The 72,089-nt window shown below is 45.3% G+C and overlaps 4 protein-coding genes across 4 annotated transcripts; 1 reads left to right on the top strand and 3 right to left on the bottom strand.

The window, feature by feature from the left end:
- The first annotated feature begins 42,778 nt into the window (after positions 1–42,778).
- Positions 42,779–46,634, top strand: LOC147984950 (uncharacterized). Its single transcript, XM_087541336.1, has 11 exons — positions 42,779–42,993; positions 43,413–43,482; positions 43,562–44,200; positions 44,279–44,425; positions 44,508–44,723; positions 44,809–45,403; positions 45,487–45,692; positions 45,779–45,979; positions 46,055–46,186; positions 46,265–46,377; positions 46,448–46,634. Exons 1-11 carry the CDS (start codon positions 42,779–42,781, stop codon positions 46,632–46,634), a joined length of 2,721 nt encoding a protein of 906 aa, XP_087397462.1.
- Positions 46,635–48,058: 1,424 nt separating this feature from the next.
- LOC147984949 (uncharacterized) lies at positions 48,059–48,619 on the bottom strand. The gene has a single exon (XM_087541335.1). The coding sequence runs from the start codon at positions 48,617–48,619 to the stop codon at positions 48,059–48,061; it is 561 nt and encodes a 186-aa protein (XP_087397461.1).
- Positions 48,620–49,722: 1,103 nt separating this feature from the next.
- LOC147984948 (protein FAR1-RELATED SEQUENCE 11-like) lies at positions 49,723–50,683 on the bottom strand. The gene is made up of 3 exons (XM_087541334.1): positions 50,507–50,683; positions 50,357–50,422; positions 49,723–50,271 (listed from the first exon to the last, which is right to left on the bottom strand). Exons 1-3 carry the CDS (start codon positions 50,681–50,683, stop codon positions 49,723–49,725), a joined length of 792 nt encoding a protein of 263 aa, XP_087397460.1.
- Positions 50,684–66,680: 15,997 nt separating this feature from the next.
- On the bottom strand, positions 66,681–70,094 carry LOC125537245 (glycine-rich RNA-binding protein RZ1C). Its single transcript, XM_048700546.2, has 3 exons — positions 69,918–70,094; positions 69,641–69,785; positions 66,681–67,749 (listed from the first exon to the last, which is right to left on the bottom strand). Exons 2-3 carry the CDS (start codon positions 69,749–69,751, stop codon positions 66,979–66,981), a joined length of 882 nt encoding a protein of 293 aa, XP_048556503.2. The 5' UTR covers positions 69,752–69,785; positions 69,918–70,094; the 3' UTR covers positions 66,681–66,978.
- Positions 70,095–72,089: the final 1,995 nt, after the last annotated feature.

The following is a 72,089-nucleotide window of genomic DNA, read 5'->3' as shown; positions in this document are numbered from 1 at the left end:
CCTGTTCGCGAAAGAGAGCGAGAAGAGAAGGCAAAGCATGAATGAAGAACTATAGAATCAACCTACGGCAAACATTACTCCAACACCGTGTTCACTTCCCGGACTCCGCCGAGAAGAGACCATCACGGTTACACACGCGGTTGATTCATTTTAATTAAGTTAAGGTTCATGTTATCTACAATCGGACATTAACAAATTCCCATATGCCCATAACCGCGGGCACGGCTTTCGAAAGTTCAAATCCCTGCAGGGGAGTCCCAACTTAGCCCATCACAAGCTCTCACGGTCAACGAAGGATAAACCTTCTCCCAAGACATTCCGATCAGACTCGGCATCCCGGTTCTACAAGACAACTTCGACAATGGTAAAACAAGTCTAGCAACACCGCCCGAATGTGCCGACAAATCCCGATAGGAGCTGCACATATCTCGTTCTCAGGGAACACTCAGATGAGACTAGCTACGAGTAAAACCAAACCTCAAGTTTCCCCAAGGTGGCCCCGCAGGCAGCTCAGTCGAACCAACACTCAGAGGAGCACTAGCCCAGGGGGGTTTAAAATAAGATGACCCTCGGGCTCCGGAAACCCAAGGGAAAAAGAGGCTAGGTGGCAAATGGTAAAACCAAGGTTGGGCATTGCTGGAGGAGTTTTATTCAAGGCGAACTGTCAAGGGGTTCCCATTATCACCCGACCGCATAAGGAATGCAAAATCCGGGAACATAACACCGATATGACGAAAACTAGCGCGGCAAGAGTGGAACAAAACACTAGGCAAAAGGTCGAGCCTTCCACCCTTTACCAAGTATATAGATGCATTAAGATAACAAGATAATATAGTGATATCCCAACAATAAACAATGTTCCAACAAGGAACGATCTCCAATCTTCACCTGCAACTAGCAACGCTATAAGAGGGGCCAAGCGAAGCGGTAACATAGCCAATCAACGGCTTGCTAGGACATGGTGGGTTAGAGGTTTGACAAGGCAATTTGGGAGGCATGATAAGCAAGTGGTAGGCATCGTAGCATAGGCATAGCAAAAGAGCGAGCATCTAGCAAGCAAAGATAGAAGTGATTTAGAGGGTATGATCATCTTGCCTGCAAAGTTGTCAGAGTTGACTTGATCCTTGTAAGCACACTCAACGGGCTCCTCATTAGCGAACTCGTCTCCCGGCTCTACCCAAACAAGACAAACAAGCAAAAGGAACACAATCAACCACGTGCAAAGCTCAAGCAAACATTGTATGCTATGCGGGATGCGATATGTGATGCATATGCAAGATTTGACAAGGAATGATTTGACCTAGCCTCAACTTGGAAATCCAAGGGTGCCACTGGAAAGGTGAGGAGATTTCGGTTGAAATCGACATAAAGATCACCGAAATCGGATGCACGGTTTGGAAATGGCAAGCAAAACAAATATGGCACCGGTCTGCGATAACCAGCAAGTAGCCATCTAAATGCATCAAGATAAACATGCTACAGCACTCAAACATGGCGACAAAATACATGGCAGGGATCCATTCATGACACTTAACAAAATATGAACACTGAGCTACGGCCAATTCATCCATTAACAGGTTCAAACAAGCATGGAAAAATGCAAATGGTAAACAGGTTTCAGACTTAGTGAAATTGACACAAGTCTGAAATTTAACATCAGGTAGCACACTTTGGACCATTAAAACTATATGCTATAGGAACTTAACATGGCAAAGCAAGGCATGACATGAAGTTACTCAAAGCACTTAACAAAAGTCCCTTAGTGACCTTGAGCCAAAAGGGATCAGAAAATACAATTGCAAGCATGTGAACATGGCAAAAACATAATCAGATTACAGGCTTAGTGATAAACTGGAGCATGCAAATCTGTTAACAAGTAGGCATGTTTACGAGCTCGATGCACTCACTACAGAGCAAGGCATGGCAACTAAGCATACACCCATCAACAATACATATCATAGAAGCTAGACATGGCAAGAACAACAACATAGCATGCACGGCTCAATACCAACATCCTCGGCAAAATCGCTAACAAGTCAACAATCTGTCAGGAATCACGAAATAGCAAAAGTAGAGCTCGATTGACTCAAGCTAGGTTGCTTCATAAATGCAAACAAAGACATGGATGGATAGAGCACCACAATTTTAACAAATCATCCTTACTGATCATCCTCAAAAAAAGCACAGATCACTAGGAAACAACATGAACATATGGCATATTGATAAAAACAGATCAAGGGCTTAGAGAAATTCAAAGTCCCTGAAATCAGCATTAATGAATGCACTACTTTGCAAACTTGTGCTAGTCACCACACATATCACAAAAATACATGGAAAGCGCCTCTGTAAAGATGGCATGGCATATAACAAAACTCATGTAGAACTCAGGAGCATATCATGCACACAATAAGCATGGCAAAAATGACAAATAGCTATTTGATGCAGCAGATCTGACAATTAACTCATATAGCTCTCTTCCAACAGCATATTGGGCATCAATATGAGCTCAAATGAAAATGATGCAATCAGATGAAATGATGTACTCTCTGAGGCGAACATTTTGATATGCTACACGCCCAAATCGGAGCTACGGATGCAAAGTTACGGCATGATGAAAAACGCAAAATAACTAGGGTTTCGGGGGAAAGTCAACCCTAGCGGATCTCAGATCCAGATCGGCACGGACTTCGAGGCACTCGCCGGAGTTCACTATAGCTCGCCAGGGTTCGTTGCTGGACTTGGCGAGGCACGCCGGCCGGAGGAGGGCTGGCCGGAGTGGAGGAGCGCGGAGGCGAGCGGCGCGGGTCGGCACCGGAGCTGCGGCGGCGGAAGCAGCGCGGCGGGGCGGTGCCGGAGCGAGCGCGGCAGGCGGCGGCCGGCGACGTGAAGGAGGAGCGCGGCACGGCGAAGGTTCGGCGGGCAGCGCTCGCCGGCTCGGGCGGAGAAAGAGGCAGGCGGCGGTGCTCGGCGGTTGGGCCGCGAGGGCCCCGAGCGGGCTCGGCGGGCAGCGGGTGTGGGGTGGCGGCGGCTGCCACGTGGCGTGCCCTGGTTGGCGCAGGCGGCAGCGGCAACTTCGTCCGGCGGCGGCCAGACGTGTCCGACGGCAGCGGGGCGATTTTTAGGGTTTGGGGTTGGAAGAGATCCGGGAAATTCGGGAGAGGGTCTATATATAGGCATAGGGGGAGTTAGGAGAGTCCAAATGAGGTGCGGTTTTCGGCCACGCGATCGTGATCGAACGCTCTAGATGATGGAGAGAGTTTTGGTGGGTTTTGGACCAAATTGGAAAAGGTGTTGGGCTGCAACACACACGAGGCCTTCTCGGTCCCTCGGTTAACCGTTGGAGTATCAAACGAAGTCCAAATGGCACGAAACTTGACAGGCGGTCTACCAGTAGTAAACCAAGGCCACATGACAAGTCTCGGTCCAATCCGGAAATGTTTAACCCCCACACACGAAAAGAGGTAGAAAGGACCACCGGAGGAGATAGGAGCGCCGGACAACGGGGAAAATGCTCAGATGCATGAGACGAGCACGTATGCAAATGCAATGCACATGATGACATGATATGAGATGCATGACAACGGCAACAACACACAAAGACAAAAACCCGAAACCGAGGAAATAAAATAACTTAGCGCCGGAAACGGCGAGAGTTGGGATACATATAAGGTAAATTACATCCGGGATGTTACAATAAACATCACATGAAATCAATATAAGTGATATGATATGGCCATCATCATCTTGTGCCTTTGATCTCCATCTCCAAAGCACCGTCATGATCACCATCATCACTGGCTTACACCTTGATCTCCATCGAAGCATCATTGTCGTCTCGCTAACTATCGCTTCTACGACTATCGCTACCGCTTAGTGGTAAAGTAAAGCAATTACATGGCGATTTTCATTTCATACAATAAAGCGACGGCCATATGGCTCCTGCCAGTTGCCGATAACTCTGTTACAAAACATGATCATCTCGTACAATAAAATTTAGCATCATGTCTTGACCATATCACATCACAACATGCCCTGCAAAAACTAGTTAGACGTCCTCTACTTTGTTGTTGCAAGTTTTACGTGGCTGCTACGGGCTGAGCAAGAACCGTTCTTACCTACGCATCACAAAACCACAACGTGGTATAGTGATTGCTTTTTGATCTTCAGAAAGAACCATGTTCATTGAATCCGATTCAACTAAAGTTGGAGAAACTGACACCCATTAGCCACCTGTGTGCGAAGCACGTCGATAGAACCAGTCTCGCGTAAGCGTACTGATACGTCTCCGTCGCATCTACTTTTCCAAACACTTTTGCCCTTGTTTTAGACTCTAAATTGCATGATTTGAATGGAACTAACCCGGACTAACGTTGTTTTCAGCAGAATTGCCATGGTGTTATTTTTGTGTAGAAATAAAAGTTCTCGGAATGACTTGAAAATCAACGGAGATTATTTTTGGAATATATAAAAAATACTGGAAGAAGAATCCACGTCAGCGGGCCCACACCCTGTCCACGAGGGTGGGGGCGCGCCTACCCCCTGGGCGCGCCCCCCTGCCTCGTGGGCCCCTGACGCTCCACCGACCTCAACTCAAACTCCATATATTCGTGTTCGGGGAGAAAAAAATCAGAGAGAAGGATTCATCGCGTTTTACGATATGGAGCCACCGCCAAGCCTTAATCTCTCTCGAGATGGCTAATCTGGAGTCCGTTCGGGGCTCCGGAGAGGGGAATTAATCGCCATCGTCATCATCAACCTTCCTCCATCACCAATTCCATGATGCTCACCGCCGTGCGTGAGTAATTCCATCATAGGCTTGCTGGACGATGATGGGTTGGATGAGATTTATCATGTAATCGAGTTAGTTTTGTTATGGTTTGATCCCATCCACTATGTTCTGAGATTGATGTTGCTATGACTTTGCTATGCTTAATGCTTGCCATTAGGGCCCGAGTGCCATGATTTCAGATCTGAATCTTATTACATTTTCATGAATATATGTGAGTTCTTGATCCTATCTTGCAAGTCTATAGTCACCTACTATGTGTTATAACCCAGCAACCCTGAAGTGACAATAATCGGGACCACTCCCGGTGATGACCGTAGTTTGAGGAGTTCATGTATTCACTATGTGTTAATGCTTTGGTCTAGTACTCTATTAAAAGGAGGCCTTAGTATCCCTTAGTTTTCAATAGGACCCCGCTGCCACGGGAGGGTAGGACAAAAGATGTCATGCAAGTTCTTTTCCATAAGCACGTATGACTATATTCGAAATACATGCCTACATTACATTGAGGAATTGGACCTAGTTCTGTGTCACCCTATGCTATAACTGTTGCATGAATAATCGCATCCGGCATAATTCTCCATCGCCAATCCATTGCCTACGAGTTTTTCATATATTGTTCTTCGTTTATTTACTTTTTTGTTGCTATTGACACAATCACTCCAAAACCCATAAATATTACTTTTGCTACCGTTACCACTACTATCATATTACTTTGCTACTAAACACTTTGCTGCAGATATTAAGTTTCCAGGTGTGGTTGAATTGACAACTCGGCTGCTAATACTTGAGAATATTATTTGGCTGTCGAATCAATAAATTTGGGTTGAATACTCTACCCTTAAAAACTGTTGTGATCCCCTATACTTGTGGGTTATCAAGACCATTTTCTGGTGCCGTTGCCGGGGAGCATAGCTCTATTCTTTAAGTCACTTGGGATTTATATCTGCTTATCACTATGAAGAACTTGAAAGATCAAAGAACCAAGATCTATCCCTCAACTACGAGGGGAGGTAAGGAACTGCCATCTAGCTCTGCACTTGATTCACCTTCTGTTATGAGTAAACTTGCAACACCTACTGCTGTTATTGATTCCGATAGGTCGCATCTTATTGATGATGCCACTTCTGCTTTGCATGATACTTATGATGAAACTACTTCTATGCTTGATACTATTGTGCCACTTGGTGAATTCCTTGATGAACAACTTGCTAGGGCTAGAGAGAATGAAATTATTGAAACTGATAATATAGATGAAAGTGATGATGAAGATTCTCCCCTAGATATGAATTGCCTGTTGTGCCTGAGGGTTATGTTATGGATGAAGAAACTGCTAGAGACTTTCTTGCCTGCAATGATAGAACTGATCTTAAGAAACTATTAGCAAAGCTGAAAGAAAAATCTCTGAATGCTAGAATGAAATATGATCCTGCTTATGCTACTTCACCTATCTTTATTACTGATAAGGATTATGACTTCTCCATCGATCCTGAGATAATTACTTTGGTTGAATCTGATCCTTTTTATGGCTATGAATCTAAAACTGTTGTGGCACATCTTACTAAATTAAATGATATAGCTACCCTGTTCACTAATGATGAGAAAACTCACTACTATTATATCCTTAAATTATTTCCGTTCTCATTAATGGGTGATGCTAAGATATGGTTTAATTCTCTTGATCCTGGTTGTGTGCATAGTCTCCGGGATATGATTTACTACTTCTCTACTAAATATTTCCCCGCTCATAAGAAACAAGCTGCTTTAAGGGAAATATACAATTTTGTGCAAATTGAAGAAGAGAGTCTCCCACAAGCCTGGGGAGGCTTCTCCAATTACTTAATGCTTTGCCTAATCATCCTCTCAAGAAAAATGAAATACTTGATATCTTTTATAATGGACTAACCGATGCTTCCAGAGATTACCTGGATAGTTGTGCTGGTTGTGTTTTCAGGAAAAGGACAGTTGATCAAGCTGAATTGCTATTGAATAATATGTTGACTAATGAAAATAATTGGACACTTCCTGAACCAACTCCTAAGCCAACTCCGAAGAAAAGGGGTATTCTATTTCTCAGTCCTGAAGATATGCAAGAGGCAAAGAAATCTATGAAAGAAAAAGGTATAAAAGCTGAAGATGTTAAGAATTTACCTCATGTTCAAGAAATACATGGTCTTAATTCATCTCCTATTGAAGAAACACACGGTCTCGATAACCCGACACAGGTAGTAAAGGTAAACTCTCTCTATAGATATGATAAAGCTGAAATCCCTCCTGCTAAGTTTGCTAGCCAATGTTTGGATGAATTTGATAACTTTATGGTTAAGCAAGAAGATTTTAATGCTTATTTTGGTAGACAATTGAAACGCAATGCTTATATGATTGAACACTTAGGTGATTATATGTCTAGAGTTAAAGGTGAACTTAAACTCATTAGTAAACATGCTTCTATGGTTACCACTCAAGTAGAACAAGTACTTAAAGCTCAGAATGATTTGCTCAATGAATTGAATAGTAAGAATAATGACTTTGCTGTTAGAGTTGCAACTATAGGAGGTAAAGTGACCCAGGAACCTTTGTATCATGAGGGCCACCCTAAGAGAATTGAGCAGGATTCTCAGAGAAATAATGTTGATGGACCTGGTCCTTCTAAGAGGAAGAAAAAGAAAAATGATAGGACTTTGCATGCTTCTGGTGAACCTGTTGTAGACACACCTGAGAATCCTAATGATATTTCTATCTCTGATGCTGAAACACAATCTGGTAATGAACATGAACCTAGTGATAATGTTAATGATGATGTTCATGTTGATGCTCAACCTAGAAATGATAATGATGTAGAGATTGAACCTGTTGTTGATCTTGATAACCCACAATCAAAGAATCAACGTTATGATAAGAGAGACTTTGTTGCTAGGAAGCACGGTAAAGAAAGAGAACCATGGGTTTAGAAACCCATGCCTTTTCCTCCTAAACCATCCAAGAAAAAGGATGATGAGGATTTTGAGCGCTTTGCTGAAATGATTAGACTTATCTTTTTGCGTATGCGTTTGACCCATATGCTTAAAATGAATCCTTATGCTAAGTATATGAAGGATATTGTTACAAATAAGAGAAAGATACCGGAAGCTGAAATTTCCACCATGCTTGCCAATTACACTTTTAAGGCTGGAATACCAAAGAAACTTGGAGATCCAGGAGGACCAACTATACCATGCTCCATTAAAAGAAACTATGTTAAAACTGCTTTATGAGATCTTGGAGCCGGTGTTAGTGTTATGCCTCTCTCTTTATATCGTAGACTTGATTTGAATAAGTTGACACCTTGTCGGTGTCAAAACCGGCGGATCTCAGGTAGGGGGTCCCGAACTATGCGTCTAAGGCGGATGGTAACTGGAGGCAGGGGACACAATGTTTTACCCAGGTTCGGGCCCCCTTGATGGAGGTAAAACCCTACGTCCTGCTTGATTAATATTGATGATATGGGTAGTACAAAAGTAGATCGACCATGAGATCAGAGAGGCTAAACCCTAGAAGCTAGCCTATGGTATGATTGTATGTTGTCCTACGGACTAAAACCCTCCGGCTTATATAGACACCGGAGAGGGCTAGGGTTACACAAGGTCGGTTACAAAGGAGGAGATATACATAGCCGTATTGCCTAGCTTGCCTTCCACGCCAAGTAGAGTCCCATCCGGACACGAGACGAAGTCTTCAATCTTGTATCTTCATAGTCCAATAGTCCGGCCAAAGGATATAGTCCGGCTGTCCGGAGACCCCCTAATCCAGGACTCCCTCAGTAGCCCCCGAACCAGGCTTCAATGACGATGAGTCCGGCGCGCAGTGTTGTCTTCGGCATTGCAAGGCGGGTTCTTCTCCAACATTAAAGTGTTCGTAAGCAGTGTCCGGGTCCATAAATGTTGAACCTCTTGGCTTCTGTGCCCAATAAGGGCTATCCCCCACGCGTCGAATGAATACGAGGCGCCAGGGCGTTTTTACATTCGCCCCCCTAGCCAGATAAATAATTGTCTATTAAAGGGATGGGGATTCTTAGATCCAATCCATATCATCGTCCCCCAGCGAGAATTCATCAGAGCGTGCTTCGGAAAGATCCATTCCAGCATGGCCGACCTCCGCAGCTCCTCCTCCCGCCCCCGTAGCCCTAAGCCCGGTGATTCGTAGAGGTGTTCAGTCCCGCACAGTCGATTAGTCGAGCTGCAGACTAAGGGATTTCTCCCTCCAACGTACATGGTGCCCGTTCGAGCCGGGCTCGCCACCTACAATGGCGGGGAGCAAGCGGAAAACTTTCCCTATCCCTCCATGGGGGAACGGGTTTGCCTTGTTCCTTACTTAATAAGGGGACTCGGATTTCCAATCCATTCGTTCCTCCGCGGGCTCCTGGAGTTCTACGGCCTCCAACTACACAATCTTACCCCTGCCTCCATCCTACACATCGCTGGCTATGTTGCTCTCTGCGAGTTGTTCCTGGGCTGCGAGGCTCACTTCGAGCTGTGGAAAACGCTATTCTGCCTTGTCCCTCGCACATAGAGGGAATCACTTTATCAAGTGGGCGGAGCTGAAATATGGTGTATCGCCGATACCGGATACCTGTCCGGTACCCCGAAGAAGCCGTTCGAAGAATGGCCTTCGGAATGGTTTTATATGGAGGACCTCCCCCTTCTGGACCCTGTTCGGCGGGGTCTACCCGAGTTCAACAATGCTCCTCTGAAGAAGCGCCAAAGTTGGGGCCCACGGAGTCCCAGGCGGAAGACAACGGAGAAGTCCTCTATCTGATGAACCGGATCAAAGCACTAGCTCGATCCGGACTGGCAATAATCAAAGTTATGTCGATTTGCATAATGCGGGGAGTGCAGCCACTCCAATATCGTGGGCACCCCTTGTGGTGTTATAACGGGGCAGATGACGCCACCCGCTGCGGGCGTAAGGGTCTGGACAATGCTGCCGCTTTAGCGAAGATTCTGTCCGAACTGTTCAAGGGCGAGGAAGAGAAGTTCACCCGCATCAAGCCACGGGATGGATTCTCTATGTACAATCCTCCAAGTTGGTTAAGTTATATTTCCCTGCTCCCATTTTTCCCGCATTCTTAGTCGTAAGTATTCACCTTGCCACCTTGCAGCAGGAACTGCGAAAAGCCATAAAGGAGGCCAGCAGCCCTTCTCCACAACTAGAGGACCCTGACCGGGCCATCAATTTTGGACTCGAATAAGATCCGGTTATCTCAGTGGAACTGATAGACCGGCAGTTCTATCAGTTAAGCTGCGATGATGCCCCGGTGGCCATTAGGGCCGACTATCCCGGACTGCTCCCTGTGTCGCAGGTAAGAAAAATCAAAATGTCCCAACTCCAAAACTAGGATCCCCTTTTAGGCTCTTCACCCACCATATACACATGGCATCTTTTACAGGGAAGGCATTCGGGACGCCCTGCCCAACCCGCGGCAACTCGCCAACAAGAGGTGCCGAGGCCAGGTAGGACAAAAAGGAAGGCGGTCAGGACGGAGACGCCAGCGCAAAGGTATAGGAAAAACCCTGCTCCGTGGTTGTCGTCTTTCTCAAAATGTAATGACGCTCGCGTTTCTTTAACAGAAAGAATGCTCGCCGAAATATGTTCGGCGATGCTGCCAATCAAGCTTCCACCAGTCGAGCGCCAGGACCGGACATAGAGGCGGAAGGCGATATGGGGCAGGCGCCGGATAATCCCCTGACAGAGGATGCGAATAGATTGTCCGCTACAAACTCAGAAGTGGAAAGCGCCATGAATCATAGGCGCCGCTGGGCCGTACTCCGCGGCGCTTGTTTCTCACCAGACGCGTTCGACGCCTTCAATTCTGGAGAGGCGTACCTCTGTGCTGCTCAAGATGGTCTAGCCAGAGCCACGGATCAGTATGTAAAGGATGTACGTGTCAGGACCCCGATTCCAAGTCACATCGATCTAGCCGGTAACACCTCATATCACTTTGCGGCCTCACGCACGGTATTCCCACGGGTGTCGCCTTACCATGGCCCGGGAACGTTTGCGCCTTTTGGCTCACGTATATGATGGTGTCGCTAGCAACCATATGACAGAGAACCCAGGCCAACATGACTAGTCGTGAACCCAAAGTGGCACTAACTTACGGGGACAGGCATACATGAATCAACATCGAGCATGTCGGTCAGCAGCATGCGAATCTGGGCTGTAGCGCTGGGCTAACAGGACTTCGGTGAACCGGGTTGTAGCAGGCTAGGAAGGACTCCGGATGTCACCGCATGAAATTTCCCTGAAGGGACAAACACAGGAACGAAGTGAATCACATGCCGGCCAGTCAAATGTTCCAGAGCAGTAGTGTTGGGCTAGCAGGACTCCGGTGCACCGGGCTGTAGTGGACTACTATGGCTCATGGAAGCACAAGACAACATTTCCCCATAAGAGAGGCTACCAAGGATAAACAACTAGGTTGTCGGATCCCACACATACCAAACATTTCAATCATACACACAATATGCTCGATATGTGTAAATACAACATGGCATCACAACAAAACTCTACGACTCAAGTATTTATTCATTAGGCTCCGAAGAGCCAAGAATTACAAACATGGGTCTCATGACCCAACATACAGAGCATACAAGCAACAAGAACATGCAGAAGGATAACTTGTCTGAGTACAGACAACTACAAATGAAAACGGCTGAGAAGCCTAACTATCTACAAGACCCTCCCAAGGGTACAAGATCGTAGCTGAGGTAACGAGCTAAACGTCGAACTCCACACGGAACTACTAGCGAGACTGAAGTCTCTCTGCAAAACATAGAATAAGCAAACGTGAGTACAAATGTACCCAGCAAGACTTACATCAGAACTATCTACATATGCATCGGTATCAACAAAGGGGTGGTGGAGTTTAACTGCAGCAAGCCAGCTTTGACTCGGTGGCTATCCTGAACTACGAATGCAAGTAACTCTTTTGAGGTCGCGCACACGAGTCCACATATTCACCATACCAATACACCACTATGGATCCGCTCTCGTCTCCCTACGAGAACGCCATCCATAGCACTCACGCTTATCTTGCGCATTTTAGAGTATCCACTTTCACTTGTCTATGAACTATGCAAGGGGTCCAAGTTTCCATATCCGAGGAATCTGGCTATTCGAATAGATAATGATAACCCTGCAGGGGTGTACTTCTTCACACACGTTCTCGCCACTTACCACCATGTACACGTCGTGTATCTCGGCCACTTCCAAGCGGAAGCCTGGTGAGGGAGTCGGCCACGACCTGACTAATCACACAAGTCTCTCGTCCAGGTTTATCGCCTATTCGGGTTCCATCCGTAAGGAGATCCGGCCAGGGTGTCTCTCACGGCTCCAAACTATGTGTACAGGGTTCCCAAGCCCACCATCTGGGTGCCACTTGGTACACCGGGCCACTATGCCTAGTCTGTCCCAAGCCCACCTGTACCGGGTGCCACTTGGTAGACTACTAACACTACCTACAAGCACCAGAAACTAGTTGCAACTCCTGGACAGAGATCGAGTTGATTAATAAGTCAAGAGGGGTCGAGTTACCGGAACCCAATGTGTGGTAGTAACTGTTCATGGATCACAAACACAGAACTCAGTTCCTGAGGACGGTTGCAATGAGACAATCCACCATGTACTCCTACATGGCCTCTCACCACTACCTTTACCAAATCGTGTTCACACACTTAGCTCTCAACAGTAGGACGTGTTCACCACATTCCAATTCATCCCCGATGAATCGGACCTGACTCAACTCTAAGCAGTAGCAGGCATGACAAACAAGCATGAATGAGTAGGCACATCGGGGCTCAAACAACTCCTACACATGCTAGTGGGTTTCATCTATTTACTGTGGCAATGACAGGTCATGCAGAGGAAAGGGGTTCAGCTACCGCAGCATGTAACAGTTGAAACGTTGTTGTCCTAATGCAGTAAAAGAGAGCAGGAGCGAGAGAGTGGGATTATATCGGGATGAACAAGGGGGTTTTGCTTGCCTGGCACTTCTGAAGATATTATAGCACTTCATTGGTGTCATCGAACTCATCGTCGGGATACGCGTACCGAGAGGGGACAAGCACCGACAATAGAGAAGAACACAATCAATGCAAATGCAACAATATGATGCATGATCATGACATGGAAATATGCTCTGATTTGTACTAATGCATCTAGCAACAATTTAAATGAAGTCCATATGAACCAAGGGTTCTTATGCAAAGTCCATAAGGGGTATTTAAAATGCCATTATCATGTTTTCACTTATACAGGGGGTATAAGTTGGTTGAACATGCATGAAAGTAGCTTAAATGGATAGATTGAATTTTTCTGATAATTTTTCATATATAATTTATTTCATTCTGAGCTACGGTTGAATTTCTATGATTTTTTAGAAGTTTGGGGTATTTTACGAAATTTATAAATCATTTTTGATTTATTTTAATTCCAGAAAACTTTACTGCGTCATCATGACGTCAAAAGGTCAACAAGGCGCGGTCCAGGTCAAACCTGACCTGTGGGGCCCGCACGTCAGTGTAACAGGGCAGGAACAAAGGCTGACTTGTGGGGCCAGGTCAACAGCCACGTCAACACGGTCAAAGCTCACGCATGGGTCCCGCAGGGTTATGACTAATCTAAGCAGAAATAAAGTTGGGATTAATTAGGGCGTGGGGCCCATTTGTGAGTGAGCAAGGGGGGTTAATTAGGGCGTGATTAACCCCTAACAGTGGTTGTCACCGGCGGCTAATCGCCGGCGAGCACACAGACGTGGCGAAGTTGCCCTTTCGGCCAACTCCGGCGATGGATGGATGTGTGGCTAGGTTCTACGGGAAGCTGGCATCGCGGCGCGTCTGACGGTAGTCTCGGGAAGGCCCGAGGTGGACGGTAGCGACAACGACGACATCAACAGCGGCGGCCGGGGCTCGGGCGTGCTTGGAGTCGAGGCTACGGCGTGCTAACGGATGACCCGAAGCGCTTGAGAGGCTCTACGGTGTGCGGGGAGCTTGCTGGACATGCTGGGGTGACCAAATGGTCGCCGGAGCAACGCCGGCGACATGCTCTTACGGCGGTGGGTTTCGGTCATCGGCGAAGCGGCAGCTATGGCGTGCAAACGATTAAGCGGAGAGGGGGAGGAGGAGCAGCAGCTCACAGCGGTTGCAGCAGGCGTCGAAGCGGGCTCGGGGAAGCTCGGGAGGCGGCGAATTGACGGCGACGATCTCCGGTGGCCGACGAAGGAAGCGGCAGCGGTGGCGGCATTGCAGCGCGTCCGGGGCCTCGTGGCTGGTCGAGGGGGTTGGGGATGTCGAGACGGAGCTCATGGACACGTCGTAGGGGCGAGGGGATGGCTCAGGGAGCGGCAGCGGCGAACGGTGGCGACGGTGGCGCTCGGGTGTGGCGCGGGGGAGAGCAGAGGATGGGGAGGAGCATGGGGGGAGGTCGAGGCGGTCGGGAGGTTGCGTGGCGTCCTCTGGGCGCTTCGAGGCGGCGAGGAGATAGGCAGGCAAGGTGGAGGTGGCCGGCGCGTGCCGGCGCGCGTCGGGCACACGCCCTCCTGCCCACTGGCAGGAGGTGGAAGACGACAGGGGGAGCCCCTGGTGGGCTGGGCCAGAACAGGAGCTAGGCTGGTGCGGCTGCAGGTAGGTGGCCCAGGTAGTTTCCTCTCTTTTCCTATTTTTCTGTTTTCTATTTTCTGTAACTTCAGGGCTTTATTAAAAATTGCAGGGCATTTCCAAAAATCATGAAACTAATCATGGCTACTGTTTATAATGTATCCAACAGTAAACATTTTAGTTTATGATTATTTGAGCAATTAATATATTTTATAGCATTTAAATGCCCAAATGCAAATACTATATGATTTAGTTCAGTGACCCTCTGTTGTCCTAGAAAAGTGTGCACCATTTTTGTCAGAGGTTCTAGACCAAGGCAAAGATGATGAACATTTTAGAAGGGCATTTCAGGTTCACTGAATAAGTATTTTAGTAACCCTAGTTGGTTTGAGTGGTGCTGGGGGTTTCTTTCATCCCCATTTCAAGTTTCTAAGAAAATTAAACATGATGATATGATGATCATGCAAGGACAAGCAAAGGCTAAGGTAGGGTTGTGACAACTCGCCCCCACTAAACAAGAATCTCGTCCCGAGATTCAAGATGTGAGGTAAGAAGACAGAGGGGGCACAAGGCCGACACGATCTTCATGATCCAATTGCCCTTCTCGGAGATGTTGATTCATTGCTCCAATTGATCTTGACGTCTTTGCTTTCGAGATCTTCATCCAACATGATGATGACGGAAAGAAACTCTACCGAAATCGATCTTCTTGAAGATCGAGCAACTCACGATCAACTTATGGGGTGAGATGTAGGAACATCTCTCGAGCTGAGACACAAAACACATATCGAGAGGGGAGGAAAGAAAGAGACGACGCGGTTTCAATTTGGCAGGCTACAATTCCACACTTGAATAAGATGGAGCATGAATTTTCAAAGTAGCAAGGAGATAATTGCCATGATTTCGTAACATGATACCTTAAGGAGGGTGACTCGTAGAATTATTCCCTTAAGTGGCAAAAATAATTACTTTTGATACAAGATCATTGAAACTCTTTATACCAGCCTAAGGCAATCACAATCGATCATTTGAAGGAGTTGGAAAAGGATGGCATACTCAGACTAGAATGGATGATGTGGACTACCTTGTTGAAGACAACGCAATGAGTAATTTTTGCTTATCACCAGAAATGGATGGGACGCACGGTAGGACCACTTTGAAGATGATCCTAATCAGTAATTACTGAGAAGGGTAGTTCATAGTAGGATGACACAATGGCGGTGCAAGCTGGGAACAAAATGCAAATGTTGGGGATTTTCCAACCATCATATCTGCCTGAGATTTAGATCTGGTTGGTAACAGGATACTTCAGACTCGGCATGTCTGAAAAGGAAGTTTGGAACACAAACCAATGAGATGACGTCGCGAGATTCTCGGGAGATGAACTACGATAGCAAGCTCCAAAACATGAGCTGGTTCTGCTACAAACCTGTGAACACGTTGTCCCAGATAAGCATGCCCACATAGTAGTCTTATAATAAACACTGCCGAGTTCAGGTGGGGAACCATCATTGTGGATAACGAAGTCCTTGCATAAGTCATGATTAGCTATTAAGAAGGAACTTCTTCTCCTTGAACAAATCAATCAGTGGCTTGGTGTGCTAGGAACACATACAGAATGGAGGCGGCCAACCTATCATACCATAGAGTACTTCACACATGGGCGTGACTAACTTGGGATGATTCCAGAGGAAGCAAAAGCAATCTTTCTCGAATTCACGACGGCAACTTGCATCGAATGCACATGAATTAGGGGAAGTCTCTTCTTTCATCCAAACATATACCTCATGAGTGGGACACGAAGGCATTGTTTACAAAGTTTCCAACACTAACTTAGATGTTCAACCCGAATCATGGACAAGATGAAATTATTGTCAATGGGCTCAACAACAACCATCCAGGCTTCCATATAGATGGAATTCCATAATTAAGTGAACATGGTGATAGCATTGGTCAGACCAAATGATGTAATGGTGTATGCCCGAGGAATCAACCACGAGTAACACAACATTATAAACATCGTTGGTTCTGATTTGATTTGAGAATAGTCCACACTCAAATCAAAGTTTGGACAAGATAATAGATCCAATAACTGATCACGAGGACCAATCAATGGAGATATCATCTTTCTTCAACACACACACACACAAAAAGATATCCCTTAACATGAACTAAGTCAGACAAGCTTTTATCTTCCAACTCTCCAAGTTGTTGTTTGGCTTAACCAACTAGCTCAGGGCTATCGAACACAGATTCTTGGAGAATGGGTGGTTTGGAGGAAAACCAACTTGATCACGAACTCAACATAGCGGTCAGGTGACAACCTGGTAACACTTCCGAGAAGATATCCGGAAAATCACGAACCATCGATATGTTGCTAAGCTCGAGAACAATCTTGTTTTTCAAGACAAGACGATATGATCAAAAGAGCGAGGGATTGACACAATCATAACTCATTGATCGAAGAGTGCACCTGAAATAAGGACTAGGTAGCACGATCAATCTTAGAATGATAATTCAATAACCAGCACGCTAAGAATGAGAGTATTGCCCATTAACTACCAAGCAATGGCATTGCTAGGAGTATTGATTTCGCACATCACAGTACACTTGTCGGTATTTCGGTTGCAACAACACGGAACCAAGGAGCGAATGATGATGGCGAGAAGTATCACTGCATCAAGAATTTATAAGAGTTGGTGCAATTATCATGACATTCCTAACATCAAGAGGGCGATACTTCAGGGTAGAATAGAATCAAAAGCAGGATTGGCATTTGATCTACGGAATACAACTGCTTTGACCCAATCCTATAAATGGATGAGGTACTGGAGCTTGTTTCTCCTAGTCATTCTGGAATAGAATGGCTTGACGGACCCCAAGAGTAATGGGCATCGACGAACGAATGCACGCATACTCTTGACTATCAATTGATAGATGAAGGTCAGAAATCAACTAAAGAGAACAACTCAGAGGAACATACGATTTTCTGAGTTGTGTGGATGCATAGATTAGTATGTCGAGCGAAGCTCTACATTTCTTCCGGATAACTCATGCGGAAAGGGTAGAACTGGCGGATTCACAATTATGAATGGAGAACTCCTCAAGAGTACTATGATTGTGATATTTTGGTTCAAAGAACTTCTGCCTTAATGGTTCATGGTATTTGGAAGAAAGAAATACCACGGACCTCGAGGACTATCGCAAGGTTACTAATATCTTAAAGGAACTAGCAACACTATCAACATGAAGTAAGTAGGGTGAATCTCGGGTTCAGACACCCAGGAGTAGAATACCTACTACTAAGTAGCATCGCGGGATGCTTTCGAGAATGATGGCCAGAATCATCACACTTGGGACACAAAGCATTGCTAGATTACTGGGTGGTTCTCTAGGACACCTAGGGTCATAATAATAGCTCCAACATATATATCGAGGCAATGGAATACCTCAACACACTGGTTAGTGTGATTAATCTGGCCCAAATGGACATCAGTTACATGGAGGAGTGATTGCAAGTGCATCAGACTATCTAGAAACCTGGGATGACTCGGACAGCATAACGGATGTAAATGCTCAAAATGATTTGAGACATCCTGCAAAAATGGTGGCATAACCACTCAACATCACAATATCAAGGTTCTGGGGCCAGCTATGAACATATGGAGGTAGTAGGAACTGAACCGAGGCTTGAACTCAACGATCCTATGCACCTACGGTTTAGTAACACGCCATCCTGAGAGATAGAAGAGAAGCCTAGTTCTTAACCCCGTAGAAAAGATAAGATGACTCAGATCAGAAGGTCATGAGGATAAGGAGTAAAAAGAGCCTTATGTTCCCATCCACAATCAATTCCCTTATATAACTAAAGCATTTCTAGACACGACTTCGACCAGCTTGGCTTGGTAATCCTACAGGCAGTAAGGCTCTGATACCAAAGCTGTTAAGACCCTGATTCCAAGTCACATCGATCTAGCCATTAACACCTCATATCACTTTGCGGCCTCACGCACGGTATTCCCACGGGTGTCGCCTTACCATGGCCCGGGACCGTTTGCGCCTTTTGGCTCACGTATATGATAGTGTCGCTAGCAACCATATGACAGAGAACCCATGCCGACATGACTAGTCGTGAACCCAAAGTGGCACTAACTTACAGGGACAGGCATACATGAATCAACATCGAGCATGTCGGTCGGCAGCGTGCGAATCCGGGCTGTAGCGCTGGGCTTACAGGACTCCGACGAACCGGGCTGTAGCAGGCTAGGCAGGACTCCGGATGTCACCGCGTGACATTTCCCCGAAGGGACAGACACAGGAAGGAAGTGAATCACATGTCGGCCAGTCAAGTGTTCCGGAGCAGTAGTGCTGGGCTAGCAGGATCCGGTGAACCGGGCTGTAGCGGACTACTATGGCTCATGGAAGCACAAGACTACATTTCCCCATAAGAGAGGCTACCAAGGATAAACAACTAGGTTGTCGGATCCCACACGTACCAAACATTTCAATCATACACACAATATGCTCGATATGTGTAAATACAACATGGCATCACAACAAAACTCTACGACTCAAGTATTTATTCATTAGGCTCCGAAGAGCCAAGAATTACAAACATGGGTCTCATTACCCAACATACAGAGCATACAAGCAACAAGCACATGCGGAAGGATAACTTGTCTGAGTACAGACAACTACAAATGAAAAAGGCTGAGAAGCCTGACTATCTATAAGACCCTCCCAAGGGTACAAGATCATAGCTGAGGTAACGAGCTAAACATCGAAGTCCACGCGGAACTACTAGCGAGACTGAAGTCTCTCTGCAAAACATAGAATAAGCAAACGTGAGTACAAATGTAACCAGCAAGACTTACATCAGAACTATCTACATATGCATCGGTATCAACAAAGGGGTGGTGGAGTTTAACTGCAGCAAGCCAGCTTTGACTCGGTGGCTATCCTAAACTATGACTGCAAGTAACTCTTTTGAGGTGGCGCACATGAGTTCACATATTCACCATACCAATACACCACTATGGATCCGCTCCCGTCTCCCTACGAGAACGCCATCCATAGCACTCACGCTTATCTTGCGCATTTTAGAGTATCCACTTTCACTTGTCTATGAACTATGCAAGGGGTCCAAGTTTCCATATCCGAGGAATCCGGCTATTTGAATAGATAATGATAACCCTGCAGGGGTGTACTTCTTCACACACGCTCTCGCCACTTACCACCATGTACACGTCGTGTATCTCGGCCACCTTCAAGCGGAAGCCTGGTGAGGGAGTCGGCCACGACCTGACTAATCACACAAGTCTCTCGTCCAGGTTTATCGCCTATTCGGGTTCCATCCGCAAGGAGATCCGGCCGGGGTGTCTCTCACGGCCCCAAACGATGTGTACAGGGTTCCCAAGCCCACCATCCGGGTGCCACTTGGTACACCGGGCCACTGTGCCTAGTCTGTCCCAACCCCACCTGTACCGGGTGCCACTTGGTAGACTACTAACACTACCTACAAACACCATAAACTAGTTGCAACTCCTGGACAGAGATCGAGTCAATTAATAAGTCGAGAGGGGTTGACTTACCGGAACCCAATGTGTGGTAGTAACTGTTCATGGATCACAAACACAGAACTCAGTTCCTGAGGACGGCTGCAATGAGACAACCCACCATGTACTCCTACATGGCCTCTCACCACTACCTTTACCAAATCGTGTTCACACACTTAGCTCTCAACAGTACGACGTGTTCACCACATTCCAATTCATCCCCGATGAATCGGACCTAACTCAACTCTAAGCAGTAGCAGGCATGACAAACAAGCATGAATGAGTGGGCACATCGGGGCTCAAACAACTCCTACTCATGCTAGTGGGTTTCATCTATTTACTGTGGCAATGACAGGTCATGCAGAGAAAAGGGGTTCAGCTACCGCAGCATGTAACAGTTGAAACGTTGTTGTCCTAATGCAGTAAAAGAGAGCAGGAGCGAGAGAGTGGGATTATATCGGGATGAACAAGGGGGTTTTGCTTGCCTGGCACTTCTGAAGATATTATAGCTCTTCATCGATGTCATCGAACTCATCGTCGGGATACACGTACCGAGAGGGGACAAGCACCGGCAATAGAGAAGAACACAATCAATGCAAATGCGACAATATGATGCATGATCATGATATGGAAATATGCTATGATTTGTACTAATGCATCTAGCAACAATTTAAATGAAGTCTGTCGTATTTCATCTCGCGATCCTCAAAAATACTAAGCAACTCAAGGACACTCGGAGAGAGTTGGGGATTTCCCGGTTTTCAAATTTGATTTTTATCGAATTCTGAAACGAGGATTTTTGGGTTTAATTATTTTGTCTCCAAAAATATTTCATACTAAAAAATATGAGAGGAGATAATATGACTTCTCCAAGATAATTGAAATATTGGACGAAAAATATTAAAATCAAATATTTGTTTTATTTGGATTTTATTGCAATTTTGTTTGCATTAGAAAAATTGCAGGTTTTTCAAAATTGCATTTTAGGGCCAAGAAAATGTTCATCTCGTTCTAAATATTTTATTTAGACGGTGAAAATTTATTTTGGCATTTTTAGATTTTTATTTATTTTTCTAGGATTTTATTTCGGTCGGCGAAATTATAAAAAAAAAGTTCCCGCGCCCGACTAGGCCTAAAGCCCAGCCGAGCCAGGCCGCCAGCCGCCGTCGCCGCCGCCACTCGGACCGGAGTCCGAGTTGGACTCCGCCTCCGCCGCGCCTTGCCCCCTCCTCCAAGTCGCCGCCCCGCCTCCTTTATATACGCCGCCACCCCCGCCCCAAAACACCACCGCCACCGCCACCGCCGCCAGCCCCGCCGCCGCCCGCGCTAGCCAGCCCCACCGCTGCCGCTGCAGCCCCGCGAGCCGCCGCCCCGCCGCTGCCCCGCCCCACCGGAGCCCCCTCGCCAGAGGTAGCCATCGGACTCCGCCACCGGTTTTTTTAAAACCGTTCGGTTTTTTTAGAAAACCCTAAATCCGTTTTTTTCGGATTCGTCGGTTTTTCTCGGTTCTTCTAGTTAGCGGACGTTCGTCCGTACGTTCGTTTTAACGAACGGTTTTCGCCCGTTAGTTACAGCTAACGAACGCTCATTCGTTAGTCTGTTCGTGAGTTTTCTTTTATCGGATTTATTCCACGATTTTTCTGATCGCGATTTCTGATCCGATCTTAGTTTCTGTTTATCTTTTCGCTCGTTAGTCGGAATAAGGCAATTCAAGCGCCTAGAGTTTCGTCCCGAAACCCTCCGTTTAACCAACTCAAACAAGTTTTTGCTACTATAAAATTTGACCTAGTTTCAGATTAGTAAATGAAGCTTCTTTCTTTCGTCGTGTGAGTTTCGTTGCTCCGTTTGATTTGATTTTTTTTGCAAGCCGGAGTTCTTAAGTTGAAACTTCTGGTCAAGCCTCTTTTATTTGAGTTTTGCTTGTGCATCGTTGCTTGTTACTTATGTATGCTATTGTTTGCTTGCGATATAACACCCGGAGTGCGAAGCGTGCTACTACGAGTCCCTAGGTTTCACAGATCGTCGGCAAGGCAAATAACACTTTGATCATACCCCTTTATCACCCAGTTTTTATGCATTAGATCCAATCCTCAAACATTGCATGATTAGGATGTCATTAACTTGTGGGTTGGGAAGTAGTTGTTGAGGTAGAACCTATTGCCCTGTTACTTTCAAACCCTTGGGAGTTACTCTACGCGTTGCTTATATACTATGCTATGCTATGCTCGTAGACGTGGTTTGGGTTTGAGTGAAATCCATGACAGATGTGATCTTGTTAATTAATGGTTCAACTTAAGGTGGCAACTTAATCAAACAACTGGGTGGATTGAGGCCCCTGGAGTACCCAGTGTTGCCTGTATTTTTTTTGGAAATCCCGGAGTACCCGTGTGATCTTCCTATGGACCGCCACCCAGGCTCAAAGGGAACTGAGATGATTCATGCTAGAAACTTCCGTGTGCAGCCACAAGCTATTATGGGCTCTAGCATAGTTGAGTAAGTTACGTGAAGCTCTTGAAGAGGCAGATCAGCAGGTAGTGGGATGTAGGTTTGGTATGGTCTGTCCGAAGTAGAGAGTTAATGTTTCTGAAAGACTGTGTCTCGGTCATCCATTTCTCAAACACCCTGTAGTGCGAGAAAACCAACGAAGGCGATCAAGTCTTGTGGGGAAAAGTGTGCAAACCTCTGCAGAGTGTACAATCTAATCATGGTTAGCCGTGTCCCCGGTTATGGACAATTCTTGAGTATCTAGTACTTGGGTTATCACAAGTATCTCATCATGTTTAACTAATATTGTTGGGTTGTTAATCACTTTAATTGGGATTGAGTTGGAGGAACCTTCTCAATGTTGTTCAACCACCATGATAGTTAAATTAAAATCTATTCCTTTGTTGTAGGGAAAAATTGGCTTTTCGCAAAACTGTAACCATAGAGCTTTCCACCAGCCAAATATGCATGTAGTGATAGCATTATTCTGTTCTTGCTCTACTGTGTTACTTTGCCAGCATATTCCATGTGTTGACCCGTTTCCGGTCTGCAATGTATTATGTTGCAGACTTTTCAGACGAGGAGTAAGGTTCGTTAGGTCGTTGTCGTGCAGCTCATCTATGCCGTTGGAGTTGATGGACTCACTTTATCTTCCCAGCCTTGCGCTGTTATCGTATTAGATGGCCTTAAGCCATATTACTGTAATGAGTTCTCTCTTGATACATTCAATGTAATAAGTGTGTGATTGCTACTCTGTTATAAATCCTTCGAGTACTGTGTGTGTGTGTCAGCATTACCGATCCAGGGATGACACTGAAGCACAGAGACTTGACCATCTGAGGTCGGGTCGCTACAGTTATCCACAACTTCAAGGTTTTGTTTGCTGGTACATATGGAAATTCTAGTTCTTTTAGCATACGAAATTTCGAATCAAGATTTGTACCAGCTCCCAAGGTCAATTTTAGGTGGGTTCTCCATGGAAATCTCCCATTTTACAAGATTTAAACCAGCCACCAGCAACTTTTTGGTTCTTTCTCCAAAAAAGCAGATTAAAAGTAATTTAAATTCACAATATTTTCCATACTAAGTATGTAACTGATTTTTTAATTTTTTTTCTTTGACATGTATGACTCAGGAATTTTCCTTCTTCAGTATGTTAGCAACTACAAAGGTCTCGGTTTGGAAGGTTTCTCTAATGTAAGTAATAGTCATATCTTTTCTTTTTTGGTCATTACTTGTAACATATCAGGAATTAAACAACAACTCTTTCTAAAATACTGTAGGATGATTTACATGCTCTACGTCAAAAATTCCTTTTCAAGATTGTAACTTGCAAGCACAATGAAATTTAGCTCCCGTTAGTAACTTCTTTCCTGCAGAGACATGTAAGTTCTTTTTTTGTTTCCCAATGACATAAAAGAGTTGTTTTTTTCTTAGAGCCTATTGTTTCCCAATTTCTTAGAGCCTATTCTTCTTTTCTTCTAATCGCGTGTATGTTTCAACAGGGTTTCCGCATATTGAAGTGAAGCTTGGAAGGCCATTTTTTACTTGTTCTGCACATGACAGTAACCTCAGGTAACTTCTCAAATCAACATGTAAGTTCAATTAACATCCTTATTCTTTCTATTCTGAAAGGTATCATTATTCTTATTAGTTACTCTAAAAGTTTCAAGCAAAAAGAATCCCAATGATGAAATGTTCTGCACCTGTGTTTCCAATTAACATATTTCTTCTTTCTATTCTCAAGGGTCTCATTAATGCTGTCACCTTCAAGGGAAGTTGCACTGCAAGATTCAACTCAAAGGAATACTTCGATGCGAAAAATGTTTCCTTAACGATAGAGCTATCTTTTTTTCTCTTAATGGTCTAGTGATAGTTTCTTTGCAAGAACTTTGGGTGTAAACAATGTCTGAAAACAGCTGAAACATTTTTGTAAACGAGCAACCAATTTCTTTGGGAAACATATTTCCCTTTTTAATTCTCAAGGGTCCCAATGCAAGAATTTTTTTCAACTCAAAGGAACAGTTCCATGAGGAAACTAATCTACTTTTTGTTTAACATGGTTCCCCAGTTATATTTTCTTGCATTACGTTCAATTTTTAATAAGGCTTAAATATGCAAAATAAGTTTGCAAAGAAGCTCAAATATTTATATTCTTATTTTCCATGTATTTTTTCTGTATGTTTTTTTCTTATACTGATTCTTTGTTGCACATTTCAAACTCTTCTTTTACTACTGTTTGTCAAGTTTATTGGAACTGTTCTTCCTTTGACAAAGAAACATTTCCTTTGTTGGAAAATAAGTTTGCAAAATAAGTTGTCATTATTTTTCTCTTTTATTGGAACTGTTCTTCCTTTGACAAAGAAACAACAGAAGCAACAGAGAGAAACAGAACAAGAAAAGAAACAGAGAAACAAACACGCACGAAACAGAGAAAGCAACATCCACGAAACAGTACAAACGGTTTTCAAAACGCGCGCCCAACAAAGAAACAGAGAAACGCGACCCAAACAGCCCACTAGCGAACCCCCCTTGTGCGAACGCCCAACACTTTGACGCAGAATGCGTCGTATAGGACCTCCCATCGATCACGGTGCCTCAAAAAAAAGCTATCGATCACGAAGGTACAATACCAGTATCAATACATGATGATGTCATCCTGATGTCATCTGAATGAGACCAAACTATATCTCATTCAGCTGAGTTCTAGGCGCTCCCATAAAGTTTACGTTGCCAATATTTTTCCGTGACCTGCCAGGTATGAACTAAAGCATCAATATCAGTCGAACCTAATCATGTCAGGGTCTAAATTATTGCCTATCTGCCAATATAATAACATGCTAGATGTTATTAGATTCAATCCAAAAAAGCTTTGTTTGTGTTCCTTTCAATTTTAGACGTGAAAGTAGCTCGATAATTTGCTTTTCTTTTTGTTCAGTACATGCATACAGTTACACCATAATTAAGCTTATCAATTTGCTCTGATTAAATTAGCAAACCTGAAGCTTTTAAGGATTCACATGAGTGAAAATTCACTTTCTTTCAGGAGAAAAGATCTTTTAGTTAATACCAGTCGAATTTGGTAAGGCCAATAATTATATCCTTTCATAATCATTAGGTTTGCTACACTTAGTCATAATAAGGTATTCTTATTTTTCTTTTTCACAGTGGCATTGCAATGGATATTCTTCTTTTACCAGCAGTGTGCTGAGTGTGCACGCAAAATACAGGTCATTTTGAGTGGCAAGGGTTACCATAATGTTAATATGTTGAAGAACCTTATAAAATATATAATTATATATTTGACACTTTTTATACTGATTCTAGTGAAAAATGTCATAATTCTAACAAATATTTGCATCTGCACCAAGTGCGGCATGCAGTCATCCTCATCCTATCCTGAACGTACCATGTACTCTGTATTGAGAAAAGACTAGGAAGTTAAGAATACCATGTGGCACCGGAGCAGCCTAAGGGCCATTAGTTGGGAATAAGATGCACTGGGTATCCGAGTTTAAGTGGTAGCTTCGCACTTTGCAGTATGGTGATGTCACTCTTGGTGTGATGGTCACTCATCGAGCGTGTCAACTACATACAACAGCTCTATCCAGCAAATTTTCTTTTGATTTTGCTTTATTCTATTGATCAGATTTGCCAAGTCATTTTTCCTTTGATGTATTTAGCATTGCCAAATCTATATATTTATCTAAACACTTCCGCTTCGGTAGACCCCCTCCAACACAAGAACGGCTAAGATTGTCCCATACCCCTTCATAACGGAGGGCATGATCGGCAAAAATTGAAAAGAGGCCGCCCGCCCGCTGTCCCAATCGCAACGTCTACGTATTCGTATACGCACCTTGTTTTTTTCGGCCGGGTCGCCCCGCCAGCACGCCCACCCCCCACGTCCTACGCTAATTACGCGCCCGCCCGCTTCCACCCCGCTATGTACGCGCGGATAGGCATGCATGGCGCGGTTACGGGCCCCGCTGCCGCCTGCCACGCTGCACCCCCGCTGACGCCTGCCGCCCGCTTCCGCCTCGCCCACCCCCGCTGCACCCCCGCTTCCGCCTCGCGTCGGCCACCCCCGCTTTCGCCTCGGCCTGCGCCGCTGCTCAGCTGCCGCCTCGCGTCGGCCTCCCCCGCTGAGGCGCTGCCGCCTGCCCCCCGTTGCCCGCTGCCGCGCTGCTGGCTGCCGCCTCGCCTGCCACGCGTGCCCCAACGCTTCCTGCCCCCCGCTGCCCGCTTCCCGCTGCCGACGGTCTGTGCCCCGATGCCTATCGCTGGGCGCGCCCGTCCAACGCCCCTGCCCATAAAACCGCCCAAGACCCGCGCTCGCCTCATAGAAAACGGCCCCGACCCCGCCTCTCCTCTTAGAAACCGTCCCCAACCCCGCCTCTCCTCTCTCCGGTGCAATGCCTCGTGGACGCTGATGCTTCGGCCGTCGTTGGTTTGGCTGGGGAGGCGGCAGTGGAGGCGCAGGGAGCAGTCGTTGGGCGAGAGGCGGCGGCAGCGGCGGTGGACGCGTCGGCACTGGTGGTGGACGTGGCGCCGCGCCGGGCAGTATGTGGCCCTCTAGCCTCATCGGGGCGCAGACAGTGTATATCTACCGGCACGGCATCCCCGTGCCGCCGTCGCGTCGCCTAGCACACGGCTGGCACGTGACGAGCACCGGCTATGCCACGCCTGGGCCGGCACAACCCGGTCCATGGAACCCCGAAGGTCGCTTGAACTTTTGGCAAGGCCGCGACTTCGACATGGTGGCCAGCTTCTACAAGTCTCGGGGCATCCGCGCGTACGCTCCGAACGCGCCCCTCGCCCCCCCCCCTTCCCCCCCCCCCCCCCGTCGTACCGGTCGTGCAGGCCCGTGCCGGTCGGCGCGCTCGCGCAGGCGCCCCGGCTAATCCTGCCGCCACGCCCGCTGCTCCATCAGGCGCCCCTGAGTTTCAGATCCCGTCGGAACTGGCGGCGATACAAGAGGAGGGCGACCCATTGGAGTCGTCGGGTTTGATCCGCGCGATCTGGAACTCCACGTCGGAGACCGGTTGGATGCCGCCGGCGGATATTGTTGACCCGAGGGACCCGGCAGACGAGCCGAGATACTGGCAGGCGATTAGGGACTCGACCGATACACTAGTGCAGGAGTCGGCTACCGTGGAGGAATTTTTCGGATACCTCGGCAGTTCCGATGACTCAGACGGTGGCGAAGACGGCGGCCAGACCGTAGTGGTTGATCTTCTGAGTAGCGAGGAGTAGTTAGATTTGTTTTAGTGTTAATCTTCTTTCATGTAAAATTTTGTTCGAATGTAAAATATTCTAAATATGAATGAAATTATGTTGTTTCAATGAGTAATGGAATGGTTGTATAATAAACAGGTCTTCCAATAGTAGACGCCAGGTGATAAGTTGAGCCCTCACGAAACCAATAAAAAGCCCCACACGACTGACATGTAAGATCCGGACTGCCCATAATACGAACGGCCCCTCTGAACAGCTGCATCAACAGCAATAGATTTACTAAACCAATAATATGAAGCACCAGACGCAGCAATAGCCTCTTCAGCACTGGGAACAAAATTATCTGCAAATACAAAAATTTCAGCACTGGGAACAAAATTATCTGAAAATACAAAAAACTGCTACAACCAAAATCAAAAGAAAAAAAGACACAGTCCAAACAACCCCAACATATCAAAAGCACGCACCACCGACGACAGCGGACACACATGCATGTTCCATGCACGCAAACGCACGCATGCACCACGGAGTGCACCTAACAGCACCAAGTGCACGTGCATGCGCCATGCACGCAAACGCGAGGGTACGCCACAGGGTGCATCTAACACGAACACTTCACTGCACGTAACCTGAGCAGGAAAAGATGAAGTAAACACATGAAAATGTTTTTGTTATTAATGGGATATTTTGATTTTGTAAAAATATGAAGTAAACACATGAAAGTAAAAATATGAAGTAAACACATGAAAATGTTTTTTGTTATTAATGGGAGATTTTGATTTTGGAAAAATATGAAGTGAACACATGAAAGTAAAAAAGATGAAGTAAACACATGAACATGTTTTTGTTATTAATGGGATATTTTGATTTTGAAAAAAATATGAAGTAAACACATGAAAGTAAAAAGATGAAGCGACCACATGAAATACCGGCAAAAAAATTTAGTTACTTAAAAAATTCCCAACCACCGATGTTGAGCCATAGTAGCTTACAGAACATACCCATATCAAGCCTGAAGGCGACACGGGCGGCTGATTGAGCCCACTAAAGGGCCCAGCATCGGGGTGCAACGGGGCAGTGGTGAGTAATAGCAGAGGAGTTCGAAAGAGGGGGCGGAGGCAGCTATTTAAGTCGCTCCTCGCGCCCCTCCACTTCCGAGGTGGGACCAAACTCACGCTGCAACGCGTCCCTCAGTGCACGCGGCCGCCGCAGGGCTCATCAGGCCGTTTCTGCACTGTGACCGGGCGGCCCAGTTCGGCCCATCGAGGAAGGGCGCCACTCAGCCCCTCCCACGGCCCATGGCCGACGCCCCCTGATAACCCACAAGTATAGGGGATCGCAATAGTTTTCGATAAGTAGGAGTGTCGAACCCAATGAGGAGGTAAAGGTAGAACAAATATTCCCTCAAGTTCTATCGACCACCGATACAACTCTACGCACGCTTGACGTTCGCTTTACCTAGAACAAGTATGAAACTAGAAGTACTTTGTAGGTGTTTTCGGAAAGGCTTGCAAGAAAGTAAGGAGCATGAAAATAAAACTAGGGGCTGTTAAGGTAAAGAAGCAACTAAAGTAAATATAGCGAGTGTGGAAAAGTGGTGGTAGCAGTTGCGAAATTGTCCCTTAAGCAATTTACTACTTTACTAGACCGATAGCAAGTATTATGTGGGAGAGGCCACTGCTAGCATGTCATCCCTTACTTGGAATTCTATGCACTTATGATTGGAACTATTAGCAAGCATCCGCAACTACTAATGTTCATTAAGGTAAAACTCAACCATACCATTAAGATATAATGGTCCCCCTTCAATCCCGTATGCATCAATTTCTATGCTAGGTTGAAGCTTCCGTCACTCTTGCCCTCCAATACATAGTCCTATCAACATACAAACTAACCCTAGGGTGTGATCCACGCGCGCAATCATATGATGCGCAGCAAAGGACAGCAACATAACCACAAGAAAATTAAATCAATCATAGCAATTCATCAACCACCGATAGGACAACGAAAATCTACTCAGACATCATAGGATGGCAACACATCATTGGATAATAATATGAAGCATAAAGCACCATGTTCAAGTAAAGGGTGCAGCGGGTTGCGGGAGAGTGGACCTCTGTAGATAGAGGGGGGAAGGTGATGGAGATGTTGGTGAAGATGGCGGAGGTGTTGGTGTAGATCGCGGTGATGATGATGGCCTCCGGTGGCGTCCCGGTGCCACCGGAAGCGAGGGGGAGAGAGCCCCCCTCCTTCTTCTTCTTCCTTGACCTCCTCCCTAGATGGGAGAAGGGTTTCCCCTCTGGTCCATGGCCTCCATGGCACGAGAGGGGCGAGAGCCCCTCCGAGATTGGATCTGTCTCTCTGTCTCTCTCTGTTTCTGCGTTCCCAGATTCTTCCCTTCCACTATTTCTTATATTCCCGGAGATCCGTAACTCCGATTGGGCTGAAATTTTAACACAATCTCTATCCGGATATTAGCTTTCTTGCGGCGAAATAAGGGAACCAACCGCCTTACGGGGTGGCCACGAGGGTCAGGGGCGCGCCTAACACCCTGGGGCGCGCCCCCCTACCTCGTGGGCCCCTCGAGCATCGTCTCGCGTGGATTCTTCTTCCCAAAAATCATATATATTCCAAAAAACTCTCTGTCAATTTTTGTTCCGTTTGGACTTCGTTTGATATGGATATTTTGCGAAACAAAAAACATGCAACAAACAGGAACTGGCACTCGGCACTGGATCAATATGTTAGTCCCAAAAATAGTATAAAAAGTTGCCAAAAATATATGAAAGTTGTAGAATATTGGCATGGAACAATCAAAAATTATAGATACGACGGAGACGTATCACCCCCTCCCCTCGCCCGCTCGGGGCAACACTCCGTGTTTAGTCCCACCTCGGAAGCGGGGCGAGTGAGGAGCGGCTTAAATAGCCGGGCGTGCAGTAGCTGTTGAGTGCCTTTGAAGTGTCACTGCCCTGTTGGACCCACATACTGGTCCGTGTGTTGCCGTCCCGAGTCGCGGTCGGGCAAAAAAATTTTTGTGTGTGGGCGTTGAATAGGCAGTACACGTTGCGGGAGATGTGTTGGAGGCGTGCATGGGGGCGGGGAGATCGAGGAGGATGCCTACGTTTGCGGGAGACATGTTGGAGGCTGATAGAGGCGAGGGTCCCGATCTTTCGATGAGATGATAACTATCGATTTGGTGGAGACGACTTCGATGATCCGACTACAAACATGCACGACGTTGCGCCTTAGCAATCGCTAAACCAATCTCCTGAGGTTACTGACGATGCCGGAAGCACGGTCAGCCTGACCACGAAGGTCTATTCCTGCAAGCAATCGAAGAACGAGCAAGAATATGATAAAGCAATCTGAATATTGCAAATATATATGAGGTATTGATAATGGTGGGGATCCGTAAGCGGTCTTGGTCTGGTCGTTGGACACAAACGAAGTACACGAAGTTGCAATGGCTAACTTTTAACTAAACAAATCCCAAAGTCTAAACGACGCCCTAAGGGCTGTATATATGGAGGAAGAGAGGGGAATTTCGTGGCCCTTGAGGGTGGGGTCCGAAACCAACCCTAACTCTTGTTTTCCCACACATACGGACTCTAAAAATAGCCTATACTTAAGTATTTCAAAATTACATGGGCCTGGCCCATTAATAAGGTGACGCAGCACCTAGAATAGCCTATGGACGAATATTATGAAGTGGCATCTTGTATATTTCGTCCATGGCTTCATGCACTCCTTATGGCGGCTTCAAAGTCCTGAAATCATCACTTGTAACTCCGTTCTTGATCCCCTTGCGCATGCCATCAACTTCATGCGTGTTCTTGCTCCAATGTTCATCCTTCTCCAAGCTAGGCCCTTCATTTGAAAGCAAAACAAATGTATCCAATTTAGGCAGCATCATAATCTCATGAACATTAGAATCATTACCAAGAAACGAAAGTACCTGGTAATTTAATTGGCGTGCGCGAGCTCTAGTAATTGGTCCAGTATATGTAACAGTAGGGGCTGTGGGTGTAACAATGGTATTGATGTCCTCATCATCCTCCCCTTCTTGAAATGAAGTCGTCCTCGACGGAACCTCATCTTCCTCACCCAAATAAGGCTTCAAATCTGCAATATTAAAAGTGGGACTAACCCCAAAATCTGCAGGTAGCTCAAGTTTATATGCATTATCATTTATTTTTTCTAAAACCTTAAAAGGACCATCAGCACATGGCATTAGCTTTGATTTGCGCAGATTAGGAAATCTATCTTTACGCAAATGTAACCAAACAAGATCTCCAGGCGCAAACACAACATGTTTTCTACCCTTATCTCCAGCAAGTTTATATTTAGCATTCATACGCTCAATGTTTTCCTTAGTTAACTCATGCATTTTTAAAATCAATTCAGAACGTTCTTTAGCATCAAAATTAACCTTCTCCGAAGATGGAAGAGGCAACAAATCAATAGGTGCACGAGGTAGGAAACCATACACAATTTCAAAAGGGCACATCTTAGTAGTAGAATGCAATGAACGATTATAAGCAAATTCAATATGAGGCAAGCATTCTTCCCACATTTTCTTGTTATTCTTCAAAACAGCCCTAAGCATAGTAGACAATGTTCTATTGACTACTTCAGTTTGTCCATCAGTTTGGGGGTGACAAGTAGTACTAAAAAGCAGCTTAGTCCCCAACTTAGCCCATAAACATCTCCAAAAGTGGCTAAGAAATTTAGTATCACGATCTGAAACAATAGTATTTGGCACACCATGTAAGCGAATAATTTCACGAAAGAACAAATCAGCAACATTAACAGCATCATCGCTTTTATGACATGGTATAAAGTGTGCCATTTTCGAGAACCTATCCACGACAACAAATATGCTATCCCTCCCCTTCTTTGTTCTAGGTAAACCTAAAACAAAGTCCATAGATATATCCTCCCAAGGAACACTAGGTACAGGCAAAGGCATATATAAACCATGAGGATTGAGTCGTGACTTAGCTCTTTGACATGTAGTGCAGCGAGCAACAAAACGCTCAACATCCCGTCTCATCTTTGGCCAAAAGAAATGTGTAGCAAGTATATCCTCCGTCTTCTTGACGCCAAAGTGTCCCATTAATCCTCCTCCATGCGCCTCCTGCAACAGCAAAAGACGAACGGAGCTAGCTGGAATGCATAGCTTGTTAGCACGAAACACAAAGCCATCGTTAAGAACGAACTTGTTCCAAGTTCTCCCTTCCTTACAATTCTGCAATACATCTTTAAATTCAGCATCATTAACATATTGATCCTTGATGGTCTCCAAACCAAATATTTTAAAGTCAAGTTGTGAAAGCATAGTATAACGACGAGACAAGGCATCAGCAATAACATTTTCTTTACCCTTCTTGTGTTTAATCACATAAGGGAAAGTCTCAATGAATTCAACCCATTTAGCATGTCGACGGTTCAGTTTTGCTTGACTTTTAATGTGTTTCAAAGATTCATGATCAGAATGTATAACAAATTCCTTGGGCCATAAATAATGTTGCCATGTTTCTAAGGTCCGAACAAGAGCATATAATTCTTTATCATAAGTAGAATAGTTCAGACTAGGCCCACTCAATTTTTCAGAAAAGTATGCAACAGGTTTTCCATCTTGTAATAACACACCTCCTAATCCAATTCCACTAGCATCACATTCAAGCTCAAAAGTCTTATTGAAATTAGGAAGTTGGAGTAAAGGAGCATGTGTCAACTTATCTTTTAATACCGTGAAGGCTTCTTCCTGTGCGGTACCCCAAACAAAAGGTACATCCTTCTTTGTAAGATCGTTGAGAGGTGCAGCAATGGTGCTGAAATCTCTCACAAAACGCCTATAGAAACCAGCGAGGCCAAGGAAACTCCTCACTTGTGTGACCGTTTTGGGCTGCGGCCAACTCTCAATAGCTTCAATCTTGGCTTTATCAACTTCAATTCCCTGTGGAGTAACAACATAGCCAAGAAAAGATACTTGGTCGGTGCAAAAGGTGCACTTTCCAAGGTTACCAAACAAACGTGCATCACGTAGAGCAATAAAAACAGCACGTAAATGTTCCAAATGTTCCTCCAAAGATTTGCTATAAATCAATATGTCATCAAAGTAAACTACCACAAATCGTCCAATGAAAGCACGTAAAACTTCGTTCATTAACCTCATGAAAGTACTAGGTGCATTAGTTAACCCAAAAGGCATGACTAACCACTCATATAATCCAAACTTAGTTTTAAATGTTGTTTTCCATTCATCTCCCAATTTCATACGAATTTCATGGTAACCACTACGCAAATCAACTTTGGAGAATATTGTAGAGCCACTCAATTCATCAAGCATATCATCTAGCCTAGGAATAGGATGACGATAACGAATAGTAATATTATTAATGCCTCTACAATCAACGCACATACGCGACGTACCATCCTTTTTCGGCACTAAAATGATAGGAACAGCACAAGGACTAAGGGATTCGCGTATATAACCTTTGTCGAGCAGTTCTTGTACTTGACGCATAATCTCCTTCGTCTCCTCTGGATTGGTACGGTATGGTGCCCGGTTGGGTAATGATGCACCGGGAATTAAGTCAATTTGATGCTCAATCCCGCGAATAGGTGGTAATCCCGGTGGCACGTCTTGTGGAAAGACGTCAGCGAACTCCTGCAAAATGTTAGTGACAGCAGGAGGCAAAGAGGAAGGCACGTCCTCGAATGAAAATAATGCCTCTTTGCACACAAAAGCATAGCAAACAGATTTGCTAAAATCTAGATCATCAATATCAGATTTGGTGGCAAGTAAACATGCACTTTTCAATTTAATTTCAGAAGCAACACTAGATTGTTTATTATTATTAGGCTGCATTTGTTGCTCAAATTCTTTTGCCACAATCTGATTTTCACTCTTAGTTTTCTCCTGTTTTGCTTTATTAGCTCTATTAATATCATCTTTCAAAATGGAATCAGGAGTCATAGGAAGCAAAGTAATATTTTTATCCTTATGAACAAGAGTATACTGATTGTTTCTACCATGGTGAATAGAATTTTTATCAAATTGCCATGGTCTACCAAGTAATAAGGAACATGCTTGCATCGGTACCACATCACAATCAACATAATCAGCATATGTAGAGATACTAAAATGCACACGAACAGTACGTGTTACCTTAACCTTGCCGCTATTGTTGAACCATTGGATGTAGTAAGGATGTGGATGTGGTCTTGTGGTGAGAGATAGCTTCTCCACCATCTCGATGCTAGCCAAGTTGTTGCAACTCCCTCCATCTATGATCACGCGAACAGAACGTTCCTTCACAACTCCCTTTGTATGGAACAAATTATGCCTCTGATTTTGCTCAGCTTGTGTAACCTGCACACTCAAAACACGTTGAGCAACTAAACATTCATACCTGTCAGCATCTTCAGGAGCCATGTATTGCGTCTCATGATCAGAATCGTCTCCACCGTGTTCGTCACGTGTAATAAGAGCCAAAGTCTCCTCATCATAGTCACTAGCGGACTCATACCCACCATCCTCAGTAACAATCATCACATGCTTAGATGGGCATTCTCTCGCATAATGACCTCCACCCTTGCAACGTCGGCAAATAATATCATGTGTTTTCCCTGTTGATGCCATGGATGAAGAAGAGCTCTTTGCAGGCCCAGAAGGTGTGCTCTTGGCAGATAGTGGTGATTGTGCCTGCTTTATTGTATCACGGTTGGAGGTGGCAGCCGACGGAGGCGCCGGTGAAGCAGAACGTGTGGAAGTAGATGATGCACGTGGTGTCCATGAAGAAGGTCGACCTGCAGAAAAGTTAGTCCGCGCCAATGCCTGTCGATCCTGCACTTCACGTTCAACTTTACAAGCAAGATGGAATAAACGAGTGATATTAGTATACTCCTTATACTCTAGAATCGTCTGAATCTCTCTATTTAATCCACCCATAAAACGTGCAAGCATAGCTTCATTCTCCTCGACAATACCACATCTAATCATGCCAGTTTGTAATTCCTGATAATATTCTTCTACAGAATTTTTTCCCTGTCTTAAGCGCTACAATTTTTGAAGTAATTCACGTTGATAATATGGTGGAACCCAACGAGTACGCATAGCAGTTTTCAAAGCAGCCCAAGTAGCAGGAATGGGATATAATCTACAATGCTCAGACCACCAAACACATGCAAAACTAGTGAATGCACAAACAGCAGCAGGAACACATCTCTCCTCGGGATATTGTAAACATGTAAATCGTTGTTCAGTTTCTAACTCCCAAGTAAGATATATATCAGGAACATATCTACCCTCAAATGGTGGAATATTCAATTTTAGTTTAGGGAGATGGTCATGATCTCGTACCTGAGGGTGAGCCCTACCATTGCCATTATTTGCATGTGGACGACCTGATGGTTGCTGTGCTGGTGGTGGCACGTAGTTCTGATTTTGATCAACCTCATCCTCGTAATCGCCAGCAAAATCATCCTCCTCCGCATCAGCAGCAGGAGCCACAGAAGTAGCAACAGCAGCACCAACAGTTTGGCCAGGTGCAAGAGGGAGACGGCTCGCTCGGCGGAGGGCTGTTTCACGATGTGTAGATAGTCGTCGTTGTTGTTGTTGTAGAGGTGCGTTAGGTGCAGCCGGTGGTGGTGGTGGAAGACGCGCGAGCAATTCATTAAACCTGTTATCGAGCTTTGTTTCGAACGTCTTCTCCATGTCATCTATCTTCTCCATGGCCTCTTCAAATCTGTTTAGCACATCCTGCACCTGTCCATTCATCATTTGCTGAAATTTATCATGCAACTCCTGATTCGTCATGTTCTCCCAGTCAGTCTCGTCGGCTTGTGATCCTGCCATGGTTAGCAACAATAGAAAACACACAAGAATATGATCCTACAGAATACTAACAAGAGGTGGTGGTGGCGGGTGTCACAAATCCGTCAAGCAAATCTCAAATTCTTACCAGTTCTTACCCAGCAGCAGGCGGTGATCGGCAACCGTTGTAGTCAAAACTCTCAAAAGCTTCGATAGAGCGATTGCCAGGGAGAGTCAAACGCACGACGTAGAGGTATGTGGAGCTGGGAAGGCTTATAGTATGGTAGCAAAAAGGGTCAGCAATAATCAATTCAGAGATGCAAAGTTGAATAAACGCTCAACGACGGTACTGTGCTGGTCCTAGGCTAGACCGTGCTAGAGACGCGAGCCTAGTATACTAACAAAATCACGGCGCTGCACGTAAATAAGGGAAAAGCACACTCTGGAACTTTTTTTTCGCTTTTTTTTTGCGCTCCTCTTTTTTTTTGCGCTCCTCTTTTTTTTGCGAAAAATTACTATAATGGCGAGTGTCTCAAAACTCTTCCCTCGTCAAACTGATAGGATGGGCACGAAAAAAAAATCACTTTTTTTTCGGAAATCAGGGCAGCGACGATGAAAAAGTGCGACAAAAAATCACTATGATGGCACGTGGCTCAAAAGACTCAGAAAAGCCTAAAAATAGGATAGGGAAAAAATATTTTTGCCCGTGAAAATTTTGGCCTAAAAACTGCCCGGGGGTCTCCAGACTCTTTTTTTTTCGAGACCTACGCAGGCAAGGAAACACGAATCGGAATTGAGATTGATCTCAAGAACAAACCTAATATGAGAAGAACTCGGATTGGTGGTGGATATATGGTTGTGGTATATGGAAGCGGTGGTGGTATATGGTAGCGGTGGTGGTATATGGATAGAGATTGATGGTGGTATATGGATACGGATTGGTAGTGGTATATGGATAAGGATTCAGAGCGGTGGCGGATAAGCAAAAGTGGTAGATGGGCGATGATGATGGTGCGGCGGCGGCGTGACAACTTATGACCAGAACTCGAAACTCTAAAAGACTAGACTCTAAGACCAGCAACCTGACACGACGATGCAACCGCAAATTCAGCAAAGCAAAAACCCTAAAAAGATTATGCAAAGGCTCAGATTGGTTCGGATATGATGAACTAACCCTAATTTTTTTTTGTGGCTTTTTCGTGGACTGTAGGTATGAAGAACAGACTCGATCTAATCTACGAAAAACTGTAAAATCTCACCGAGCAACCTGGAAATCTGATACCACTTGATAGAGGCGAGGGTCCCGATCTTTCGATGAGATGATAACTATCGATTTGGTGGAGACGACTTCGATGATCCGACTACAAACATGCACGACGTTGCGCCTTAGCAATCGCTAAACCAATCTCCTGAGGTTACTGACGATGCCGGAAGCACGGTCAGCCTGACCACGAAGGTCTATTCCTGCAAGCAATCGAAGAACGAGCAAGAATATGATAAAGCAATCTGAATATTGCAAATATATATGAGGTATTGATAATGGTGGGGATCCGTAAGCGGTCTTGGTCTGGTCGTTGGACACAAACGAAGTACACGAAGTTGCAATGGCTAACTTTTAACTAAACAAATCCCAAAGTCTAAACGACGCCCTAAGGGCTGTATATATGGAGGAAGAGAGGGGAATTTCGTGGCCCTTGAGGGTGGGGTCCGAAACCAACCCTAACTCTTGTTTTCCCACACATACGGACTCTAAAAATAGCCTATACTTAAGTATTTCAAAATTACATGGGCCTGGCCCATTAATAAGGTGACGCAGCACCTAGAATAGCCTATGGACGAATATTATGAAGTGGCATCTTGTATATTTCGTCCATGGCTTCATGCACTCCTTATGGCGGCTTCAAAGTCCTGAAATCATCACTTGTAACTCCGTTCTTGATCCCCTTGCGCATGCCATCAACTTCATGCGTGTTCTTGCTCCAATGTTCATCCTTCTCCAAGCTAGGCCCTTCATTTGAAAGCAAAACAAATGTATCCAATTTAGGCAGCATCATAATCTCATGAACATTAGAATCATTACCAAGAAACGAAAGTACCTGGTAATTTAATTGGCGTGCGCGAGCTCTAGTAATTGGTCCAGTATATGTAACAGTAGGGGCTGTGGGTGTAACAATGGTATTGATGTCCTCATCAGAGGCGCGCATGGGGGTGGGGAGATCGAGGAGGATGCGGTCGGGAGGCTCAGAGTCGCTGGGCGCAGGGAGCGAAGCTGATCCGGTCGGTGCGTGGTGGCGGGATCCGAGGGAGGCGCTGGTTGGGCAGCTGGGATGAGGTAGGTGCGATTCGGTGGGTGTGATCTTCTTTTTTTAAGTTGGGTGCGATCTTCTGTGCATGCGCGGGTTTGTGGCGACCTGTATGTTAAAAACATGCATGAGAGAATAATAACACGGGAAAAACATGGCATGGGACAATAACACGGCCGGGTGCGTTTTTTCACCACGTCAGTCAGCCCAGGTAGTATAACACATACAATTTTGAAACTACGGACTATTTCACATAGGACAGTACAAAATACAAATTTATTACATAAATATTTTGAGAAAACATAAAGAAATCACTTATCAAGTTTTGTGGCATGCACTTACGAATAAAAAACAGCATAGGTTATTCAGACAAGACTCGGACAACCACTTTTATTCTCTGTCGAGGGTGATGCCAACGTGTGGAAAAAGTTTCGTGCCATTCGGCGGAGTCAAAAAAAAGTAGTTGGGACCCCCCCCCCTCCGGCAGAACGAACCGGAGCTGGTTGCACTAGGTCTACGTGATCGCATGCATGCAATTGCACCAAAGTGTGCATACATGTGGGCAGGGCCTACGTAGGGCCCCACGCAAGGTTGGAATGAAAACGGACACAAAACGAATGTTGCATCACGTCTGGCCAGTGTTTTAGGGGTTTCTCACCGGAAAAATGCTAGGAAATGCATCGTGCGTCGGAAAAATATGAAAATTGGCGTGGGTGCTGTCGAGGGTGATGCCAACGTGTGGAAAAAGTCTCGTGCCATTTTGGCGGAGTGAAAAAAAACGTAGTTGGGACCCCCCCCCCTCCGGCACACAGAAACGGAGCTGGTTGCACTCGGGCTACGTGATCGCATGCATGCAATGGCACCAAAGTGTGGATACATGTGTGCAGGGCCAACGTAGGGCCCCACGCTATAAATGAACGAAAATGGAGACAAAACGAATGTCGCGTCACGTCCGGGCAGTGTGTTTGGGCATTTTCACCGGGAAAATCCTAGGAAAAGCATCGAGCGCCGGAAAAATATGAAAATCGTCGTGGGTGGTGTCGACGGTGATGCCAACGTGTGGAAAAAGTCTCGTGCCATTCGGCGGAGTAAAATAAAAATTGTAGTTGGGAACCCCCCCCCCCTCCGGTAGACCGAAACCGGGCTCGTTGCACAAGGTCCACGTGATCGCATGCATGCAATTGCACCGTAGTGTGCACACATGTGGGCAGGGCCTACCTAGGGCCCCACGCAAGGTTGGAACGAAAACAGACACAAAACGACCGTTGCGTCACGTCCGGCCAGTGTTTTAGGGGTTTTTCACCGGGAAAATCCTAGGAAATGCATCGTGCGTCGGAAAAATGTGAAAATTGGCGTGGGTGCTGTCGAGGGTGATGCCAACGTGCGGAAAAAGTCATGTGCCATTTTGGCGGAGTGAAAAAAAACATAGTTGGGAACCCCCCTCCCTCCGGCACAAGAAACGGAGCTGGTTGCACTGGGGCTACGTGATCGCATGCATGCAATGGCACCAAAGTGTGCATACATGTATGCAGGGCCAACGTAGGACGCCATGCTATAAATGAATGAAAACGGAGACAAAACGAATGTCGCGTCACGTCCGGGCAGTGTGTTTGGGCATTTTCACCGGGAAAATCCTAGGAAAAGCATCGAGCGCCGGGAAAATATGAAAATTGTCGTGGGTGCTGTCGACGGTGATGCCAACGTGTTGAAAAAGTCTCGTGCCATTCGGCGGAGTGAAATAAAAATCGTAGTTGGGAACCCCCCCCCCTCCGGTAGACCGAAACCGGGCTCGTTGCACAAGGTCCACGTGATCGCATGCATGCAATTGCACCGAAGTGTGCATACATGTGGGTAGGGCCTACGTAGGGCCCCACGCAAGGTTGGAACGAAAACGGACACAAAACGAACGTTGCGTCACGTCCGGCCAGTGTTTTAGGGGTTTTTCACCTTGAAAATCCTAGGAAATGCATCGTGCGTCAGAAAAATATGAAAATTGGCGTGGGTGCTGTCGAGGGTGATACCAACGTGCGGAAAAAGTCACGTGCCATTTTGGCGGAGTGAAAAAAACGTAGTTGGGAACCCCCCCCCCCCTCCGGCACATAGAAACGGAGCTGGTTGCACTGGGGCTACATGATCGCATGCATGCAATGGAACCAAAGTGTGCATACATGTGTGCAGGGCCAACGTAGGGCCCCACGCTATAAATGAACGAAAACGGAGACAAAACGAACGTCGCGTCACGTCCGGGCAGTGTGTTTGGGCATTTTCACCGGGAAAATCCTAGGAAAAGTATCGAGCGCCGGAAAAATATGAAAATTGTCGAGGGTGGTGTCGACGGTGATGCCAACGTGTGGAAAAAGTCTCGTGCCATTCGGCGAAGTAAAGTAAAAATCGTAGTTGGGAACCCCCCACCCCCCTCCGGTAGACGGAAACCGGGCTCGTTGCACAAGGTCCACGTGATCACATGCATGCAATTGCACCAAAGTGTGCTTACATGCGGGCACAGCCTACGTACGGGCCCACGCAAGGTTGGAACAAAAACGGACACAGAACGAACGTCGCGTCACGTCCGGACAGTGTTTTAGGGCATTTTCACCGGGAAAATCCCAGGAAATGCATCGAGCGTCGGAAAAATATGCAAATCGGCGTGGGTGCTGTCGACGGTGATGCCAACGTGTGGAAAAAGTCTCTTGCCATTCGGCGGGGTAAGATAAAAATCGTAGTTGGGAACCCCCCTCTGGTAGACCGAAACCAGGCTCGTTGCACAAGGTCCACGTGATCGCATGCATGCAATTGCACCAAAGTGTGCTTACATGTGGGCACGGCCTACGTACGGGCCCACGCAAGGTTGGAACAAAAACAGACACAAAACGAACGTCGCGTCACGTCTGGGCAGTGTTTTAGGGCATTTTCACCAGAAAAATCCTAGGAAATGCATCGAGCGTCAAAAATATGCAAATCGGCGTGGGTGCTGTCGACGGTGATGCCAACGTGTGGAAAAAGTCTCGTGCCATTTGGCTGAGTAAGATAAAAATCGTAGTTGGGAACCCCCCCCCCCTCTGGTAGACCGAAACCAGGCTCGTTGCACAAGGTCCACGTGATCGCATGCATGCAATTGCACCAAAGTGTGCTTACATGTGGGCACGGCCTACGTACGGGCCCACGCAAGGTTGGAACAAAAACGGACACAAGACGAACGTCGTGTCATGTCCGGGCAGTGTTTTAGGACATTTTCACCGGGAAAATCCCAGGAAATGCATCGAGCGTCGGAAAAATATGCAAATCGGCATGGGTGCTGTCGGAGGTGATGCCAACGTGTCGAAAAAGTCTCGTGCCATTCGGCGGAGTAAGATAAAAAAATCGTAGTTGGGAACCCCCCCCCTCCGGTAGACCGAAACCGGGCTCGTTGCACAAGGTCCACGTGATCGCATGCATGCAATTGCACCAAAGTGTGCTTACATGTGGGCACGGCCTACGTAGGGGCCCACGCAAGGTTGGAATGAAAACGGACACCAAACGAACATTGCTTCACGTCCGGCCAGTGTTTTTGGGCATTTTCGCCGGGAAAATCCCAGGAAAAGCATCAAGCGCCAGAAAAATATGCAAATTGTCGTGGGTGCTGTCGACGGTGATGCCAACGTGTGGGAAAAGTCTCGTGCCATTTGGGGAGTCAGAAAAAGTACGTATCAATCAATGTATTTTTGATAATGGTTCTTTTAAAAAACCAACGCAACTAATGATTGAGAAAAAAATTAATGAATGGGTTCGTAGAAAAAAATAGTGGATAGGCCCCGCGTATACATGCATATCCATCGAGGGTCGAAGCCCAAGTGGACGCTGCCTCCATGCCTCCATGATCGCCATTCCACGCCGCCTCCACGATCGCCAGTACACGCCGCCCAACCCTAGCCATCTGCGTACGCCTCCCCCGACGCCATCTGCGTATGCCTCCCCCGATGCCATCTGCGGCCGACGTCGCCCCCGACGCCACCTCACCCCGATGCCCGCGACGGCCCCGACGCCATCTGCCACCGACGCCACCTCACGCCGACGCCCCCGACGCCCGCGATGGCCCCGACGCCATCTGCCACCGACGCCAGCTCACGCCGACGCCCCAGACACCGACTGCCCCGACACGATCTGCCCCCGACGCCGTCACCCCCGTCGCCACGTAACGTCGACGCCCCCAAGTAAGTGAACACAGATTCTTGAGCAAGATTATATGTCTATGAATTATCTACAGTTTGCCCTTGTCAAAGTACGGAAACATGTGTGTAATGTGAATGAGCTTATATATGTAATTTAAAACCAGAGTATTCTAATGTGTGCGCAACTAATACTTTGGTTATTAGAAACCATAGTTTTTGTTAGTTCTGTCAAAACCACCAAAGTGTTTGGCTATACTGTAGTTTTGCTATAGTTTTGGTAATAATTATGCATGCATGACAACTGATCCTAATTCAGTTTTTGTAGGTATATAAAGCAGAAAAACCATGGTATAAAAGATACTATGGCATCTTAAACCACCTTCATGTTCTAGTCGAAACACCTAAAAGTATTATTTACGACCTCTTGCAATTTTATTTACAGTTTGCGACCGACGCCATCTGCCACCAACGCCACCGCGCCATCGTCCCCCAGGGCTGGCCCTGATCCCATGGCACGAGGTACTATGCATTCATCATGTTTATCATGTACCCATATAAAGTAGCTAACATTATTTTTGCTCCTATTCCTAGCGACGGTGGAGTACGGAGAGATTTTTTTGTTCGGTTGAGAAGTGGTTTCTCTTGGTCAGCAAACTAAACTCTAGGCAGAAAAAGCGTTTTGCAAGCACTAGTCTTGAAAAAATGCTGATGATTCCTAGTGTGCTCATGCGAAAATGTTTGCTCAAGTTCATTATTAAATCATATGCGTTGGACAGAAAAAGGTTCATCATGCCATCAAAAAACGGTGCGATATCATTGCGCATCGAAGATGTGTTTGACATTTTCGGGCTACAGAATAAGGGCAAAGATGCCATGAAAGCGCTAGGAAAAGGGGGGTTAAAGGCGAAGGTGAAGGTGCCTAGTCGCTTTCTAGATTCCAATACGGGGGAAATGATGATAGACAAGCTGATTGAGAACATCGTTGCCAGTGGCACGTATGATGATGATTTTCTCCGTAGAATTGTTCTGGTTCTTCTAGGCACGGTTCTTGCACCACAGTCCACGAAAGAAGTTCCTAATGCTTATTACAAGTTAGTGCATGATGTGGAGGCCATCAAAGCATCTAATTGGAACGCGTTTACTTTACGCGTTTGCGTTGAAGGAATCACAAAGACTTTATCAGATCATACAAAATTTACTTGGCCGGTCGGAAACCTTGCCCTCCTAGAGGTAAATCTTATGTTATATTTGTTTCTTTCAAACTACAGTTTGTGAAAAAAATTGCTAATATACTTCATGTTCATGCAGTACTTGTTTTGGGAGAAAGTGCAGCCACTGGATGATGACGCATTTGATCCACTGGCTCATGAATATCCGTTGATGCTTAATTGGTCAGAAGATGAGGCTAAGAAGCGTGGCACGTACGACACGTCATACGACTGTGGTAATGGGATGGTAAGTTTAATTGGTTCGTACTGCATGCACTTATGTTACTATTTATATGTTGAGAAATTTAAATTGATTTAACCTGTCACAGATTGATGACGTGATAAGTGAGAAGTACAGGCAGACATTAATTGCTCAACAAGGAAGAAAGGCGGAGGAAGAATTAGAGCAAGAAGATCGTGCCCAAAAAAAGAAAGATAATAGAGATGAGGCTTCATCGAGAAGGGATACTACATTAGATCAAGTGATGAAATGCATCAAAGATATGCAAAAAGAAATTAGACTTCTCCCTGAAAAATGTGCTGAGGTAATATGAGTGATGTGTACTTCAGTTTACATGGGATTATTCATAATTTATGCATGTAGTTAATGCTTTTGATGTGTCATTGTAGATAGTAGTGGAGAAGCTGGAGAAGAAAGGTCTTGTCTTCAAGCCAAACAAGGGGTCTGATGATGATATTGAGTTTGTGGAGCATAGTGAAGACTGGGTGGGGAAGTATGGTCCATCAAAATACAAATCATCAAAATATTGGACAGATGTAAAATCAACTCCTGCAAAAGAAGATATGGACAACAGGGTGGACGCATCCTTCACCACTGGGAACGGGAACAAATTGGCGCGTGAGAAAGGTGTGCATCACAACACACCTGGTACAGGAGATGAAGGCGACCCCTTCGTTATTGAGGACAATGGTAATTCACCCAACCCATCTCTTGCGACGGTAGACACGAATGACTTTCCAGCTATTACTTCAACCCCGAAGAATATGAATGAAGTGTCAGACGGGTCTAGCGCCGATAAATCTGAGGAGATTAGTATGGATAGTCTGAACACCCGTATTAAAAATGCGAACGAAAATGGCACTCAGGAGAATGATGGGAAGGAAAATGATGGGAAGGAGAATGATGGGAATCGCAAGAGGAAACAGTCAAAATACTGTCTTTCACCTTACCAGCAGAATGGTGGACGTAAACGTGCAAAGAAAAGTAAGTGCTAGGTAATTTATTCTTGCAACATACTTCTGTCCTTGCATGCACACTTTATTAACTCATTGTTTCTTACTATTTAGGTCTATTTGGTATAAGAGCTGCTATGATTAATACTGATTACATTAATGAGGATCACATAGAGGCCGCGAAGGTTTATATCCGGACACTGGCAGACTCGGAGAAGCTTTGCAGCAAAACTGTCATGCACATGACGGGAATTGGTGGGGAAACATGTACACCTGATATGCTTCAAGCCATCATTTCAAAAAATTGGTTGCATGGCGGTGTAAGTATTAGCAATAATTTATTAAGTTGTACATGTCATTTACATAAATTATCTAATAGGCATATTGTTGTTATGTTATTTTGTAGGTCATCAATAGTTATTGCAACCATATGCAGACCCATAATGGTCGTGCTGACCGTCACATATTATCATCTTGGGTGTCCCACTGGCTTATTCTTTGTGTTGATGGAAAGGTTAACAACTCTAAGAGGCATTATATGGATCATTTCACAAACCAAACTAAAATGGTGTCTAGAGTTACTGAAGAGTATTTCATCAAAGATAAGGTACTTCAGTTTAGTATGATCATTCGTAGTAATAACTATCTGTGTGTACACCAACATGAATAAACTTTGTTGTAGGCATACTTTCCTTTTCATGTGGAAGAAAATCATTGGATAATAGTTCTTATGCACAATAAGAAAAAAGAGTTTCAAGTTTTAAACTCTACTGGTAAATGCAGCAAAAGAGTTCTTGCAAAGATTGCTAAGCTAGTAAGCTTACAACGTTACATAAAACAATATATAGTTATTCGAAACGTACTTCATATGGATTTGTCATTTTTATTTTAGAGGGCAGAAATAGCTAATGATACAAAGGAGGTGAATGCTCTTATTGGAACGGAACATCCTGACGTATCTTCCTGGCCAATAAGGGAGTACGATATGCCATCACAAACAGACGGGTATGTTGCAAATGTTGAATTAGTACGTACTTGTCTGATCCATCAATAATTGACTTGTGGTTTCTTGCAGAGTCTCTTGTGGTCTTTTCGTAGTGAAATGCGTTCAAAACTGGAACGGAGATGATTGGACATTTGAGTTTGATCAAGATGAGGTCAATGCTTCAAGGGAACGCATTCTAGCTGAAATACTTTTTTCAGAGTGCAACACGAAGGAAGTAGTGAAAGAGAAGATCCTCAAGATCATGGAGAAGAAATGAGTCAGAGGATGGGGTGTTGGCTATTATCTCCACTAAATAAACGTGTCATTGTCGGTACTTGATACAATTTTCATATTAAGACATCTCTATATTGTAATGCGGCATGGTTTAGCATGTTCTGCAACTAAATAAATGTGCCGTGGTCGGTATTTGCTACAATATGTATTTTTCAATGTCACTCTTATTTGCATCATTGTCAGTGACACTCTTATTTGCATCATTGTGGGTGATGATTTTTCAACTTGTTATATAGTGTGATGATTACGCCGCCGTGGCCGGCCCGGCGTTGCTTTTTATATTGTTTTGTATTTTGTAGTGTGATGTAATGCGGACGCTGGCTACTTTTTCTCAAAAAAAAGCTTAGAAAAAAATTCCCAACCATCGCAGCCGGGCCCATAGTAGCGAACAGATCATACCCAAATCAAGCCCAAAGGGGGCGACTCGGGCGGCAGATAGAGCCCACTAATGGGCCCGACAACGGGGTCCAACGGGGCTACGGGCGGTGATAAGAGAGGAGCTCGGTGGAGGGGGCGGAGGCAGTTATTTAAGCCGCTCCTCGCGCCCCCCGACTTCCGAGGTGGTACTAAAGATGGTGCCCCCATTGCGCCCCATGCTACACATGGTCGCCGTAAGGCTCAGGAGGCCTAATTTGCGTTGTCTCAGGCCGGCCCAGTTCGTCCCAATGAAGGCACGCCGCCACTCACCCCCTCCCCCGGCCCACGCCCACTCCCCTCCCCCGTGCGTCGCTGAACTCAGTGTTTAGTCCCACCTCGGAAGCGGGGGCGGGCGAGGACCGGCTTAAATACCTGCCTTCGCCCCCTCCACCGAGCTCCTCTCTACTTAGTACCCGCAGCCCCGTTGGACCCCGTGTCTGGGCCCATTAGTGGGCTGAATCGGCCGCCCGAGTCGCCTTCGGGCTAGATTTGGGCAGGTTCTGCCTACTACTATGGGCCCGACAGAGGTATTTGGGCAATTTTTTCTGAACTTGCTACTTTGGACAGAAGCAGCGGCCGTCCGCATTTCAAAACAATACAAAGCGAATCACGGTACAAAATAGCAGCATCCGGCCGCATTGTATCACAGTACAAGGAATACAAATCAGGTGTACAAATCATCATAAAAAAATAAACAGAATTTCGAAACTGCATATAGAAACAGTACAAATCATCACGTAACATTACAAATCAAGTTTTCTGGCACACATGTGCGAATAAAAATAGCAGTACAAATCAAGTTTTCTGGCACACATGTGTGAATAAAATAGCATAGGTTATTCAGACATGACTCGTGTGATCACTTTTATTCTTCCTACAAACCAAGCTGCGTCTCTACACCCAGTTCCTGAACAAAACATAAGAAATGGGTGAGCAAATATAGTTGGTAAAATCAAAGTAGCAACATAACAAAAATAAGAAGGTTGCAACTCACTTCTCGTTCTTACTGCATGTAGCCTTGTTATGACCTGGGAGACCACACAGACTGCACAAAGGACCACTTTTCTTCTCTGTAAAATCTTTTGGCCTACCATTCTTTGTAACGTCGGGGCCCCCCTTCGATCGCCCCTTCTTAGGTGCACCCTTCATAGAAACTTTCTGAGGATCACCAATACCAGGCTCAACTTGTTGCGCCTGACTTGCCTCCTTCTTCAGCATAGCATACCTTCTACTTCCTATAAGTTCCTCCTCTGAAATCTTTTTCTGCGCTATTATGTTGTCCAGACACTTCATCAACTCGTCGTACAAGAAGGGATCATTTGCTACAACATGAGCAGCTTCTGCGGTTTTAATGGTTATTGCACTATACCGTTCTCTCTCCAATGGCCCTGACCAACCCCATCCAAACATATCACTCTTCCGCTGCACAGGCAACCCATCTCTCGCATGTTTGGACAACCGATGCAGGACACAACACTTTGGTATTTCAGTTAAGTACAGATGATGGAGAACAAAGAGAATGTGTTTGCATGGCAGCCCTTTCCGAACCATCCTAAGACAACTGCATGTAATAGTTTCTTCTGAGTTACCTGGTTCATAAACAACATTGTACATGAACTTGTGGTTATCCTTCCATGTCACCATGAATATCTGACACCCAATTCCCACGAGCGTATCAAATATCTCCAACTGACCCATCTTATGCAAATCATCTTGCAGGATGTAGAAATTAGCAGGTGTGAAAACTTTGGTGGCATGCTCCTCAAGGGCCTTATATTCAGTAACCGGCGGTGGTTCCTTCTAGAATGCCTCACAGTCATCGTACGCCTCGTTCTCACGCAGGTGAACTATACAATTCTCATAATGCACCACCAAATCAACAATTGTCATACCGTAGTCCAGGTGAAGGTGAAGGCAGGAGTTGAGGCTCTCACTCCTCTGGTTACTTCGCATACCAAGGAAAAAACCATCGGAAAGATATGAAGCTGCCCACAATCTCCTCTTCCTGTACATCCTGTCAAGCCACTCTTTAGTTCTATCCGTCTTCCACTTACCATAGAAAGCTTTCCATCTCTTCTCAAAGTTTGCTTGAGAGGTGGCATACTACAAGAGCGATCTGAACGCATCCAGTGACTTGTAATGCAGGTGCCTCTGCATATTTTTCTCGATATGCCAGGAGCAAAGACGATGGAAAACATCTCAGTCCAAATAGCTCGGATCATTGCAGCGTCACCGTCTGTGATTATTGACTTTGGCTTCACCCGACAGTTTGCCTTCATAAATGTCTACAGCAGCCACACGTATGTCCCTTCCGTCTCGTCAGCAATGATGGCACAACCAAACACTGTGGTGCAACGGTGGTTGTTAACTCCGACAAAGGGGACGAACGGCATACCGTATCTGTTCATCTTATATGTTCTATCAAACACGACCACATCTCTGTAGTCCTGATAGTCCCTCCGTGACTGTGCATCGCACCAGAACATACTCTTCAGTCGCCCTTCCTTGTCAAGCACATACTCAAAAAAAACTCAGGGTCCTTCTCCTTCCTGCTCCTCATAATGTCAACTGCCATCTCGGCATCACCCTTTGCAATGAGCTTCATTTTTTCTCTGCAGCAAAGATTGTAAATGTCCCTCCTGATAAGCCCGCACTTATTGTACGAGCTGTATCTGCTGATGAAGTTGTCCATTATAATGCTTTCTTATCCCGGCCGCTTCCATCGCCAATATCTCGGCCCTCTGGCCATCTCCAATCCATCTGTGTGACCACAAAAAACAAACCTCGTCGGGTCGAGCCATCGCGTGGTTGTGATCATCCACGAATGATGCGACGAACCAAACGCCACGTTCTCTGTCCAGCTTCACCACCATATGTGCACTGCAGTCGCAACGAGTCTCTGGTCTAAGCCTGCGCTTGCGGCCCTCCATGGTTATGAACTTGCTCTGCCTTCTCCCTGCCCTGGAGCAAAGAAACCACCAGTACCGTATCATTCCTGAAGCACCTCGTTTCACCTTCTGTTTCCTGATGCTAAACCCGTACTCTCTGGCGTGATTGTTGTAGAATATGTATGCATCTCCTTGCGACCGAAAGGTCATAGCCATGACCTTCCAATGTGTCTCAAGCATCTTCTGCTGCCTTTGAGCCTCCTCAATATCGATCTCTCCCTCATCGTGATCAATGCTTGGACCATCTGACTCCTCCTACAACATTCATTTGAAAATATATATGTCAATTACTATCATTTAAATCATACTATTCATCGATGTACAACATCTATCAACTAACCTGGCTCAAGTTATCTGCAAATGATTCCTGCCAACTATGTTGCACATTGTCAACATCCACATCTTCCTGTAAATTTGTACACAAAGATATATAGTTAGCCATGCCATACTTTGCAGATTCAAAAATAAAATCAAAATATACGCCACTTACGTTTTTGCTATTTGCGCCATGTTCATTATTATCAAAATCCTCCTGAGGTAATATATCATATGACGAGACGGAATCGTTGTCGCTGTTGTCATCATCTTCGTTCGAATTATCGTTGTCGGTCTTAGTCACCTTATCAATATTATTCCCGTCCCTGCCGAATGCGGATTCTTCGTCCATGTCAACACGCATAACTCACAGAACTACAAAACATCGTGTGTTAGGTTCAGTACACTGCATCATGCCGAAAGCAATGATAGTTCTCTAAATCATGCGGTAATCCGTAGAGGCGGCGCTACGGCAGGAGGTTTTGATGAACCCTAAACCCTAAATCAGTACATGCACGAACTATCCCTCACTTCTATCCATCATGCGTGCCCCATGCCCTCTAGGTTTAGATGACAAACCTTGGCCCACGGTGTAGACGTCGCCGGCGTTCGACGACGGCCTTCAGGCGGTGACGTGCACGACGATCAACAAGCCGGATGCTTGGCAGGATCCGTGGCGGGGGGCGACCGTGGTGCGGATGCGGCATCGGACGTCAACTGTGAGAGGCGGCCCCGGACGACGTTGGGATGGCGAGGGCGGCGACAAAGGACGACGGTGAAAGGGGCGATGGACGACGACGGTGACAGGCAGCGACGGACGACGTTGGGACGGACGTTGAGAGGCGGCGACGGACGACGTTGGGATGGACGGTGAGAGGCGGCCACGGATGATGACGGTGCGAGGCGGCGACTGACGAAGTTGGGACGGTGAGGGCGGCGTCGGGCGGGGTTTGTACGGCGGCGCTCCGCGGCGGCGGTGATGTTGGAACTACCGTGATCGGGCGACCAGATGGGGCGGGCGAGAAGATTGGGCGTGTGAGTAGATCGTGGCGTTTTTTTGGCCATGCGCGCGGTATACGTATGCCCGGCACAACTGTACAATACGAGGTGGGCATACGTTTCTTCCGTATGACCATTCTACCCTTCTACGTTTTGTTGGGGGGTGTTGGGGATCATAGCAGAAATTTAAAATTTTCTACGCATCACCAAGATCAATCTATGGAGTAATCTAGCAACGAGGGGAAAGGGAGTGCATCTACATACCCTCATAGATCGCTAAGCGGAAGCGTTGCAAGAATGCGGATGAGGTAGTCATACTCGTGGCGATTCAGATCGCGGTCGATTCCGATCTAAGCGCCGAACAACGGCGCCTCCGCGTTCAACACACGTGCAGCCCGGTGACGTCTCCCATGCCTTGATCCAGCAAGGAGAGAGGGAGAGGTTGGGGAAGGCTCCATCCAGCAATAGCACGACGGTGTGGTGGTGGTGGGGGAGCGCGGTACTCCTGCAGGGCTTCGCCAAGCACTACGAGAGACGAGGAGGGAGAGAGGTAGGGTTGCGCCTTGGGAGAGAGAGACTCGCGTGTTCGGCAGTCCCAAAACCTCCACTATATATAGGGGAGGGGAGGGGCTGCACCCCCACCTAGGGTTCCCTTCCTAGGGGTGGCGGCAGCCCCCAGATCCCATCTGGGTGGCGGCCAAGGGGAAGAGAGAGGGGGGCGCACCTAAGGTGGGCCTTAGGGCCCATCTGCCCCTAGGGTTTGCCCCCTCTCCTCTTAAGGGCGCCTTGGGCCTTGGTGGGAGGCGCCCCAGCCCACCTAGGGGCTGGTCCCTTCCCACTCTTGGCCCACGAAAGCCTCTGGGGCTGGTGGCACCTCCCGGTGGACCCCCGGAACCCTTCTGGTGGTCCCGGTACATTACCGGTGATGCCCGGAACACTTGTGGTGGCCAAATCCACACTTCCTATATATTAATCTTTACCTCCGGACCATTCCGGAACTCCTCGTGATGTCCGGGATCTCATCCGGGACTCTGAACAACATTCATTAACCGCATACATACTTTCCCTATAACCCTAGCGTCATCGAACCTTAAGTGTGTAGACCCTACGGGTTCGGGAATCATGCAGACATGACCGAGACATCTCTCTGGTCAATAACCAACAGCAGGATCTGGATACCCATGTTGGCTCCCACATGTTCCACGATGATCTCATCGGATGAACCACGATGTCAAGGATTCAATCAATCCCGTACACAATTCCCTTTGTCTACTGTATGATACTTGCCCGAGATTCGATCGTCGGTATCCCGATACCTTGTTCAATCTCGTTACCGGCAAGTCTCTTTACTCGTTCCGTAACACATCATCCCATGATCAACTCCTTGGTCACATTGTGCACATTATGATGATGTCCTATCGAGTGGGCCCAGAGATACCTCTCCATTACACGGAGTGACAAATCCCAGTCTCGATTCGTGCCAACACAACAGACACTTTCGGAGATACCTGTAGTGCACCTTTATAGCCACCCAGTTACGTTGCGACGTTTGGTACACCCAAAGCATTCCTACGGTATCCGAGAGTTGCACAATCTCATGGTCTAAGGAAATGATACTTGACATTAAAAAAGCTTTAGCAGACGAACTATACGATCTTGTGCTAGGCTTAGGATTGGGTCTTGTCCATCACATCATTCTCCTAATGATGTGATCCCGTTATCAACGACATCTAATGTCCATGGTCAGGAAACCATAACCATCTATTGATCAACGAACTAGTCAACTAGAGGCCCACTAGGGACATGGTGTTGTCTTTGTATCCACACATGTATCTGAGTTTCCTATCAATACAATTATAGCATGGATAATAAACGATTATCATGAACAAGGAAATATAATAATAACCAATTTATTATTGCCTCTAGGGCATATTTCCAACAGTCTCCCACTTGCACTAGAGTCAATAATCTAGTTCACATCACTATGTGATTAACACTCATAGGTCACATCGCCATGTGACTAACACCCAAGAGTTTACTAGAGTCAATAATCCAGTTCACATCATTATGTGATTAACACTCAATGAGTTCTGGGTTTGATCATGTTATGCTTGTGAGAGACGTTATAGTCAACGGGTCTGCAACAATCAGATCCGCATGTACTTCGCAAAACTTTATGTCATATCGTAGATGTTGCTACCACGTTCCACTTGGAGCTATTCCAAATGGTTGCTCCATTATACATATCCGGTTTTTCTACTCATAGTCATCCGGATAGGTGTTAAAGCTTGCATCGACGTAACTCTTAACGTCGAACTCTTTATCACCTCCATAACCAAGAAATATTTCCTTATTCCTCTAAGGATAATTTTAACCACTGTCCAGTGATCCACTCCTGGATCACCTTTGTACCCTCTTGCCAGACATGTGGCAAGGCACAAATCAGGTGCGGTACTCAGCATGGCATACCGTATAGAGCCTATGACAAAAGCATAGGGGACGACCTTCGTCCTTCCTCTTTATTCTGCCGTGGTCAAGCTTTGAGTCTTACTCAACTTCACACCTTACAACTCAGGTAAGAATCCCTTCTTTGACTGATCTATTTTGAACTCCTTCAAAATCATGTCAAGGTGTGCGTTCTTTGAAAGTATCATCAGGCGTTTTGATCTATCTCTATAGATCTTGATGCCCAATATGTAAGCAGATTTATCCAGGTCTTCCTTTGAAAATCACTCTTCAAACAACCGTTTATGCTTTCCAGAAATTCTACATTATTTCAGATCAACAATATGTCATCCACATATACTTATCAGAAATGTTGCAGTGCTCCCACTCACTTTCTTGTAAATATAAGTTTCTAGAAAACATTGTATAAACCTAAAAGCTTTGATCACTCCATCAAATCATATATTCCGACTCCGAGATGCTTTCTCTAGTCCATAGAAGGATCGCTAGAGCCAGCATACCTTTTAGCATCCTTAGGATCGACAAAACCTTTTATTGTATCACATACAACTTTTTCTTACGAAAACTGGTAAGAAAACTTGTTTTGACATCCATCTGTCAGATTTCATAATTGAAAAATACAGCTAATGCTAACATGATTCCGACAGACTTAAACGTCGCTACGGGTGAGAAAATCTCATTGTAGTCAACTCCTTGAACTTGTGAAAAACTATTTGCCACAAGTCGAGCTTCATAGACGGTAACATTACCGTCCACGTCCGTCTTCTTCTTAAAGATCCATTTATCTCAATGGCTTGCCGATCAACGGGCAAGTCCACCAAAGTCCATGCTTTGTTCTGATACATGGATCCTATCTCGGATTTCATGGCTTCTAACCATGTGTCAGAATATGGGCCCACCATCGCTTCTCCATAGCTCGTAAGTTCATTGTTTTCCAACATGATATCTAAGACAGGATCACCGTACCACTCAGGAGTAGTACATATCCTTGTCGACCTACGAGGTTCGATAGCAACTTGATCCGAAGCTTCATGATCACTATCATTAACTTCCTCTTCAACCGACGTAGGCGCCACAGAAACATCTTTCCGTGTTACACCACTTTCTGGTTGAAGTAGAGGTTCAACAACCTCATCAAGTTCTATCTTCCTCCCACTCAATTATTTCGAGAGAAACTCCTTCTCGAGAAAGGACCCGTTCTTAGCGACAAGCACTTTGCCCTCTGATCTGAGATAGAAGATATACCCAACTATTACCTTTGGGTATCCTATGAAGATGTATTTGTCTGCTTTGGGTTCGAGCTTTTCCGGCTTAAGCCTTAAGCATCGCAGCACCAAATATTAAGAAACGACAATTTTGGTTTCTTGCCAAACCAATGTTCATACGACGTCGTCTCAACGGACTTAGATGGTGCCCTATCTAAAGTGAATGCAGTTGTCTCTAACGCATAACCTCAAAATGATAGCGGTAGATCAGTAAGAGACATCATAGATCGCACCATATCTCATAAGGTTCGATTACGCCGTCCGGACACGCCATTACGCTGTGGTGTTCCAGGTGGTGTCAACTGTGAAACAATTTCACAATGTGTTAAGTGATTGCCAAACTCATAACTCAGAAATTCTCCATCGATCAGATCGTAGGAATTTGATCTTCTTGTTATGATGGTTCTTAACTTCACTCTGAAATTGCTTGAACTTTTCAAACGTTTCAGACTTGTGCTTCATTAAGTAAATATACCCATATCTACTCAAATCGTCAGTGAAGATGAGAAAATAGCGATGTCCACTGCACGCCTCAATTCTTATTGGATCACACACATCAGCATGTATGATTTCCAACAAGTCACTTGCCCGTTTCATTGTACCTGAAAACGGGATCTTAGTCATCCTGCCCATGAGGCATGGCTCGCATGTGTCAAGCGATTCAAAATCAAGTGACTCCAAACATCCATCGACATGGAGTTTCTTCATGCATCTTACGCCAATATGACCTAAGCGGCAGTGCCACAAGGAAGTAGTACTATCATTATTAACTCTACATCTTTTGGCGTGAACATGTGTATTACCACGACCGAGATTCAATGAACCATTCACATAGGGTGCATGACCTTGAAAGGTATTATTCATGTAAACAGAATAACCATTATTCTCTAACTTAAATGAACAACCGTATTGCAATGAACATGATCTAATCATATTCATGCTCAACGTAGACACCTGATAACATTTATCTAGGTTCAATACTAATCCCGAAGGCAGATGGAGCGTGCGATGGTGATCTCATCAACTTTGGAAACACTTCCAACACACATCGTCCCCTCGCCCTTAGCCACTCTCCATTTAGTCTGTAGCTTTTGCTTCAAGTCACCAATAATAGCAACTGAACCGGTATCCAATACCCAGGTGCTACCAGGAGTACTGGTAAGGTACACATTAATAACACGTATATACTTTGTTGAAGTTGCCAGCCTTCTTATCTACCATGCATTTGGGGTAGTTCCGCTACCAGTGACCGTTCCCCTTACAATAGAAGCACTTAGACTCGGGTTTGGGTTCAACCTTGGGTTCCTTCACTGGAGCGGCAACTGGTTTGCCATTCATGAAGTTTCCCTTCTAGCCCTTGCCCTTCTTGAAACCAGTGGTCTCGTTAAACCATCAACACTTGATGCTCCTTCTTGATTTCTACCTTTTTGCGGTCTTAAGCACCGCGAGCAGCTCCGGGATCATCTCCATCCCTTGCATGTCATAGTTCATCACGAAGATCTAGTAGCTTAGTGATAGTGACTAGAGAACTCTATCAATCACTATCTTATCTGGAAGTTTAACTCCCACTTGATTCAAGTGATTGTAGCACCCAGACATTCTGAGCACATGCTCACTAGCTGAGCTATTCTCCTCCATCTTGTAGGCAAAGAACTTGTCAGAGGTCTCATACCTCTCAACACGGGCATGAGCCTGAAATCCCAATTTCATCTCTTGGAACATCTCATATGTTCTATGGCGTTCAAAACGCCATTGGAATCCCGATTCTAAGCCGTAAAGTATGGTGTACTAAACTATCAAGTAGTCATCAGGACGTATCTGTCAGATGTTCATAACATCCATAGACGACGCTGGAGGGGTTGGCACACCGAGCGGTGCATCGAAGACATAAGCCTTCTGTGTAGCAGTGAGGACACTCCTCAGGCAACGGACCTAGTCCGCATTATTGCTTACAATATCTTTCAACTTAATCTTTCTCTAGGAATGTATTGAAACAGGGAGCTACAATGCGAGCTATCTACAACCCTTTTTGCAAAGACAACTTAGACTATTGTTCATGATAAATAAGTTCATCTAATCAAATTATATAATGAACTCCCACTCAGATAGACATCCCTCTAGTCATCTAAGTGATACATGATCCGAGTCAACTAGGCCGTGTCCGATCATCACGTGAGACGGACTAGTCATCATCGGTGAACATCCTCATATTGATCGTATCTTCTATATGACTCATGTTCGACCTTTCGGTCTTCCGTGTTCCGAGGCCATGTCTGTACATGCTAGGCTCGTCAAGTCAACCTAAGTGTATTGCGTGTGTAAATCTGGCTTACACCCGTTGTATTCGAACGTTAGAATCTATCACACCCGATCATCACGTGGTGCTTCAAAACAACGAACCTTCGCAACGGTGCACAGTTAGGGGGAACACTTTCTTGAAAATATTGCGAGGGATCATCTTATTTAAGCTACCATCGTTCTAAGCAAATAAGATGTAAAACATGATAAACATCACATGCAATCAAATACTGACATGATATGGCCAATATCATTTTTTGCTCCTTTTGATCTCCATCTTTGGGGCGCCATGATCATCATCGTCACCGGCATGACACCATGATCTCCATCATCGTGTCTTCGTGAAGTTGTCTCGCCAACTATTACTTCTACTACTACGGCTAACGGTTAGCAATAAAGTAAAGTAATTACATGACGTTTATGTTGACAAGCAGGTCATAAATAAATTAAGACAACTCCTATGGCTCCTGCCGGTTGTCATACTCATCGACATGCAAGTCGTGATTCCTATTACAAGAACATGATCAATCTCATACATCACATATATCATTCATCACATCCTTTTGGCCATATCACATCACACGGCATATGCTGCAAAAACAAGTTAGACGTCCTCTAATTGTTGTTGCAAATTTTACGTGGCTGCTATAGGTTTCTTAGCAAGAACGTTTCTTACCTACGCCAAAGCCACAGCGTGATATGCCAATTTCTATTTACCCTTCATAAGGACCCTTTTCATCGAATCCGATCCGACTAAAGTGGGAGAGACAGACACCCGCTAGCCACCTTTTGCAACTAGTGCATGTCAGTCGGTGGAACCTGTCTCACGTAAGAGTACGTGTAAGGTCGGTCCGGGCCGCTTCATCCCACGATGCCGCTGAATCAAGATAAGACTAGTAATGCAAGTAAATTGACAAAATCGACGCCCACAACAACTTGTGTTCTACTCGTGCATAGAAACTACGCATAGACCTAGCTCATGATGCCACTATTGGGGATCGTAGCAGAAATTTAAAATTTTCTACGCATCACCAAGATCAATCTATGGAGTAATCTAGCAACGAGGGGAAAGGGAGTGCATCTACATACCCCTGTAGATCGCTAAGCGGAAGCGTTGCAAGAACGCGGATGAGGTAGTCGTACTCGTGGCGATTCAGATCGCGGTCAATTCCGATCTAAGCGCCGAACAATGGCGCCTCCGCGTTCAACACACGTGCAGCCCGGTGACGTCTCCCATGCCTTGATCCAGCAAGGAGAGAGAGAGAGGTTGGGGAAGACTCCGTCCAGCAGCAGCGCGACGGCGTGGTGGTGGTGGAGGAGCACGGTACTCCTGCAGGGCTTCACCAAGCACTACGAGAGACGAGGAGGGAGAGAGGTAGGGCTGCGCCTTGGGAGAGAGAGACTCGCGTGTTCGACACTCCCAAAACCTCCACTATATATAGGGGGAGGGGAGGGGTTGCGCCCCCACCTAGGGTTCCCTCCCTAGGGGTGGCGGCAGCCCCCAGATCCCATCTGGGTGGCGGCCAAGGGGGAGAGAGAGGGGGCGCACCTAGGGTGGGCCTTAGGGCCCATCTGCCCCTAGGGTTTGCCCCCTCCTCTTGAGGGCGCCTTGGGCCTTGGTGGGAGGTGCCCCAGCCCACCTAGGGGCTGGTCCCTTCCCACTCTTGGCCCATGAAAGCCTCCGGGGCTGGTGGCACCTCCCGGTGGACCCCCGGAACCCTTCCGGTGGTCCCAGTACATTACTGGTGATGCCCGGAACACTTCCGGTGGCCAAATCCACACTTCCTATATATTAATCTTTACCTCCGGACCATTCCAGAACTCCTCGTGACGTCCGGGATCTCATCCGGGACTCTGAACAACATTCAATAACCGCATACATACTTTCCCTATAACCCTAGCGTCATCGAACCTTAAGTGTGTAGACCCTACGGGTTCGGGAATCATGCAGACATGACCGAGACATCTCTCTGGTCAATAACCAACAGCAGGATCTGGATACCCATGTTGGCTCCCACATGTTCCACGATGATCTCATCGGATGAACCACGATGTCAAGGATTCAATCAATCCCGTACACAATTCCCTTTGTCTACTGGTATGATACTTGCCCGAGATTCGATCGTCGGTATCCCGATACCTTGTTCAATCTCGTTACCGGCAAGTCTCTTTACTCGTTCCGTAACACATCATCCCGTGATCAACTCCTTGGTCACATTTTGCACATTATGATGATGTCCTATCGAGTGGGCCCAGAGATACCTCTCCATTACACGGAGTGACAAATCCCAGTCTCGATTCGTGCCAACCCAACAGACACTTTCGGAGATACCTGTAGTGCACCTTTATAGCCACCCAGTGATGTTGTGACGTTTGGTACACCCAAAGCATTCCTACGGTATCCGGAAGTTGCACGATCTCATGGTCTAAGGAAATGATACTTGACATTAGAAAAGCTTTAGCAGACGAACTATCCGATCTTGTGCTAGGCTTAGGATTGGGTCTTGTCCATCACATCAATGTCCTAATGATGTGATCCCGTTATCAACGACATATAATGTCCATGGTCAGGAAACTGTAACCATCTATTGATCAACGAACTAGTCAACTAGAGGCTCACTAGGGACATGGTGTTGTCTATGTATCCACACATGTATCTGAGTTTCCTATCAATACAATTATAGCATGGATAATAAACGATTATCATGAACAAGGAAATATAATAATAACCAATTTATTATTGCCTCTAGGGCATATTTCCAACAGGGGGGCTACCGAAGCAAGCCCCTTACCTAAATTTAATCTTGACCTGATTTGCTATGGTCAATACATGCATGATGCATTTTCTTTTCTATAAAGTGGATGCAGGGTTAGTTTACCTTTTAGACTCTGAGTTAGATTAGCTGCACCTGTGTATACGTTTGATAGATCAGCTGCGTCAGGTTGTAGGTACTGCTGAGTAGAATGCTATAGTTGGATATAATATTGGATTACACAACACGAGACCCCACCCCACCCCCGTGTCGCCAACCCTAGGCGACACGGGGGGCGATTCCTCGCCACCAGCCCTAGGCGTCCGCGTTCCTCTCCTCCCTCCTCTCGCCATCTGAGACCACGTCGGCGCAGCCTGGCCAGTGACGGCGGCGGCAGGGCCTTTCCCCCTCGCGCGGTGGTGGTGTCCTCCTCGCGGTGGCGGCAGCTCATGGGTCGGCGGTTCACTGGCGGCAAGGCATGGCAGGTGATCGGCGGCGAGTGCGTCGACGGCGACTGCGCAGGCGCCCTCTCCGTGGTTGAGGAGCACCTGTGGCGGCGGCCCAGATCGCGGCCCTTGTCGTGCTCAGATGGGTTTCGCCGGGCCAACAGATCTGGAGGTCGGCTACAGGAGGGCGTGGTGGGCCTGGCGACGCCGGCCTTGGCATCATGGTGGTGTCGTGGCCGGCCAGGCGGCGATGGTCTGGATTTTTCGTCCACTCCCCGTCAGAGATGGCTGCGGCCCGTGCACAAGATGCTTGATGGAGGACCTTCGAACGGATCCGGGTGAAGACCTTCTTTTGGCTTCAAAGCCGGCGGTGGCGGCGCACGGCGTTCCTTTCTTGAAAGCAACGCCGAGGAGAAGTTAAGGCCGCCATCTGCTACCTCCGAGAGAAACCCTAGATCTCTAGATCAGATGATGGCGGTGCTCTTGTGTCGTTTCCCTCTTGGAGGCGTCATTCTTGGAGGTGTACACGGGTTCGAGGGACCAGTGGACGGATTCTTTGGTGGAGTAGTGCGTCATCTCACTTATTGATGGCCGCGGACCTCGGCGGCGTATGGCGCTGTGGTGACTCGGCGTCCGATGCGCAGAGATGGACTCACGCAGGAGGGTGTCGCGGTCTGACGTCGTGGTGGCGTCGACGGCAGCTAGACCGTGCAAGGTAGATGCAGCAGTACAGCTCTGAAGATGGATTGGTGGCAGGTGGCGGCGGCGGGCTCATACCCGGTAGGCGTCCTGGTTGAGGAGTGCGCCGGACCGGTGGGTGCCCCATGCCCGGCAAGCGTCCTGGATGGGACCTTAGGTCTTAGATGTTAGGTTTGGCTGCAAGGTCTGTTTGGTATTAGGCCCAGACTATCAGCATCCCTTCATCAATTGGATAGGAATAGCGATAGATGTTGCCTAGACGGTGGCTTTAGTCTTGCTGTTGTATTACTTTGTAATGTCTTGTGTGAACAATTAATAAAGTGGCCGCATGCATCGTTCAGATGCAGAGGCCGGGGGCTTCCTCCTTCTCGAAAAAAAACAATCATTTTATGCAAAAGAGTTCTTGTTAGTTGTAAAATTCATAATATTCCGGTATATTTCAAATTCTGTTTCATAGAGAAGCTCCATCATTGGAACCAGTATATGTCTGCTGATAAAACCCTTTTGTATGATCATGGTCTTTAGGAATTGGTATTCCAATCAATCTACTGATGCGGTATTTGTGGGAGATGAAGAGTAGCGACGGGTTCAATTTAGGGGCCGTCTTTATTGAGCTACATTCATGCTTCACAGCAGTTCACCTTCCCACAATTGCTCAGGCTGCACATCTGCTGGCTCATGTGAGTATATCTTGCAGTTCTTTCTAACCGAGTATTACTGCAGATTCCAAAATAGGACTAACTTCTGCTTGTTTTCTAATCTATTCATTGTACCTCAAGGTGAACCAATCTATCCCAGGAGAGCATATTTTTCTTAATTCTACAACAGAGGATGTCATTTTTTGCTTTAATGTGGGCTGGTTAGGAACTATGGTAAATGTTTTTCCTGAAAGCTAATGCTGTTGCACAATGTCTTTTTTACCATTTCATTTTTATTGGGAGAAAAATGGTGCTTTTCAAATTGTGCTAATGTGGACATTGTTGTGCGTGTTGATCTAAATGTATTGGAAAATGGTCTGGTTGCGGAACATTTGGTCCACAATTTTTTTATTCAAGATGGAACAAGTTTGTTATCGATATTCCTGTAAATGGTTTGTATAGTTTGTTTTGTTATTAAGCAAACATATGGTTGTATGGTTATCGGAATTCAGAGGTCCTGCGACGACATCAAGATAGTCTCTTTTTTTTTATTCCCTGATATATAATTTAACTTTACCAAGCAGAATAAAGATAGCTACGAAGAAGAGCAAGTACAATTGAAATACTTGTGTGATGTCTACACTATTGTCCTCATATATCCACTATTCATCTCAATCCAGTAGACACAGCCACACAGGGTTCAGCTTTCGCTGTCATGTTGTTATTACAGAGTTAGCCCCATCTCTTTAAATCGTCGTATGTACTCCAAAGTCTTATAGATTATGCAACTGGCTAATTGTTGGGACTTTATTACTCAATTTTGAGATTTATTCTCTCCGGTTCATACAATATGTTTACGTTTGACTTGGAATTGGCTGTACTTTTGTTCTGCTTTTGTTATAAGGTACTCCCTCTGTAAAGAAATATAAGAGCGTTTAGATCACTACTTTAGTAATCTAAATGCTCTTATATTTGTTTATGGATTTGTAGCCAATCTTCACTAGGACTTCTCATCTGGTAGCCAGCCGAATTTTCCTAATCTCTGCTCTTAAGGCTCTCGCTTTAGTGCATTCAATCATAGCATGGAAATCATTTTCCTCTGTACATCCACAAATGCTGAAGATTACATCCTTCTCAAGAGTCGTTTTGAATTTATTTAGCTTTGTGGGTAGAGAACCAGTCGCTACTCTCCAGCCGAACATTTTAATTCTCTCCGGTATTTTCGCCTTCCAGATCATGTTCCAAATACTCCATATGTTTCAGATTCTTAGAAGGATGTAATACTGGTTAGTAATTGTAACTGCAAACCTCAGTCTCTTAGTTCTGTTTAATACCGGACCATATGTTTCTCTTAATCACTCTCATGATACGTGTTCTCATATCCATGTATTTGAAGCTAACTAAAGAGTTTCCTATTCTGAGAAGGGTTCAAGCGATTTACTAAAAATTGTAGGTAGCATCAACTGGTCACTTGCAAATTATTGTATTTTGCTTAGACAGAATATTTATTCCAGAGTTGACAGGTTGTTGAGAAGTTGCTGGTGACCACATTGGTCTATTTATATGAGGTGTTACTTGAGAGTTGAGATCTTCTATCTCAACCAAGAATTGAAGAAAGCATGAGTCACCACCAAAAATTTATTTTTCACCACACCTTTGCTGTCATTTATTTTGCTCTATTGCCCTGCCGGGCTGCCAGACATCAAGACTACTATTTATATTTCCTGTAGTTATTTGAAGAGTTTTTGTAGGAGTTTGAATCGAATAGTCTCCCTATTTGTGTGTGTGTGCGTGTGCGCGCGCGTGTGTGTATTAGTGGCTTTGCATCTTTGCCGTTCCTGCTGCTCTGTTTCACTCTAAACACCATGAAGTTTATTTCAGGCTAGAATATGTGTTGTCATTCTTTTTTTAAAATGAGTTTCTTGAGTTGATCTAACCTGAACCTTGAGAGTTCTAACTTGACCATGCAGAGTTAGCAAACTGAAAGATTGTGAGATAGCTGTAAGTTGGCATCTTCGAATTGCTTCCAGTGGCTAAATTTCAATGTCAGTTCTAGAGTTTTTCAAGCATGCAAATTTTCTATTTGTTTAGGCTACGGTTCCAACAATTTATAGCAGTGGTTTTCATTTTTGTTGTGTTTTCCAAAGGCTAGAACTTTGATGGATGTTTTTAGTGTGATTCTATGGATACAGAGCCCTTCTCATCGCCTGTTTTGTCGGTATCGATCGTCTATTATCTTAGTATACAACACATTTTTCGTATACAAGATTTGACCTAATGGTTCTGATGCCACAAAGTGACCATGCTTTCTTAGTACATATGTGAATACTTATGCTTTATTCAAGACACATTCAGTTTTTTTTCCTTTGCAAATAGTCTGTAGATGTAGCGTTGGCCTGAGCCCCTAAAGTGTCGTATACTATTTTCTACCTGGATGATGATGTTGAAGGAATTTCTGCTATGAATAATTAAAACATTCAACCATAACCACTATGAACAATTGCCTGAACAAGTTTTCAGCGCTGATGATCCACCAATCACATTGACTAATGTTCATCACTTATAACGCCTTTAAGATGTATCTCTCCCTATCTACCTTCCTTCCTAATAGCATTGCAAATATTCTATCGTAAGCTTCTTAGAACACTAGTATGTATCATAAATAATCCATGTGGAACACTATGTATCATAAATAATCCATGTGTTCCAATCTGCCCCTAAATATATTTATGTTTACTCTTTCAATACTTGCCTTATTCTCGCCCCTTGCGCCATCAGTGCAACGGGTCATCTAGTGGATACAGATATCCAATTATAAAAAGTAGCTTAAGGCATCTATATTATATTTTTCCTCTCCAATGCAAGCTATTACTAGTGGACCTCAACAAAGAATAGAAAATAGACTCGCCCTACACATGCATTCCCACTCTCCACTTCAACTTTCCAAACTTTATGGACCGATCACATTTTTTCTCCTCAAGCACCTGTCTCTTGCTGAGAATCCCGCTACACCATCCGAACCTACTTTTCCTCTGCGGAGCATCACCCTGGGGCTATGCTTTAGCTATATACCCAAAGGGGCAGCCCCTTTGGGTATATTCAACCACAACCACTATGAACAATTGCCTGAACAAGTTTTCAGCGATGATGATCCACCAATCACACTGACTAATGTTCATCACTTATAACGCCTTTAAGATGTATCTCTCCCTATCTACCTTCCTTCCTAATAGCATTGCAAATATTCTATCCTAAGCTTCTTAGAACACTAGTATGTACCATAAATAATCCATGTGTTCCAATCTGCTTCTAAATATATTTATATTCACTCTTTCAATACTTGTCTTACTCTCGCCCCTTGCGCCATCAGTGCAACGGGTCATCTAGTGGATACAGATGTCCAATTATAAAAAGTAGCTTAAGGCATCTATATTATATTTTTCCTCTCCAATGCAAGCTATTACTAGTGGACCTCAACAAAGAATAGAAAATAGACTCGCCCTACACATGCATTCCCACTCTCCACTTCAACTTTCCCAACTTTATGGACCGATCACATTTTTTCTCCTCAAGCACCTGTCTCTTGCTGAGAATCCTGCTACACCATCCGAACCTACTTTTCCTTTGCGGAGCATCACCCTGGGGCTATGCTTTAGCCATATACCCAAAGGGGCAGCCCCTTTGGGTATATTCAACCACAACCACTATGAACAATTGCCTGAACAAGTTTTCAGCGATGATGATCCACCAATCACACTAACTAATGTTCATCACTTATAACGCCTTTAAGATGTATTTCTCCCTATCTACCTTCCTTCCTAATAGCATTGCAAATATTCTATCCTAAGCTTCTTAGAACACTAGTATGTACCATAAATAATCCATGTGGAACACTATGTATCATAAATAATCCATGTGTTCCAATCTGCTCCTAAATATATTTATATTCACTCTTTCAATACTTGTCTTATTCTCGCCCCTTGCGCCATCAGTGCAACGGGTCATCTAGTGGATACAGATGTCCAATTATAAAAAGTAGCTTAAGGCATCTATATTATATTTTTCCTCTCCAATGCAAGCTATTACTAGTGGACCTCAACAAAGAATAGAAAATAGACTCGCCCTACACATGCATTCCCACTGTCCACTTCAACTTTCCCAACTTTATGGACCGATCACATTTTTTCTCCTCAGGCACCTGTCTCTTGCTGAGAATCCCGCTACACCATCCGAACCTACTTTTCCTCTGCGGAGCATCACCCTGAGGCTATGCATTGGCCATATACCCAAAGGGGCTATAAGCACCCTGCATCGTAAGGATAGACTTGGTTGAGGCTATCTCGCACAAATGGACTTAATTCTAACTGCAGTGTTTAGCGGGTGAAAAGACATACGTACATTGAAGCTTCAACAAGCACCACCAGGTTAAATCAATTATACCAGTAGAATTTCCCCTGATTACATCCGTCATTACCAATTGAATCATACAAACACAGTTGAATCATACAAACACAGCCAGTGCCTGTGTGAATTCCTCAAACTGTATCTGTCTAAGCTTGCTGTTCTAAATAAACCGGGAGAAAACAAACCTGAAACATTGCTTTGAGCAGATGGTACATAATCTTGAAAATGCACATCCAACTTGTGCGGTGCCAGTATTACCAGCAGATTTCAACACAAATCTGACATCAGATAAGCAGGTCCAATATTTGTCAAGAGATTGGCAGAATGTGGCACTGCAGTCTCAAAGATTGACAATGCCGACAACACGAGATGAGTCAAAACTAAAACAGTAGTACAACTCAAACTTAGAGTGCAGAGTAGTTACACAATACCATAACAATAAGCAACAAGTGTCTGCCCATTGCCTAGAGTGTACAGTTTGACCATAATAATAATAATAATAATAATAATAATAATAATTAAGTACTGCCATATGGACTGAAGTAACTAAACAAACTGCTTGAAAGAATGATACTTGAGAGTTGAAGCATCAACATAGTGGACACAAATAAAGGAGGTAGTAGCAACTGGGAATTGAATCTTGTATCAAATCTCCTGTCTGCTCCAAGGTGACCTTCCATCAGTAGCGGTCATCATATGAGCGAGCACCCTGAGTGGGACGATCATAGGGAGCAGGCCTATCTCGGTAACTCGCGCCAAGGCGAGCAGGTCCACCACTCCCATATCTGTCACCATTCGCCACACGTGGACCACCCCTGCCATAAGCACCAGTGCCTCTAGGTTCATCACGGTAATAACTTCCACCTGGCCGCCCTCCATCTCTCTCATAGCTTCTTTCCCTGGCAAAGCCACCTGATGCATAACGATCACCACCACCATATCTATCGCCAGAAAAACGATCAGCAGCTGGAGGATAGCGATCGCGTCCACCACCATAACGATCATCAGCATAGCGGCCACCATCATAACGATCATCAACATAGCGATTACCAAAACGGTCTGATCCTCCAAAGCGGTCACCACGCCCACCAGCGCCATTGCCATACCTGGAAGGGGGAGAGTACCTTCCAGGCCTGCCTCCATCAGAATAAGGACATTCACGAGCCCAGTGTCCAGGGCGTCCACACTTAAAGCAATCATCACTTGCAGTGGGTACTATGTCAGCTGCACCACGATATCCACCTCTAGCACCAGATGAGTAACTACTACCCCCATATCCATAGCCACCATCATCACTGTTCATCCTAGGTTGAGCTTTGTTCACAGAAATGGTCCGACCATCTAGTTCTCCATTGTGCATTTCCCGGATCGCAACATCCACAGCCCGAGGTTCCGAGAAGGTAACAAACCCAAACCCACGGGAGCGGCCTGTGTCTCTTTCTGTTACAACCTATACATACAATGAAAGTGAACTCATGGGAAGATAGTAACTGCATATAATAGTGAACAGCCAAAAATATCCAACACTAGCAACAGCATGCACATGCAAATCGGGCCATAGGGAAATGAAGACAGCTGGTAAGTATGTCAAGCATGGTAACCAGTGAAACTATCTCACAAGACTGGAGGAACACAGTCAATCTTTATGCCACTGCTCAATTATTATAAGTAAATGTCACTATCTCCTTTATCTGCCCCAAAAATGCTATCCAGAAGGCATACTATGGGCAACAGGTCAGAACTGGAAGCATGTGACACTGTGACCACAACAATGCCATCAATGAGTCATAGAAGATATCAGTTGCGCTGACAAAATAAACCGAACACTTCCATGTGCCGCTCATGTGCGACACGAATGAGTAAACTCCACATCCAACAAATTGGACGAGGCCAGTTACTTTGGTTGGTGCTACAGGCACAAAACAATAACTTTACACCTGAAGTTCTAACACGAAGCTAATCGGACCTTCCTTAGTCTGCCACATTCCTTCAGGAAAACATAGTTGCAATACCTAAAGGCATCCTTATCAATCACTGCTCTTTGTTCATGTACGGGTAAGTGTGTCCATTTGAAGGGAAAGGGGCATTTGAAGACTGAGAACAATGGCCTTCCAAGTGACTGTAGGAATAAAATAGCACACAACACTCACTCTGAAGCATTACCTGTAATAAATCACTAGCCAAGGACAACAAACAAAGCTGCATCTGCCTTTCATATCAGAACTGATCCAGAGCATTGCCATTATGCAGCAAAACTTGCATTAATTTCATATCCAACACTGCAGTCATGTTTAGCTCTGTAGAATTGATTAGCCATGGCAATGGAAATTTGTTTGATGTAACCTCACACTGACATCAGTCAGCTTAAACACTACCTATGCCATGGCAAAGGAGGAGCACTGCTTCTGCCCAAAAAACATCTACCAAATTCACTAACAGTATCGTTACTTCATATTGAATTTTATAGGACCCATCACCGCAAAAATGTATAACAATGAGCTCGAATTGACTAATATGTTTCATTTCCTTCAACTTCAATAACTTCCTAAAATATAAAACTGGAGGTGACTGCAGGCTCTGTGAATCAGTAACTGCTATTAGATTGAAATTAGAAAACAAGATAAACTCAATAGCGTTTCGCTAACAGCATAAACAAACAATTAACACACCTAGGCGTCATAACTTGCTAATAAACACAGCTATGCTTGGAAATTCGTTCAGAAATAGGTTAATAATATAATCATCATCATACTTGCAAATGAGGTGGTTCCACCTAACACTGAATGAACCATAAAGAAAGTAAGAACTGTCCGACCTGAAATTGTTTATCAGATCACGCTCTTCCAGACACCCCTAAGCAACAATAATAACGTAACATAACAGAATCATGCACCGAGTAACCATCAGGTCGAAAAACAAGCCATCAAAGTTCTATCAACACAGCTAACCAAACATTACTAAATACTAAGTTACAGCAAATAACGAAACGGCAGTTTGCCATTTCACGATTACCCCCCCCCCCCCCCCCCCTTTTACTCCATAACTCAGATCAAAATGTTTTAATCATTTCGTCTTATTGAATGGGCAGTGTTTTGGTTGCTACAATATGGCTCTTTAATCAAGATTATGTTTACAACTAATCAGCGGATTTACAGCACAGATGAGTTAAGATGAAGAAACTCTGTAGAGAAGTAGGAAAACCCAGCTTAAGGATGAAACTGAAAAAATCGTCACCCTATATACAAAACTAAACGACTAAGCGCCGCCAAAATGATCTCAACACAAATCCTCCGACGAGCACGCACAATACATGCAAACGAATGGAGGAATATGGCTAATACCTGCGTCTCGATGACCTTGCCGAACTCGCCGAAAGCTCGCTCCAGCGTGCGCTCCGTGGTGTCCCAGGACAGTCCGCCCACGAAGATCCGTCCCACCTCCTTCTCCGTCATCTCCAATCCAATCGAGCCGAAAATTCCCCGACGCCTACACAAGCCACCAAATCACACCGAAAAAGTCAATCGAGATCCTCAACAATCTGTGCCGCCGTGAAGCGCGAATCGTACGCTCCCTCAGCGCCATGGGAAAGTAGGAGACTAGATGGTTGGATGCTTTTACCTTGCGCGGAAACCTAAGGATGGCTCTCTCGGGCTGCGGCGCTAGGGTTTTCAGAAAGAGGGAGAGTGATGAGATGACACGAGGAGAGAGAAAATATCAGGATCTTCTGCATGTATTCCGAATCGGGCTGCACGGAAAGCACGTGTCATGGCTTTATTTTAGCTTCCTTGTAAGAAATGTTATCTGAGAACATCCGATCTTAATGTTTGCCAGCAAACACCCTATTGGCCTTTGGATCACATGCAAACAGTGAAACTTTCCACTCATCCATATCAACCGTTCGCTCGGACCGAACTCTTAGAGAAGTGACATCACTTTTGCTCATTCGTGGCCCTTACTTTGCGTCCATTCCTGATAGAGGCGAAGGTGTTTCGATATTTTGATGAGATAGCTATTATTTTTTGTGGGAGTCGACTTTGACGATCTGACTACGAACGTGCGGAGACGCCGCGCCTTAGCAACCGCTAAACCAACTTTTGAGGGGCTATTGACCATGCCGGAGCACGATCAACCTGACCACGAGGATCTATTCCCTATGAGCAAACAAAAAACAAGTAAGCAACTGAGATTGTAATCTGGATGTTGCGAATTTAAGAGGAAAACTTTATTGATGAAAGTGGGGTTATATGACGTCTTGATCTGGTCGTTGAATACGAAGTTGCAGCTATGGCAAACTTTTAATCTAAACAAAACTCAAAGTCTAGACGACGCTCTAAGGGCTGTATATATGGAGGGAGATAGGGGAATTTCGGGACCCCTTGGAGGAGGGGTCCGAAACCACCCTAACTCTTGTTTCCCCACACATATGGCCTCTAAAAACAGCCTATACTCAAGTATTTCGAAATTATATGGGTCTGGCCCAAAAATAAGGTGGCGCGACACCTATTATAAGCTATGGAAGAAATTTATGAAAAGGACATCTTGTATATTTCGTTCATGTCCTTGTATGTCATCAAGGAGGCTTTAAAGTGCTGAAATCTGCACTAGAAACATCGTTCTAGTTCCCTTCACGCGTGCCTTCATCTCCATGCTTATTTCTGCTCCAGTGTTCATCCCTCTTTTCCATGCTAGGCCCTTTATTAGTAATCAACATGGATATATCCAATTTAGGCAGCATCATATTCTCATGAACATTATAATTGTTACCAAGAAACGAAAATACATGGTAATTCAATTGTCGTACACGAGCTCTAGTGATTGATCCAATATGTATAGCAGCTGGGGTGTGGGTGTAACAATGGTATTGATGTCCTCATCAATTCCCCTCATTATCCCCCACCCCTCTCTCTCCCTCTCTCAGTTGCACACACGGAGGACACAAACACACACAAGCGTGCAAACACAGACGAACTGCGAATCATGCGTGTGGCATGTACGGACAACCGTGCCACTCGGCAACAACCCATGCATGCAGCCACTCTTGTCATCGGTTGAACATAAGTTCGAACGATGGATCGATCGAGCACACACTCCAACGGGAATAATGATATTTGTTAAGATATATAGCTACATGCAGTATCCTATGTGATAGAGGCAAAGGTGTCCTGATGTGGCTAGAGACTGTGTCGGTATTTTCTCAAAGAGGAAGGGATGATGCAGCATAGCTACGGTAAGTATTTCCCTCAGTTATGAAACCAAGGTACCAATCCAGTAGGAGGACCAAGCAACACTATGTAAACGGTACCTGCACACAAAAAACAAATACTTGCAACCCGACGTGTAAAGGGGTTGTTAATCCCTCGTTGGTAAAAAGATAGATAAATTTGTATGAGTTAGGGTAAATAGATATGAATAAAACGCGAAATAACATAAATAAAGAAAAAATGCAGTAAGGTATTTTTGGGTTTTTGGAATAATAGATCTGAAAACAAATGCGACAAAAAATAAATCGGAAAGCAAATATGATAAAAGATAGACCCGGGGCCATATGTTTCACTAGTGGCTTCTCTCGAGAAATAGCACACGGTGGGTAAACAAAATACTGTTGGGCAATTGATAGAAGAAAAAATAATTATGACGATGTCCAAGGCAATGATCAATATATACACATTACGTCCAAAATTAGTAGACCGAAACGATTCTACATCTACTACTATTACTCCACACATCGACCGCTATCCAGCATGCATCTAGTGTATTAAGTTCATGGAGAAACAAAGTAATGCAATAAGA

Source organism: Triticum urartu, chromosome 2A (assembly GCF_056163025.1).
Source record: "Triticum urartu cultivar PI428250 chromosome 2A, HENAU_Tu73, whole genome shotgun sequence".
Taxonomy (NCBI): domain Eukaryota; kingdom Viridiplantae; phylum Streptophyta; class Magnoliopsida; order Poales; family Poaceae; genus Triticum; species Triticum urartu.
The sequence above is the reverse complement of the archived record's forward strand: the minus strand, read 5'-3'. Positions and strand labels throughout refer to the sequence as shown.

What these genes read in the sequence shown, in the direction of transcription:
- LOC147984950 (XM_087541336.1), top strand. Translation starts at nt 42,779, where the DNA reads ATGCCATCTGCGGCCGACGTCGCCCCCGACGCCACCTCACCCCGATGC. An exon ending in GAAACCTTGCCCTCCTAGAG is followed by an intron (nt 44,201 to 44,278) that starts GTAAATCTTATG and finishes ATGTTCATGCAG; the next exon opens with TACTTGTTTTGGGAGAAAGT. An exon ending in ATGCCATCACAAACAGACGG is followed by an intron (nt 46,378 to 46,447) that starts GTATGTTGCAAA and finishes GGTTTCTTGCAG; the next exon opens with AGTCTCTTGTGGTCTTTTCG.
- LOC147984949 (XM_087541335.1), bottom strand. Translation starts at nt 48,619, where the DNA reads ATGGTTCGGAAAGGGCTGCCATGCAAACACATTCTCTTTGTTCTCCAT.
- LOC147984948 (XM_087541334.1), bottom strand. Translation starts at nt 50,683, where the DNA reads ATGGACGAAGAATCCGCATTCGGCAGGGACGGGAATAATATTGATAAG. An exon ending in ATGGCGCAAATAGCAAAAAC is followed by an intron (nt 50,423 to 50,506) that starts GTAAGTGGCGTA and finishes ACAAATTTACAG; the next exon opens with GAAGATGTGGATGTTGACAA. An exon ending in TTGCAGATAACTTGAGCCAG is followed by an intron (nt 50,272 to 50,356) that starts GTTAGTTGATAG and finishes TGAATGTTGTAG; the next exon opens with GAGGAGTCAGATGGTCCAAG.
- LOC125537245 (XM_048700546.2), bottom strand. Translation starts at nt 69,751, where the DNA reads ATGACGGAGAAGGAGGTGGGACGGATCTTCGTGGGCGGACTGTCCTGG. An exon ending in GCAAGGTCATCGAGACGCAG is followed by an intron (nt 67,750 to 69,640) that starts GTATTAGCCATA and finishes TTGTATGTATAG; the next exon opens with GTTGTAACAGAAAGAGACAC.